The 72,089-nt window shown below is 37.6% G+C and overlaps 3 protein-coding genes across 3 annotated transcripts in view, besides 1 other annotated feature; 2 read left to right on the top strand and 1 right to left on the bottom strand.

Annotated features, from left to right (window-relative positions):
* Smp_165780 (putative glycine cleavage system H protein) overlaps positions 1–2,671 on the top strand; it is a gene marked incomplete at both ends in the record, with an annotated part of 12,877 nt that extends 10,206 nt beyond the window's left edge. Inside the window, 2 exons of the mRNA XM_018789130.1 lie at positions 1,921–2,052; positions 2,565–2,671. Coding sequence (XP_018654604.1) covers positions 1,921–2,052; positions 2,565–2,671 — 239 coding nt within the window. The remainder of the gene's footprint in view (positions 1–1,920; positions 2,053–2,564) is intronic.
* Positions 2,672–33,795: 31,124 nt separating this feature from the next.
* Smp_165770 (putative nucleotide-binding protein 1 (nbp 1)/nbp35) lies at positions 33,796–42,946 on the top strand (the record flags this gene model as incomplete). The annotated part of the gene is made up of 3 exons (XM_018789129.1): positions 33,796–34,080; positions 37,642–37,936; positions 42,759–42,946. The coding sequence occupies 3 exons, from the start codon at positions 33,796–33,798 to the stop codon at positions 42,845–42,847; spliced, it is 669 nt and encodes a 222-aa protein (XP_018654603.1). The 3' UTR covers positions 42,848–42,946.
* Positions 42,947–49,708: 6,762 nt separating this feature from the next.
* On the bottom strand, positions 49,709–52,589 carry Smp_062620.1 (hypothetical protein). The gene is made up of 2 exons (XM_018789128.1): positions 51,784–52,589; positions 49,709–51,753 (listed from the first exon to the last, which is right to left on the bottom strand). The coding sequence occupies exon 2, from the start codon at positions 51,241–51,243 to the stop codon at positions 50,923–50,925; it is 321 nt and encodes a 106-aa protein (XP_018654602.1). The 5' UTR covers positions 51,244–51,753; positions 51,784–52,589; the 3' UTR covers positions 49,709–50,922.
* A 2,407-nt stretch (positions 52,590–54,996) lies between these two features.
* Positions 54,997–55,023: a sequence feature (Short protein (Smp_141750, CCD82011.1) was converted to a misc_feature.).
* Between the last annotated feature and the right edge of the window lie 17,066 nt (positions 55,024–72,089).

Below are 72,089 nucleotides of genomic sequence, written 5' to 3'. Positions count from 1 at the left end.
CCATTAAGCGAAAGCTTCTTCTATTCCGTCCACAACCATTTGAACCATTTGAAGCCTTCCAAGGTCGTTGTGACGACAAGGCGGACGGATATGGAAGTACCCCAACTCTCAGTTTCGATTATCAGGTTTTCTTAATACGATGTTTTATTTCTTATTGTTGTCGATTGTTCTCATTATTTAACGTATGCACATTCTATATGCTTACTGAGTTTTCGGCCCATTTTTTCTCCGGTTGTATTATTTCCCAGATCCACATACGGTTCTCCACACTCTCCCAGCATAAAAGGTACCTTTAGGCTGGATCCAAATCTAACAAACGTTGGACGTTAAACTTTACATTTATACCGTTTCTTTCGGCAATACACTAGCCACAATAGCATCGATCGTTGCCATCTTGTTCGAACAGAGCTCTCGTTGTAGGCTAAAACATTCAGCTGTATGAAAGCATCTTAAATCGGTCAACAGACTTCCCGCTCTCGAACGAACGAAAATGTATGCGGGTTTTACACACCATATAGATAAAATACTAGACATCTTTCCACAACTTCTAAACCCTTTAGTCCCAACTTACGCCTGTTACCCCTCGTGGTGGAGCATAGGCCGCCCACCAGCATTCTCCATTCGACCCTGTCCTGGGCAGTCCTTGTTATTTCTTTCCAGTTGTTATTCATCCTTTTCATATCTGCTATTTCCCGACGCAGTGTGTTCTTTGGCCTTCCTCTTCTCCGTCCCCCTTCCGGATTCCAAGTTAGGGCTTGCCACGTGATACAGTTCGATGATTTCCTTAATGTATGTCCGGTCCACCTCTAACGTCTTTTCCTAATTTCCTCTTCAGCTGCAAGCTGGTTTATTCTCTCCTATAAAACGCTGTTGCTGATATTATCTGTCCAGTGAATGTTGAGTATTTTGCGTAAACAACTGTTTGTAAATTCTTGTACCTTCTTGACGATGGATGTAGTAGTTCTCTACGTTGCAGCTCCGTACAGTAGGACAGTCTTGACGCTCGTACTAAAGATTCTCATTTTGTAATTAGTTGACAGTTGTTTTGAGTTCCATATGTTCTTCAATTGTAGGAATGCGGTCCTTGCTGTAATCCGAAACGGACGTCAAAACTTCACTTAATTACCAAACTTTCTAAAGAACTTGCTAATACACCATTTGCAAATCAATGCAGGTAGACAACTACTTGCAAATTTTCGTGGCACTCCATAAACTACAAATTGGGGTTGTCTGTACCTCAGGAGTATGAGGGCTATTCAAACTGCGAACTAGCTTATTGTGTCAAGTATCTGAGTTGTTAAACCATAGCATAATCAATAAAAGTGTTTGTTTGGCGTGGTAACTATTCATCTGACGTTAGTCGAATAAACTTTCGTTCATAAATTGCAATTACCAACAATTAATACTTCACTCACCAAGTACCTAGATTTAATCTTGTTGCTTCAAGACTGCTGCACTTCATCAATGGCTTTGCCTTTAGAATTTTATTTGTAATTGATATCTCTTGACATTTCGAAGTATCATCGTTTTTCACTTCTAGTTATTAGAAACTAAATATTCCCATATACTCCGCTACATTTTTGGTCGGGTTGTATTCTCACGGAACTGAACTTTAAAACTGAAATGTATGTGTTATTAGGTCGACCAACTTCCCTTATTTCAAAAACCATCCTATTGAGTAGAACTTTCAGCACAAGTTGTAAACTGACCTCCAGTAAGTCAATATCTTTTTGAATAAAAGCAGATGTCTACTATACCCAAAAACACGAGTGGATCAAAGTTAATGGTGATGTTGGGACTGTAGGAATTTCTAAATATGCTGAACAGAATCTGGGTGATATAGTGTATGTTGAATTACCTGCTGTTGGAGACAAGGTCAATGTTAATGGTATTTCCTGGTTTTATGACCACTAAAAGTAGATCAATGTGCCGTTGTCGAATCAGTCAAGGCTGTTAGCGAAGTATACTCTCCAGTGTCAGGTACCATAATTGAAGTCAATTCAGATGTTGAAAAAAGTACAAAAATAATCAATCAGTCCCCTTCAGATGAAGGTACGTTATGCGTATTTGAATCTTCTGGTTTGCTTATAAACATTTTCCGTCTATATGAAATCATATTTCTTCTCAGAGCCGTCAGAAAATTCTGTAATGTAGTTAGTTATTCAAAATGAGCATCATAAGCATGAGCCCAAAAAGGCTAATAAATAACGAGAAGTCCATCCATTCTACTATCATCAACTGTGAACCACGTCGCTGAGTTTTCAGTTACAGTTTTCCAAGTATTGAGCATCCCAACCAATTAGCCTATATCCCTCCAATATGTTGAGTTGTAAATTGGTAGTTGTTATCTTCATCCGTTTACCCACCTTAATACTGTTTAATCTCGCATCAAATATGAGTAGTGGTTTGGAATGTACAAAATATCCAGTCAACATCGACTAGTTTACTGGGATTACCCAAAACTATGCATCTAACCTCAGGATTATTGACTCATTTCCCCCTCCCTATGTTAACAACACTTCGATTTTGCATTTCCGACTACAAACTCCAGATTTCAATTATAGTGTTTCTCTCTCTTACTAAATATGAAAATACTACGACAGGAAATTATTACGAAGCTCACTTTGACGATAAAGATATGGAAGTTGTATTTCAACAAAAACCATTTTGAGGCTTAGTGAACCGTAAAGAGGATATTCTCTTAGTAACGTAATATGATTTGCTATAAAAACACCAGTAACAACTGTACGCAATCTATTGCACAACGTCATATTTTAAGAAATAGATGTTAAAATACTCATCTCAACCAGCTCCAAACACGATAATAGGCTCAAGTACACCGAGCGCAAACTGAAATGTCTTCGTAATGGCTACGAACAATGCTAGACAACAAGATCCAAAGAAACGCACAAGGACGCGCTTAATTTTGGCTCATCAAGTAGACGAGTTAAAAGGTCAGCCACCAGTAAAGTTGCCATCAAAAAGACAAACTAGTGGTTTATTTTCAGACCATTTTACTGAAATGATAAATAAAAAACTCCAAGTAATAATCCAACCTCCCCCCTATTTCCCACAAACCATCGTCCTAAATAGTGACTACCTTAGTGGCAACATATCTGATGTGCTCAAGTTTCATTCTCATATGACACGTTTATGATTCAGTAAGCGGTGGTTTTGTCCCTTGATCCTTATCGCGGGTCTTTACTCCTGAAACAAAATAAATTTGCTTGTAAGACCTCGACGTATCTCGTCCTCAAAACTAAAAACCGTAAATATGTTCCCAAGACGCATTTATTTATAAAAGGGACTGTTTTAATTAGTTTAAAACCATGACATTGGTTTCCGTATCCAATCTGGTAGTTTCGTGTATGTTCTTGTCAGAAGGTACTAAGAAAGCACACACAAAAAGTTGTTTCACAAATCCTATTGTGGCAAACCGAATCTTAGTATTTACTGAGCCTCTCCAACGATGACTGATGACAATATGGTCTATTTGAGTCCATCGTTGGTTTGGTGCAGGTGGTCGCCATGTTAGTGTTAATTCTGTTGTCCTTGTTTTTAAAGCTAACAGTTTGTTATGAAACGCGTCCATGTAATCACTATACAGCTTTTAGCTTCATCTTAACAGTTTCTGTTTATTTCATTTTCCAGGGTGGCTTTTCAAGCTTCGACTTTCGGACTTATCACAAGTGAAGAACCTTTTATCTGAAGAAAATTATGACAAATTTTTGACCTCTGAATCTTGATATTGTAACCTATTCTTCAGTTTGTTTTTTTGGGCATTACAAATCCCCACCATGTCCCTATTTTGAATAATAAAACATTATTTAGCGTATGATCAGGTTACTAAATTTTTCTAGACTTCACCTCAGGCACATTTTAATCTCAGTTTTATATATTTTTACTTATAACTATCTTTTATTTATAGAAAATAAACTTCTGGGTACATAATAGCAAAAATATGCGCCTCACAAGAGAAGTCATAATATTTGTATGAAGAGAAGAGGAAAGAATCCCACAGCCTGTGAATAAACAAACACCCATGAAATTTCAACAAGGGTAGAGTTCGTTAGAAATATAGCCTAGAAAGTTTTCCAATTAAGAAAACCCACCTCACTTTTATGAACAATGTAGCTAGAAACTACAGTGGGAATCTTGGGCCGCGTATAACGTCTCAACATACTTGTTTGCAGCATCTCTAGGGACCCAACTAAGCAATCTTAATGGACCTACAGGTCTTACTCCTCTTCGCCTATCTTGCACATCATGACACCATGTCACAAACTGACCACATTTTCGCTTCCTCGATTTGATCTCAGCGTCAGCAAGTAACTTGCGGTGTAAAAGGCACCAGAATAACATTCGGAAGAAACTCGAAGTCAGTGTTTCAAGATAGTGATACTGAAAGTGATGTAGATGTGTTCAAACACTCCCGAACCTCAGCATTTCTAGCATTGTGTTCTCACCGTGTGTAAGCAATTCTCCGTAAACAATGATGACCAAACCCAGAGAATCTAACATTCTAAGCTCGAAAATTCCTGGATTCATAAGCACAGACAAACTTCCCTCGTCGGCGTATTATCAAACATTAATACCCAGTCTTACACCATGACTACGCCAAAGAGGATGCAGATGGACTTTCTGAACTTTTATTTCTTTTGAATGTGAACTCTGTTACTATTCCAATAGTCTTCCCTTGTTAGGATCAAGGTAAATAAATGTCTAAATTTTGATCCTTGGGTTGGTTTGTTACAAGTATATTGGATATTCAAAGCCTGGAATTTGGTACTGTCTGTTACGAGTATTGTCATGAAAAGACGTCTCAATATTAGAGCCGCGCTAAGTAATTTGTGAGTATACGCTTCTCTTGCACCTAGCAACTCTCTGAATTGGGTTCGAGAATGACAACTATCCTCGTCCCTTTGTGCGGCTAACGTTTGCTGCGTGGTTGTACTTCGTTCCATAGTAACAAACCAGAATATAATTCAAAAGAATTAAGTGATTTTATTATCTTCACTGATTACAATAAACAACTGTACAATTTAATTATGTCATAGACTCCCCCCCATTTGTTTAATTCCCCTTCAAAAGTACATTCATACACGCCTTTGATATGTATTGTAGGTAGGTCCAGAAAAATAGTTTACGAACCATATAACTGCCAAGAAATAATATCCAAAAATTAGTTAAACAGTAGTAATTAGCACCGTGTTACTGTTAAAGCACCATATCTACATTTAGCGGTAATTGAAATAAATAATCCTCCTAGAGATACCTTTCACCACAAACTGATTTTACTTGAAGAACCGTTGGAAATTACGTGGCGGATCATCCCAAAAAACCTTATTGAACTGTTGTGGCCCGTAAAGTCAGCTGAGTTATGAGTGAAAAATTTACCAACTAATGACATACATTATATCGTTACAACATCCGTGAACTGCCTGTGACTGTTATGACAAGATAACTAAAATAACAGAATAATCATCCACTGTTAGATAGATCAGACCTATATCTTTATCAACTAGGGTTCATTGTTAGGGTCAGAGTCGAACAGGTAACATGTACTCAAGTCTGTTTGGTCGTTAACTTTCTCGACGAGCCACGTTAGTCGGTCAGAGGTAATATCAAGTGTACTAGGACAGGGTAGATGTTACCTTATATGTATGTGATTAAGGTCATTCACATTACTGACATTCTCTCATATATTTATATCTAACTGGTCGTATTCTATATTTCCTCTTATGATTAATCATTTGTTCCTTGTGCGTTAATACTGGCTATAACACAGTAATCTGTCTCTATTCATCTTAATCATTCCAAGTTCGAATTGACAATCCCTTGTTGAATATCAGCTTATCGACAAAGCTATTCCACCACGTTACTAAATTGGATAGTTTAGAGCTCAAACAGTCCGAAATAATATTTTGACCTAAGTTTACGAAAAATCTCCAACATTTAGGGTTAACCAACACAGGTAATTAGATTTTACTATCATGATCACTGTATGTATCACACGAACATTGATTTCCTTATCAATCTTAATGTCTCTACGTAAATAGTTATATTGCTCTCAATGAATTGTAGGCTTTTAGTCATTCCCCGTTACCTGTGGTAATCCCATATTTTGTATAATGTACACTAGTTTCCAAACTCCATGAGTTTCAGTGGCAAAAGCTATATGAAATGTATATTAAAATACAGATATTTATATATGTTCGATATGTGTCCTGTCATCATGTTGCATAAAGACTGATACATTTTCTATGAAAAGTGCCAAAAAAGCAACTAGGTGGTAGTTTCTACTTTTTTGGTATGACAGTGGGGAAAAGTCCCCAAACAAATCTTATACTATAGGGATGAAGCATTACTATAAGTCCACCAAACTGCCTTGATTCGGACCGAGATTATTCTCTATAACTGACTGATTTACAATCAAACATTGTAATGGTAGCCGGTCACGATGTGAGATATTTCTGCTGGTTGTCGCTCTACAGAATAATATGCACAGATAGACAAAAGACGCTTACAACTACAAAGTCCCACAGTGACGTAGACAGATATCTAGTCCCTTGTACTAAAAGACATCTCCCCGATAAAGCTTACCAGTGTAATTTCTCACTAGACACTCGATTGCCAGCCAAAAAGCTATATCACCGTGTTTTTTTCCTTTCGTTGTGAAAATTTTCATCCTTATACACTACCCAAATAATTAGATTCCAGAGCAGTGCTACTGCAAGAGATCGTGTGCTCCAGGATTGGTTGCGAACCAATACGAGTTGAACCATAAGCCTTGTCCTGAATCCTATTCAGTAGTTATGACCAGTCAGTTATGAAATCCTTAGTCATGTAAAGTGAAAGATTAGGCTGATGTTATGAAACGTACGAAATTATGCCACATTAAGTGAGGTGAACAAAACTCGCTGCACATGAAGAGAAGATAAAATCCTGTTATCAATTCTACAGTTATGAAAGACGTGGCACGAATTAGGGTCATCACCACAAAATCCCAACTGTTGGAATGGAACTCTACAAATCCCTGTTAGTTCATCCACCTGGCATTGAATGTTCAGGAGGTTTTACAATACTTGTCCACATTATAATTGTATGGTTTTCTATGCACTTATAAAATTTAAAAGTACAACTTATTATTTGATTGTAAATTAATCACTGAATATTACTGTGTATATCAGTTCTAATTCCTTTTAATGTGCAGAAGCCACTTTAGCCTATATGAAATTCAAATACTTCGATAATTCCTTACGTACTATACTTGAATCCCACCATATATTATTTACTGAACTCCAGGGAAGGCTCTTTTTAGAAATTTATCTTATTGGATTAATTAGTTTTAATACTGTCTCTTACTCTTAAGTAGACTAGTCATTTATTAAAGACGAATAACTAATCTAGATCTTACAGTCTTGGTTAGAACTGCTTGATAAATGGTGCATTATTTAAAGTATGCTTTCGAGAGGATTACTATAGTTAGTGTAGTCAGATTACGATGATGTTACTTCTTTAGACTTGTAAAACCAGAAAAAACACTCCTACCATACCTGTAATTACCTATTCACTAAATCAGCGTCATAATGGGTAGATGAGGGCTCGAAGTCAACTTAATGTAATTAAGGAATCGAATGCGATCATTCACATTTGAATTAAAAATACTTGTAGCTCAGAAGCATGATGACTTTTGAAGCGCCTTATAATCCTGTCTAGAAAGACAATCAAATTCATGCAACTGTAAAAGTGAAATCCTTTTAAAGGGATGATTGTTTATCTTTCTGAATCCCTAACTCTATAAATACTTTAATCTCTGAGATCCTTAATTCTTTAACTGTGTTTCCTTACCATACGAATGAGGGGAAGTGTTGCAATAATGAAGGTCATCCGTCTGGTTACTGTATTATTCATTTACTTTAGCAAGCTATAATGTACATAAATACGATAAACAATGCATCCAAGCTATTTTAAGATAGCTGACTTTTTTATTGTCACTTAGATTACGCAGCCTGTTGACATCATAGAGACGATTTCTTAAAGTGTCAAGATGATCTTCATGTGTCCTTCGCTGTCGTAACTAAATTTAATTAAGCCTCAGCAACCAGATCACAAACACCACAGCAAATGAAGACGAAGTGTGTAGAACTTTATAAAATATGCCACGGAAAGAAAGGAGACATTTGTGATATAGGATTACAGTAAAAGAAAACAATCAATCTCACCTATCCCAAATAGAAATTACTATTTTGAGTAGCCCAAAGATGCCACGAGGATTCGGAGTTCGACAACGCCATTACACGTAATGCTCTTATATAATAATGAGGATTGTTAGAATTAATGTGTTAATTAGGAATTTCCGGAGTAGTGCAATTTGAAGCACATAGAACTAGATGGACACAAATGGACATGTTGTATTTGGATTTTGTAACAAGTGGGCAATCACGTACGAACGAATCATCAGTCAGTACAAATACCACAACCGCCACAGCTTAGATGGGAATCCAGATTCCCGTAATCTGTTGTACATCTCCCTAGCTTCATCACTTGTCCATGCGGCTGTTTTGCGTATAGACTCTGTATGATCTAGAATGTACTCATTAGTATCGAATTAACAAGGGGGACTTGAATGTACTCATCTGAGTGACTGTGACGTATTCGGTTATTGTGACCGGCGTACACATGAACCATAGATTTATCAAACATTTCCGTCCGAGTTTCCGTAAATTGTGGAGGATCAGTTCCTCGATAGTATTTAACATCGACAGACTGTAAACATTCTTTATTTGGATAAAATGTTTTTTGGATGAGACTATAATTTATGGTAGATTGGTTCGTCCACAAGTCATAGTCTCGCCACTCTACCCTCTGAGTCTTTGAATTTTTCAGTAGTAGTAGAACTGACGCTTTTTTAAGGTCTTGGATTTTCTTGTTTGTACATGAGAAGACTTTGGAGTCGTGCGTACTTTTCAGCACTTCGATTCCGTAGTTAGTTAGTTAAAAGGTGCTTCATTAGAACCATTTTTTAGTGGTCAATAAGGAAAGCTAAATCAGAGGCGTCTTTAAATTTTCTGGACCTAGAAAAGACTGTCAATAATCAGTGATGAGAAATTCACAATTTATAATTGAATATTTAGAGTCTCTTTTTAGAAAATTGCTACACCCAAGAATAGAAAGTTTATGACGCATAATAGTAGAAATGAAAGCTTTGGTATGCTTGATTATGGAATCAGGATTCAATGCTTCCAACTTCGCAACCGAAGTGATAAACTCCATACTAACAGTGTCGGTAAAATAGTGAATCGCACCACTGGACATATATAATCGTTTTTAAATATGAAGTGAGTTACTGGAAGTTGTAAATGAGAGTATTAGATGATTATTAGAGTCAATCAAATTATTGGGAACAGAAGTACAAAGATTAGTATTACTGGCAGACAAATGAACAGTAGTTTTACAAACCTACTGGATGTGTCTCATTTTATCACATTTAAAGCATTTGGTATGGCGAAATACACATGTATTAAGTAAGTAAAATTTACCACAGGATAAGCACTCACCAAACCTGTGATCAACTGTATAATTTGCTTTGCAATTCTTCTGCAAATCATTTCTCCACGACAACAAGAACCATTATTAACCAAACGCGAGCTTGAGTAACCCTGAGAATGCAGTTAATCAATACGACTTAGCAAGGTAGTGGAAATTCACATTCACTGAAAATCAAGTTCATTCACTGCCTCATAGTTAATACATGTTTTTTCAAATTCTTTGAATGAACTTTTGGGTTTCTGAATTAATTTGGTTTCTAGATTCGGAATATTTATCCCTGCAATCAACCGATCACAAAGTTGAGTTTTTAATTGTTCTCAAAAATTGCTCTGTAGTGGCAGTAAAATGTCATTGGGCATTAGCCAAATCATTCGGGAGTTGGTTCACTGAATATCGAACAGATCATCGATCCCTGTCAAGGTCAATGACAACCAACGCACACCAGTCAATTGCACTCCATGCACTGTCCCATGAGGTGGTGGTCTCACTATCTTCTCTGTACTCATTCTTACTAATATATTTCCATAATAACGTCCTTTGTATTCTAAAGTCTTCAAAGCAGCAATAGTACTTTAATACGTAAAAGGGGTAATCAACTTTAGATGCTGTCCACGAGGTGTGACTTCGAAGTTCGCTAGTTTGTCACACCGCTCGTGTCTAACTCAAGTAGGTCTCCGATCATTCGACAGAGATCATCAACGTTGATGGTCTACAGCACTTCGCGGCCTGCCTCTATATTTCAAGTATAAAATCTTTAGCTTTCTGATCATTTGATGAAATGTTGATCTCTCTTTGCATTCGAAGTTGGCACACTGCACACGACCAAGTAGCAATTCCCTGGGAGATTCATATGACAGTGAAATCAGTTTACCAGGAAAAGCCATATTCTTTCGCAGGTTATAAGCTTCTATACTGATGAAAGTCAGGAAATAAGCTGTGAATTTATTATCTCTAATATCTTATCTGGTCACACACTAGATTTTGAACAGCTCCATGAATTTAAGATGCCGCAATTACTCAGAGTCTGACATCTTAACAAGTAGCACCTTTACAACAGAAGTATGCCACTCCAGTCAAGTCATGAAATAAGCGATTCGGAAATATATTTGGAAAGCTAACGGTATGTCGAGAAACATTTGCTTCAAGCTAGCTAACAGGTGCAAATGATGTGTAGCTCGACGTACCCATGCGTGATCTGCTGTGGATGAGTGGTCTAGCTCCTTCAGTTAGCTGAGTCTAGTAAAACTAATGTGGTCAGCATCCAATGTTGAAGACTTACAGAGCCATTGATTTTGGGAATTTATTCACAGCTACAGCTCATTCACTAGTGGGGTAGTGATGACCCTAAGACGTGGCTGGTCAGAAGTTTGAACCAAACGACTGTGTTGTTCGTAAATACTCTTCTGATAGTTTGCTATGTTCAGTAGCGTCTGATGGTCTTTCCTTACCATAAGAGGCCATGTGGTACAATGTGGTAATGAAAAATGATTACAACGAATTCGACTACATGATAGACTTAGGAATCATTCGACCGTCAAATAGCCCATGGTCATCCCCCTTGCACATGATCCCTAAAAAGGACAGTAACAATTGGCGTCCAACTGGTGACTATCGGCATATGAATGCAAAAACCATTCCCGATCGTTACCCGCTGCCTCACATTCACGATTTGACAGCTACCTTGAAAGGTACAACTGTCTTTTCGAAAATCGACTTGGTTAAAGCTTATAACCAATTCCCTACGGCTACCGACGATATTCCAAAAACCGCTATCATCACTTCCTTCGGACTCTACGAACTTTTGCGAATGCCTTTCGACCTACAAAATGCTGCCCAGACTTTCCAAAAGTTCATAGATGACGTTTCTCGAGGTCTCAACTTCGTACATGAGTATGTTGATGACTACTTGATAGCAAGTACGGACATAGAATCCCATCTCCAGCATATGGACATTGTGTTCGGGCGATGGCAAAAGCATGGCATCACTGTAAACATTCAGAAATGTCAAATCGGAACCCGACTCCTTAGACTCCCTAGGACAGACTATTGATGCTCAAGGTATCCGACCTCTTAAAAGCAAAGTGATGGTCATTCTGGATTACCCAGAACTGACCACTATTGAGCGATTGCGCACATCTAACGGCCTTGTAGGTTTCCATAGACGGTTCATACCACAAGACACGTCCCTTGGGAAACCGTTAACCGACGAACTTCGTGGAAATGCAAAATCCATAAATATGGATGACACCACGCGAGAAGCATTCTCCACAATTAAGGAACTTATTGCAAAGGCAACCCTGCTGGCACATCAGGACATTCAAGCGCCGACACATCCGACTCAGCAATTGGAGGAGTCTTACAACAACGGGTTAACTACTCTTGTCAACCTTTAGGATTTTTCTCGAGATAGTTGCTAGACACTGAATCGAGGTACAGCAATTTCGGTAGGAAACTCCTAGCCATGTATTGTGCGTTACGACATTTTCAAGACTCTATTGAAGGCCGAGAATTAACCCTTTTTACCGATCATAAGCCTCTTGCATTCCCTCTAAGCTCATCCTCAGACAAGTACTCACCTCAAGAGTCTCGACAACCGGACTACATTTCGCAATTTACTTCAGATATACAACACACTTCTGGAGAAAACAATGTAGTTGCAGACACCTTGTCTCGTATAAGTTCCTTGAACAGTTTCCAAGGAATCGATCTTCTTAAACTCGGCTAGCTTCAAAAAAACACTGATCTTCAGCACGAGTTATCCTCAACAACTCTTAAACTACGTATTAAGCAGATGGGAACAGGTAAGGAAACCTTACTATGTGACACATCTACAGGTAGGGGTCGCCCAATAGTACCAAAACATTATCGACGCAACGTCTTCAATACGTTGCACAAACCTTCTCATCCAGGTGTTTGTGAATCCATCAAGCTTATAGCCGAATGGTTTTGCTGGCCTGGTATGAATAGAGACGTGAGGGAGTGGATATGCTCCTGTGTAAGCTGCCAGAAATCTAAGATGAATAGACACAAAAAGTGCCCCCTAGGCTCTTTCAAAGCTCCTGATGCTCGTTTCGACCACGTTCATCTGGATTTGGTAGGACCCCTACCCGATTCAAATGGATACCCTTATCTTTTAACCTGCTCAGACCGTTTCACTCGATGGCCAGAAGCAGTACCTATTAAGCATAACACTGCCGATACAGTGGCTCGCGCTTTCGTCAAACGGTGGGTAGCGAATTTCGGCTGCCCTTCAACCATCACTACAGACCACGGACGTCAGTTCGAATCAGAACTTTTCCGTTGTCTGACCACACTATTAGGAATCACTCGATTCCGAACGCCCGCCTACCATCCACAAGCAAACGGCTTGGGAGAACGCTTTCACCGACAACTGAAAGCTTCGCTATCAGCTGCAAATGTTCCACAGTGGACTGATGCTCTTCCACTCGTCTTACTAGGTATTCGCAATGCAGTGAAAGCTGACATTGGATACACTGCCTCACAACTCGTTTATGGAACAGCGCTTCGACTTCCAGGAGAATTCGTGGATCCTTCGTCTTCCTCAATGAACACGGATCTAAGCTCCTACACGAGCAGGCTTAAAAACGCAATGCGTTCAGTTAAACCTGCTTACACTCGACCACAATCAACTGATGTTTTCGTTCAACCTGACTTACGATATAGTACACATGTCTTCGTTCGTCGAAACTCGCATAGACGACCTCTCGAATCAGCATACGAAGGACCCTTTAAAGTTCTTCAACGCGAACCTAAGTACTACATAATCGATAAGAACGGCACGAACGATAGCATCAGTATCGATCCAATCAAAGCAGCATATTTAGAAGGAAATTCCATCTACGTCGATTTTCCTTCGGTACAATCGAACGACATTGCTCCTACACTTATAGTACCTCATTCGACAGCCAACACGCACAGTGATACTTCGTCAGCATCAAAAAATAATTTGTTTAATAATAATTTTTTTTATAAAAAACAATTTCTTTGAAACGTAAGCGTATTAGTTTAATTACATTTTTTCGCTCACCTTGTGTCTTTACGCAAGTACGAGTGTATTTCGACATGCATTCACACGTTATATTTTTCTTTCTTTTCCAGGACGGCTGGAAAAGAACGATGAAGTTTATAAAAACCGAGATTTCTATTGTACTTTGTTTTACGATCACTATACTGTATTTAACGGCCCGTTATTGTAAGGAAAGATGACCAGACGCTGCTAAGCACAGCAAGCTGTCAGAAGAGTGTTTACCAACGATAAACTCCTTGGGATTAAAATTCTGTCTGGCCACGTCCTAGGGTCATCACCACCTAGCTAGGGGGGGGAGTGATCTGTAGCTGTGAATAAATCCCCCAAATCAATAGCTCTGTAAGTGTTCGACATTGCATGCTGACCACATTAGTTTGAGTGGACTCATTTAACTGAAAGCGATCGGTCATGCATCCGTACCAGATCACGTTTCGGAACCGCGTGCAAAACATCTCCTACGATCATTAGCCAGATTAGATCAGTCCCTTCTTGATATATTGGTAACCCATTAAATACATCTTCCAACCTCCCTGCTTCTGACTTTTGATTTCACTTGGTGGGCGCGATCCAATTATAGGTGTTACTGTTAAAGTGTTGTCAAACTACGATACCTGTGGTATCTTCAATATTATACACATATGCATGTTTTCAGTGGATAGATCCAACCGATCATTAAAAAGGTAAGAATGAGGTCCATTGAGTTCATCACTAACGATAAATACAAATAACATGGATCATTAAACTAATAATCAAAGTAATTTACATCTATCTTATTATTCAGCATTTTGTTCAATGATCTGATAGCATTTTTAAAATATACTTCAGTCTATAATTTACGTTCATCATAAGAATAGAAGAAAAACTCGAATTTCGGGTACCGAAAGAACTCGAAAAAATAGTCAATTTAGCGTACATCGTTAACAATTGCATCCATGATCAAAGAGTCTCATTGTTATGCTTCGATAATTCACTCTAGTCCTAGATATCTCTGTTCAATCATCCACGAACGTGTTTCAAGATGTTTTTTCAATGATTGTTGAAGTTAGGTGCGAACATCGTCAACACCGTTCGGAGTTCATGCTATGGACTACAGTGCAAAGCCTTGCATGGAGGACAGCTCATAGTTGCATTCCAAATGAGGACTGATGTCAGATAAGACTGCTTACTCTCTCCTATTCTCTTTATTCTAATGGTTGTCTGGATTATGAAGACCTCGACACCTGACAGGAAGCACGGAATAAGATGGATAGCTTGGATGCATCTAGACAATTTGCACCTCGCAGATAACCTAGCTCTTCTGTCCCATACACAAGAACAAATGCAGGGGAAGACAATCACTGTAGAAGTCTCTGGATCAGTGGACCTCAATACACACAAAGGAAAATGCAAGATCCTCAAATGCAACACAGAGAACACCAACCCAGTCACACTTGATGGAGAAGCTCTGGAAGATGTGGAATCTTCCACGTATCTGGACAGCATCATCGATGAACAAGGATGATCTGATGCAGACGTAAAGGCGAGGATCGGCAAAGCAAGTGCTGCATTCCTACAATTGGAGAATATATAGAAAGAACTCAAAACAACTGTCAACCAATGTTAGAGTGAGAATCTTCAATACGAACATTAAGGCAATCCTACTGTATGGAGCTGAAACTTCGACAGCTACTACTACCATTATCAAAATGGTACAAGTATTTATAAACAATTGTCTACAGAAGATACTCAATGTCTGTTGGCCGGATATCATCAGCAATAGCGTACTGTGGAAGAGGACAAACCAGCTTCGAACTGAAGAGGAAATTAGGAAAAGACGTTGGAGGTGGATAGGGTACACATTACGGAAATCACCACACTGCATCAAGAGACAAGCGCCAACTTGGTAGTCTGAAGGGAAACGGGAAATAGGAAAACTATAAAACACACTACGTCGAGAATTGGGAGCAAACATGAAAAGGATGAATAGGAAGCGGAAACAACTGGAAGTAATGCTCAGGGCAGATTTCGATGGAAAATGCTGATGAGTGACCTATGCTCCTCGACAAAGGATAACAAGTGTAAATAAGTAATTAAGTTCCTTGATGCTGGCAATCCCAGAATCAATCTTAATTTTCTACGGAGTCATTTGCTTTGAAGAGCTATTTACCATCACATTAAACGTTTTCGATAGAGGTTTTTCTCAAGGTTGTTATGTTGATTATGTCTGGCGTACCCAGAAACTTAGCCTATTTAGTGGGTTATTCCAGTTGTTAATGGGTAGCAAACATCTCTCTAAAAAACTCGTTTTGCACGAGAGCCTATGAACCTTCTGGGTCAAGGGTACATAAGAACAGGAATATATACAAAAATTTTATTTCCTAGTCGCATACTCCGAACAAAATGCAGATAATACGTGATATCAAGGACTATCCTGCCTCAAAACGGAGGACTAAATAGATTTTCGGCAATAAAGTGGTTTAGCTTCAATTGACTCATGATTTCAACTGTGGAAATACTAGATTCTCCACAAAACCCCCTCTGATCTATAACCTGATTTCCCAAGTCGTCGACAACGTTCCGGAATCCCACAGTATGCTTGACGCGACTATGGTTGCTACTCCAATGAAAGTTGACGAATGAATACAAGTGGAGAACAAGAAACGACATAACGCTATTACGGAAAATCTTCCCCCAAAAAGTAGCTGAGAAATTAAAGACTGGCCACAGTAACAGATCAGTTATCTTTCATACAATCAAGGGGAGTGAAAGTTCTGAACCGAAAGCTCTTTTTGAGCATGATATTGGGCTGAAAAAACAACTACTAAGTCAGCTTATACCTCAATATATCCTCGGAGTCGCCTGGCTAAAATTGTATAGACAAAATAGCTGAACGAACTTGAAACAAAATCAAACCGGGCTGCCTAATGTGGTACTTAAATCTCCTAGTGAACGGGACTTAATATTACAGAATGGACATTAGATAAAGGGTTCGGGAGTATTTGTCCGTAAAGACTTGCCGCTCACAGACGATTTAAAAAGACCAGAAGTTGAAGGAGAACTAAAACCAAGATTAAGGGTTGGCGAAAAAGACCTAGAAATCGTGAATTCTCGGGTTGTGGGGCTTCGACAGAGAATGTGCTGAAGACACTATAGCTTTAGCACGAAGCCATTTAAATAGGCTTCCGATCTGTTTCACTAATGCCCGAAGCTTGTTCAACAAGCGATCAGAACTAGGTGTACAGATTGACTCTACTAAGCCAGACATAATCGCAGTCACAGAAACTTGGTTGACACAGACTATAGATAGTATGGAACTTGATTTTGAATGCTTCACACTAGTAAGTGCCGACAGAATACAAAAGCGTAAAGGAGGGGAAGTAGCTCTATTCATTAGGAATGCTATCCCACTCACCATTATCAACAGTGTATCCCATGAGAATAGGACGTGTGAACTAGTTAGTTGCCGCTTGAAATGCAGGGGACAAAAGTTGCTGATTGGTTTGGTCTATCGCAGTCCAAGCTGTGAGGTAAATGAGGTCCTGCTAAGCAGTCTCAATACTTAGTCACAAAGTGGTCGATGTCTAATCCTAGGGGACTTTAATACACTCATGGTAGACTGGGAAAATCTCCGAACTGAATCGTCAGATAATTCCTTAAGCAGAAACTAGTTGATGCGGTTATCACATGTGCCATAGTACAACATGTGAAAGAAGCGACTAGGTACGACCCGGGCTCTGAGTCACCCTTACTAAATCTATATCGACTCTTTATGAGGATGATGTTGAGAACTTCGATTACATGTCACCCCTAAGTAAAAGTGATCATACAGTTTTAACCTTTGACTTCCATATGTCAATCACGAGCACACGTCAGCTAAGTCCAGACCTAACATCTGGAAAGCAAACATACAAGATATCATGCACTCAGCATCGTCAGTAGACTGGACAATAGACCCAGAGTCCTCAATCGAAACGGCTTGGGATTTTTTCCGGAATTTATACTTAAAAGTTTCTGCCCTCAACACCCCTTCGACTACACCTAGGGGGCCGAGAAACTCCCCACCATGGTTCAGTAGGGAGGTTCGCATCCTTCTCCGTAAAAGAAGGAAAATGTGGAATACATTTAGGTTACTGGGGACTGATGAGGCAAAATCTCAGTGTCGAAAAGCTCGGAATACCTGTGCTTCGGCCCTCCGTATGTCTAGAAAGTTGTACGAAGAGAAAATTGTCAAGGAATCGATGAAATATCCTAAACGCTAGTATTTCTATATAAGCCAAGGGGAAAAATAAGAGGAAATATTGCTGCACTACGGGGGCGAGACAGTACTGCCTCATCATCAGTGGAGGACGACTTTGGTAAGGCTTAAGTATTCTAAAACTACTTTAGCAATGTACATACCATAGAAACACCCTTTCCGCCAGTTCATGTAAATCTACTCACACAAACACTGGACAGTGCGACCATTAAAGAACTCGATGTCTTTGGTCTGCTAATCAAGCTTGACATAGGCAAATCCACTGGACTCGATGAATTGCATCCTAGGCTATCAAAGGAATTATCTAACTTCCTCTTGAACCCTTTAAGTATATGCTTTAATCTATCCGTAACCCAGGGCAGTTTACCAAAAGACTGGAAGAACGCAAAGCAAGCCCTGTCTTAAAGACAGGTACGAAACATAAACCTGTGAACTACCGACCAGTTAGCATAACTAGTGTGGTTGTTAAAATCTTAGAAAATATTATTCGGAAGGAGTTGTCTACGTATCTCGATGAAAACCGGATCCTTTCGAAGAAGCGGAATGGTTTTAGAATAGGTTATTCATGTCTCACCAACTTATCAGTCACTCGTGAAAGCTGAAGCGCTTGAAGACACCACCATCGTAGTTTGACAACACTTTAACAGTAACACCTATAATTGGATCGCACCCACCAAGTGAAATCAAAAGTCAGAAGCAGGGAGGTTGGAAGATGTATTTAATGGGTTACCAATATATCAAGAAGGGACTGATCTAATCTGGCTAATGATCGTAGGAGATGTTTTGCACGTGGTTCCGAAACGTGATCTGGTACGGATGCATGACCGATCGCTTTCAGTTAAATGAGTCCACTCAAACTAATGTGGTCAGCATGCAATGTCGAACACTTACAGAGCTATTGATTTGGGGGATTTATTCACAGCTACACGCTCTTAAGGACCAAAAGTTACCTGTAGACGTAGCCTACATCGACTTCAGCAAAGCTTTTGACAAAGTTCCGCACAACCGGCTGTTATATAAGCTAAGGGATGTCGGGATTGGAGACAATCTATTGATGTGGATAAAAGACTTTCTAGTTGGATGCCAGTAAAAAGTACGGATGAACTCAAAGTTATCTAGCTGGGAAGCTGTGCTTAGTAGAGTCCCAGTGTTATTCCTATTGTGTGTGAATGACCTTCCTCGTCTAACATCATCATCGGTCTTGCCATATGCTGACGATGTCAAGATATGGAGAGCGATACGAAGTAAGGGTGATAACCTAGAACTCCAAAATGACCTGGAGAAATTATCTGAATGGTCTCAAACGTGGCAGTTGCCGATAAATACTTCCAAGTGTATTGTGATGCATATCGGTCACCAAGGTACAGATACATACACGATGAATAACACTGAGCTATCTGTTGTCCAGACACACAATGACTTAGGGGTAATCGTTAGCCAAGACTTAAAGACTACTGCACACTGCCGTGCCATAATGCCAAAGGTCTTACAACTTTATGGTCCATACGTAGGGCATTTAGTCATGTCGACGCTAAGACGTTTATGACTTTGCATGCAGTTGAGGATGCAACAGATGTTCTAGTTTTACAACTAGCTACCAGTAGCACCTTCTATATTCGATCGTTCCCAGTCAGATAGAAATCAGAAGTCAAACGAGAAGAGGCAGGAAAGATATATTTGATTCGTTACCAATATATCGAGGAACCTTTACTATAAGCTGGCTAATGAACGTAGGAGCTGTGTCTCACGCCGTGTTGCAACGTGATCTGGTACGGATGCATGACCGAAAGCCTTCAGCTAAACAAGTCCACTTAAACAACGTGGTCAGCATCCAATGTCGAACACTTAATAAGCTATTGATTTTGGGGATTTATTTACAGCTACACAGTGTTCGTGAGTCCTAAACTTCAGTACTGTATACAAGCAGTTAGCCCCTGCTTGAAAAATTCCATTTTATCTATCTCGTATTATCTGAGTGACAGCAATTACATTCAATGGTTCTAATCATTTGTCTTAGCTGAATTTTTAAACAGTTAACTGGAATATTAAAAAAACACAAATATTCAGTTTCGAATACATTCTTCCTCTTGGAATTCATTCCTTTATTTTGTTTATTTATCTTCATTTTATGCATGCTGTGACCATATCATATATTAAAACTGTATGTTTTAAAAATTTACCAGCAGGAGACAATGTATGGTAAATGATATTTCTCCTCTCACCACTTACGTATATATACAATATGTTGTCTTATCCACAACGAGTTTCATCTGACCTACTGCTTTTTGCTGATGATGTGAAACTTTGGAGAGAGATACGTAACCAAAAGGATATACTGGCACTTCGGGGGGATCTGACTCGACTTCAAAGTTGGGTAGACGATAACGGACTTACCTTCAACACTTCAAAGTGTAAAATAGTCCATCTGCGACATGCTGCAGACTACAGTCACAGCTTAGGAAACTCCTCTCTAGAAGTTTCCCAAATCGAAATATATTTAGGAGTGTTAGTACCCTACGACTTGAAGTCGTACGCTAACTGTGACAAAAATGCCTTTCAAACAAATCTTGCACTGCTAACATTGAAGCGCATTTTTGGCCAGTTTGACGGCAGAACATTCCACATAATCTTCAACAGTTTTATTCGTCCCCATTTAGAGTACGGAAACATAGTACTTCCTCCCTCTCTTCAAAAGGATAAGGACATTCTGGAACATATCCAACGGCGAGCTACGAAATCAGTTTGGGGACTCAAATTCAAGCCTTGCGAAGAGCTCCTCCAAACACTTGTAGATAGCGTCGAGTTTCGATTGACTATGATCACCACTACAGTAAGATTATGCGCCCGAAAACGACTTGGTTCCTTTGATAGCCCGTAAACCAGAAGACTGTAACTGGTCCAGATAAAGTATATTTATTGGCAAGCTCGTGGTATCGACTGAATACCAAGACGTTCCAAAGACTACAGCCAAAAAGAGCAGAGCGTAAGAATATTCGAACGAACAAGATGGACAGCAGAACGAGAAGTACTTTTGATACAGTTAAACAAAAACGAGTACAGTAAAAAAAATCACTGGTAAAATTGGTTGTAATAATAATTGTTTTCATTATACCAATCGCGTTCTCGTCGAGAAAACCAGGTCACTACCCACTTAACCTCTACCCATTAGAGTACAGGCGTCTTAGAGGTGGCCTTATGACTTACACTGAAGATACCACCAGTATTGTAGTTCATTTACGGCTACAACAGTATCCTTAATACTTCTCGTCATCCCCTTAAACATCTACTTAAGTTTAGTTACAATACTAACCTAAGGGGTAACACCCAGAAACTGGAGACCCAACATAGCAGAACAGACTGTAGACACAACTTCTACTCCTTAAGAGTTGTCAAATACTGGAATTCGCTGCCTACTGAGCTAGTCCAAGCGACTTCCCAGAGGTCTTTTAAGTGGCGACTTGACCTATTCTTAAGGACTAAGGACAACATCATTATGATTTACTAGTTTCTTTTTTTTCCTATTCCGTTCACAACCATTTGAACACTTATCGTTTCACATCACAAGTCTGTTACACACTAATGCGCATACCTACTTTAACATTTTTAACGTTGATTGGATGACATATTCAGCATACAATGAACCGGAGGACCATGTATCTATTTATATTCAATAATTTTGATGTTTGATTGTATTTCCTTAAAAATGCTTGGACCAGATTGCCAGGCAAAACGTTGGATTTACTTTAAATTCATTCGCTGAGATTTTACAAATATATTCCTATCTAATGTCTCAAATCAACTCGGCGCCAAAATACTGTGAAACTATTAGTTCTAACTTAGAAGAATGTTCTTATATGATATGTAGCACGTTATATTTTGACGTTTACTTGGGAGTAGGAGCGACCTGAAACAACAACACAACAGTCAGGACCGAAAAGTGCCTCTGAACTGATAACACGGTGTGCTGACACAACAGATATATTTGAAAATTGAAAAACACGGTTCAAGTACAAAAACGGAAAGTTATTACAAAATAGTTTTACTCGTTATTCCGCAGGTTCAGATCGCGTAGAGCTTGTTCCTCTTCTTCCAATGCGTTTACTCTTTGTTGGCCTGCAATAAGAAATACAAACTCGCATTAATAATGTTGCATGTAATGATTTTTATTACCATAACAGATAATTGTCTTGATTTGACCGCTTCTGCAAGTTCTTACGAATTGTTGAGGTGACGCGCCAATCACTTCACGACAATTTGACCTTCGAGGGTTCAGTAACCACTATTGGACGGTGCTACTGGTTGTTGCCTCTTTCCAACCATACTAAATACTTCTAATTCCAGTTTCCAGATTGTTAGGTTTGTGTTACTGCTTATTTTTTGACCTCATCCACTAATAAATATGGGTGTGTTTTGTGCTCTTCCTTAGTCGTTGACTCATCTTTTTGTCTTCCTCCTTTCCGCTCAGTCTCCCTATTTTGGGACCAAATGTTGCCCGCTTTGGGTAAATTTTGAGAAAACTGCTATAGAAAACTTTAGGGAGATGGCACAAAACCCCCAAAATTTCCCCAAGTTTGAAGAAAATCCCCGGAGTTTTGGGGGGATACCCCAAATTTACCCAAAGTTCCCAAAAATAGGGAGATTGGGCAGTTTTCACCACGGACGCGACTCTACACTCTCTCATAGTACCCAGATTGCCTTCAAGATGAAACCAAACCACATTATTCTCAAAGCTTGGTCAGGTGTAATTATGAGGCTAAATGTAAGGTAATCCAAACAACCGAAAAACGAGGGATAAATTTATTCCGTCAGAAAATAAGGGGGAAATAAAGGCGGGATACCCCCGAAGTCTATTTTTGCCTGTCATCAGGGAATGCGAGCAATTCCCTTTTCGTCACTTTATGTTCGAAATGTCGCCAACTTGTCTACTTTACGCATACCCCCAAATACCCGACGTCATAGAAGAAAGTCGACATTTCCCTTTAATCAGTTGCTTAGAATTTCTGTAAATTTTAATAGGATATTGATTATCCTGATGACATATTTATTCTGAATATTCACCACAAGGAAATTTGTCTGATGGACGGAACACTTTAGGGAACTGTTCAACAGACCCTCAGCCACACTTGTCACCCATCATCTTTAAGCGACCTGAATGCCGAGTTGACATAAGCCCTTCAACTCTTAGTTGAGGTGTGTGGGCCAGGAAAATAGTGTCTGGTTGTTTATTTAGTCTGACAGGTATTACGAGTGTTATATATTTCCCTACCCTTGTTACTATTATTATTGTCGGTTGTTGACGTGGAAGTAAACCCACGTTCTAGTTATATCGGTCACGTGTTCTTGATTCGAGTTGTGTTGAAGTCCTGTAGAATAGACTTCGGTAGGGTATCTAGTTTAGATATTCGTCTAAGAGAAATTAGTTTTCCATTGGTGTAAGGAAGAAAACCGGACGTCATTTCAAAAGACCAAGTGGAATCTAAAGCTATGGTTGCAGCAGCTTCAGACAAATCAGCCTCGAAAATCTTTGAGGGTAGTCGTCAAGTTTTAGCAGTTAGATTGACTGAGATCTTAGATGACTTTCGGGGATTCGACGTAATCCTATCTCATTGGTGGTTTCCAAGATTCGATCGGCAGATGCAGCTAGTTCATCTATGGCATTGTTTTGAAATGAAACAAGCACTGCCTGCACCTGTTGAGGGAGTTTGGACAAGAAAAGTTGTCCAAATAGGCCATCATCGAAAGTTCGTTGGCCGATAACTTCTCTCATTCTAAGCAACATGTCCGTCGCAGAACCATGTTGCAAGTCGATATTGTTAAGGAGTTGGTCTAACCGTTGTCGATCAGTTAGGTCTCCTCGTTTTAAAATCGATAGCTTAAGCGTTTCGTAAGGTTCAGGAACATCACTAGTAAACATACTAGGTGTTACGTACCTGTTAAACTCGCGCGGTAACGCCTTAACTACCGCGAGGAAACGTGTGCGCGAGTCCGTGATTCCGTGCATGCAAAAATCGGCTTCTGCACAGCAGAACCAGGACTCGATATTGTCGGGCCAAAATGGCGTTAACTGAATCGAAATAGGGGGAATAGACTTAAACTTAAGAACCTTAGGAGAGTGTTCCGTCATAGTAATATAGATAACGAAAAATGTCTAATTAAAATATATCCGAGAAAAAAAATTCGCAAAAAAACAGTATATCACAATATATAAAATTCAAATAAAGAATAACAATGAATAATAATATTCTAAAATGGAACAGACTCATAGTATATTGACTTGGTGTACCAGATCACATCGGTCTCACCAATGACGATGCAACGGATGTTCTAGTTTTACAACTAGCTACCAGTAGCACCTTCTATATTCGATCGTTCCCAGTCAGATAGAAATCAGAAGTCAAACGAGAAGAGGCAGGAAAGATATATTTGATTCGTTACCAATATATCGAGGAACCTTTACTATAAGCTGGCTAATGAACGTAGGAGCTGTGTCTCACGCCGTGTTGCAACGTGATCTGGTACGGATGCATGACCGAAAGCCTTCAGCTAAACAAGTCCACTTAAACAACGTGGTCAGCATCCAATGTCGAACACTTAATAAGCTATTGATTTTGGGGAATTATTTACAGCTACAGATCACTCCCCCCCCTAGTGAGGTAGTGATGCCCCTAAGACGTGACCAGCCAGAAGTTTAAACCCAACGAGTTTGTCGTTGGTAAACACTCTTCTGATAGCTTGCTACGTTTAGCAGCGTCTGGTCGTCTTTCCTTAAACTATGGGACCAAAATGTACAACATAGCAATAAAGAAATATAGTACAATGAAAATTTCGGTTCCTTGCGAAACTTCGTCGTTCTTTTCCAGCCGTCCTGGAAAAGAGGAAAAATAAAACGTGTGAGTGCATGTCGAAAATACACTCGTACTTGCGTAAGGACACAAGATGAGCGGGGGAAAAAATGAATCAACTAATACACTTACAAACAGCGTAAAAGCGATCGGAAAAAAATGGTTTTTTTTTGGTTTTTTTCATATATAAAAAAATATATATATACGCTCAAGAAAAATAAAAATGTTTTTTTTTGTTTTGTTTTTTATATAAATAAAAAAAATGAGCATATTAAAAAAAAATTTTTATGATAAACTATGAAAGGGTAATTCAAGATAAAGCTTATGTCCTACGTGCAATATTCGTTAAGATGTTCTGGAAATCTCACTCGTCTTCCAGAACGCGTTGTTTTAGGTTTATCTATCGACTTTGACGAAGTATCAAGTTGTGTGTCGGCTGTCGTGTAGGGTACTACGAGTGTAGTAGCTGTGTCGTTTGCTTGTACCGAAGGAAATTCGACGTAGCTAGGGTTTCCTTCTAAGTACGCTGCTTTGAGTCGATCGATACTGATGCTATCGTTCGTACCGTTCTTATCGACTACATAATACTTAGGTTCGCGTTGAAGAACTTTAAAGGGTCCTTCGTATGCTGATTCGAGGGGTCGTCGATGTGAGTCTCGATGAATGAAGACGTGCGTACTATGTCGTAAGTCGGGTTGAACGAAAACATCAGTTGATTGAGGTCGCGTGTGAGCAGGTTTAACTGAACGCATAGCGTTTGTAAGCCTACTCGTGTAAGAGTTTAGATCCATGTTCAATGAAGAAACTGAAGGATCCACGAATTCTCCTGGAAGTCGGAGTGTCGTTCCATAAACGAGTTGAGATGCCGTGTATCCAATGTCAGCTTTCACTGCATTGCGGATACCTAGTAAGACGAGTGGAAGAGCGTCTGTCCACTGTGAAACGTTTGAAGCTGATAATGAAGCTTTTAGTTGTCGATGAAAACGTCCTACCAACCCGTTTGCTTGTGGGTGGTAGGCGGTCGTTCGGAAGCGTGTGATTCCTAATAGTGTGGTCAGACAACGGAAAAGTCCAGATTCGAACTGGCGTCCGCGGTCTGTAGTGATGGTTGAAGGGCAACCGAAATTTGCTACCCATCGTTCGACGAAAGCGCGGGCCACGGTTTCAGCAGTAATGTCCTTAATCGGTACTGCTTCTGGCCATCGAGTAAAACGGTCTACGCATGTTAGGAGATATGAGTATCGGTTCGAGTCGGGTAAGGGTCCTACCAAATCTAGATGGACGTGGTCGAAACGAGCATCAGGGGTTTTGAAAGAGCCTAAGGGACATTTGTTGTGTCTTACGACCTTAGATTTCTGACAGCTTACACAGGAGCGTGCCCTCTCCCTCACGTCTTAATTCATGCCAGGCCAACAAAAGCGTTCGGCTATAAGTTTGACTGTTGCACGAGCACCTGGATGAGAAAGATTGTGCAACGTATTGAAGACGTTGCGTCGATAGTGTTTTGGTACTATTGGACGATCCCTACCTGTAGATGTGTCACAGAGTAAGGTTTCCTTACCTGTTCCCATCTGCTTAATACGTAGTTTAAGAGTTGTCGAGGATAACTCATGCTGAAGATCAATGTCTTCTTTTTGAAGCTGAGCGAGTTTAAGAAGGTCGAGTCCTTGGAAACTGTTCAAGGAACTAATTCGAGACAAGGCGTCTGCGACTACATTGTTAGCTCCAGAAATGTGTTGTATGTCTGAAGTAAACTGCGAAATGTAGTCGAGTTGTCGAGACTCTCGAGGTGAGTACTTGTCTGAAGATGAACTTAAGGAGAAGGTAAGAGGTTTGTGATCGGTAAAAAGCGTGAATTCTCCTCCTTCGATGGAATGTTGGAAATGCCGTACAGCACAATACATAGCTAGGAGTTCCCTACCGAACGTGCCGTACCTAGATTCCGTGTCTAGCAACCGTCTGGAGAAAAATCCTAAAGGTTGCCACGAGTTGTTAACCCATTGTTGTAAGACTCCTCCGATTGCTGAGTCGGATGTGTCTACGGCGATACTAATGGACGCTTGAGTGTCCTGATGAGCAAGCAGGGTTGCCTTAGAGATGTGTTCCTTAACTGTGGAGAATGCTTTACGGGCTGTGTCGTCCAAACTAATTGATTTCGCATTTCCACGAAGCTGATCGTTTAACGGTTTCATAAGGGATGCGTATTTGGGTATGAACCGTCTATAGAAACTTACAAGTCCGTTAAAAGTTCGTAAGTGCTTGATCGTGGTCGGTTCTGGGTAATCCAGAATGGCCTCCACTTTGCTCCTAAGGGGTCGGATGCCTTGGGCATCAATAGTGTGTCCTAAGAAGTCTAAGGAGTTGGTTCCGATTTGGCATTTCTGAATGTTGACAATAATGCCATGCCTTTGGAGTCGATCGAAAACAATGTCCAGATGCTTGAGATGCGATTCTCTGTCCGGACTTGCTATTAGACAGTCATCAACATACGCATGTACGAAGTTGAGACCTCGGAAGACATCGTCGATAAGCCTTTGGAAGGTTCGAGCTGCATTTCTTAAACCAAAAGGCATTCGTAGAAATTCGTAAAGACCGAAAGGAGTGATGATGGCGGTTTTAGGAATGTCGTCAGGTGCCATCGGAATTTGGTTATAAGCTTTAACCAAGTCGATTTTTGAAAAGACAGTTGTACCTTTCAAGGTAGCTGTCAAATCGTGAATATGAGGCAGCGGGTAACGATCGGGAATGGTTTTAGCATTCAGACGCCGATAATCACCAGTTGGCCGCCAATCATTGCTGTCCTTTTTAGGGACCATGTGCAATGGGGATGCCCATGGACTATTCGATGGTCGAATTATCCCTAGGTCCATCATGTGGTCGAATTCGTTTTTGGCTAACCTAAGTTTTTCGGGAGCGAGTCGACGGGCTTTCGAAAACACAGGTGGCCCTGTAGTCGAGATGTGATGTGTAACATTGCTGGTTACACAAGGCAATTTCGATTGCGATTGGTATATCCCGGGGTATTTGTCGAGTACTGATTGGTACAAGGGGTCTATGGTGTGTTTAATCGTGACGAGATAACCTGCAACCAGAACAAGGAGTTACGCAAACAGATAACTTAGTGTTTCCGTCTATTAACCTTCGTGAGCGTGTGTCGATGAGTAGATTGTGGTATTGTAACAGATCTATACCAATGATTGTCATAGAGACATATGCAACAACGAAAATCCAGTGTATGGGTTTGCGTAAACCCACGTTAGGGTGGACGTACCTTTTACCGTAAGTAGCGATCGGCTTTCCGTTTGCCGCCTGTAAACTTAAAACAGACTCGCGAAGTCTGTCGTCGGGATTTGCTGGAAGAACGCTAACTTCTGCGCCAGTGTCGACGAGGTAGCGAACTTTCGTAGTCACATCCGTGACATATAAGAGGCGGCTGTGTTCGCCGACTACGGTTGCCGTTAACGCGTGCCGGCTGGTGAGTTTCCCGAACTGTGTTTCGTGTCACTCGATTTTGGGGTCGGATAATTGCAGGGCTTCCTGCAATTTCTAGAGGATTTACCGTACTGGTTGTGATACCAGCACCAGTCGGGGTTGTCTGTCTCTCGTGGTCGAGAGACAGATCTCTTACGTGAAACGCTCCTACGTGAGGATTTTGACCGACTACGGTCATTACGAACTCTAAGATATCTTGTAAGCGTGTGACATAGTTCGGCCATGTCAGTCGAGGTCGATTGGGGTTTTTCTTTGATGGAAAAAACCTCGGCCTTAGAAAATTTGGTGGTTTCCAAGATTCGATCGGCAGATGCAGCTAGTTCATCTATGGCATTGTTTTGAAATGAAACAAGCACTGCCTGCACCTGTTGAGGGAGTTTGGACAAGAAAAGTTGTCCAAATAGGCCATCATCGAAAGTTCGTTGGCCGATAACTTCTCTCATTCTAAGCAACATGTCCGTCGCAGAACCATGTTGCAAGTCGATATTGTTAAGGAGTTGGTCTAACCGTTGTCGATCAGTTAGGTCTCCTCGTTTTAAAATCGATAGCTTAAGCGTTTCGTAAGGTTCAGGAACATCACTAGTAAACATACTAGGTGTTACGTACCTGTTAAACTCGCGCGGTAACGCCTTAACTACCGCGAGGAAACGTGTGCGCGAGTCCGTGATTCCGTGCATGCAAAAATCGGCTTCTGCACAGCAGAACCAGGACTCGATATTGTCGGGCCAAAATGGCGTTAACTGAATCGAAATAGGGGGAATAGACTTAAACTTAAGAACCTTAGGAGAGTGTTCCGTCATAGTAATATAGATAACGAAAAATGTCTAATTAAAATATATCCGAGAAAAAAAATTCGCAAAAAAACAGTATATCACAATATATAAAATTCAAATAAAGAATAACAATGAATAATAATATTCTAAAATGGAACAGACTCATAGTATATTGACTTGGTGTACCAGATCACATCGGTCTCACCAATGACGATGCAACGGATGTTCTAGTTTTACAACTAGCTACCAGTAGCACCTTCTATATTCGATCGTTCCCAGTCAGATAGAAATCAGAAGTCAAACGAGAAGAGGCAGGAAAGATATATTTGATTCGTTACCAATATATCGAGGAACCTTTACTATAAGCTGGCTAATGAACGTAGGAGCTGTGTCTCACGCCGTGTTGCAACGTGATCTGGTACGGATGCATGACCGAAAGCCTTCAGCTAAACAAGTCCACTTAAACAACGTGGTCAGCATCCAATGTCGAACACTTAATAAGCTATTGATTTTGGGGATTTATTTACAGCTACACAGTGTTCGTGAGTCCTAAACTTCAGTACTGTATACAAGCAGTTAGCCCCTGCTTGAAAAATTCCATTTTATCTATCTCGTATTATCTGAGTGACAGCAATTACATTCAATGGTTCTAATCATTTGTCTTAGCTGAATTTTTAAACAGTTAACTGGAATATTAAAAAAACACAAATATTCAGTTTCGAATACATTCTTCCTCTTGGAATTCATTCCTTTATTTTGTTTATTTATCTTCATTTTATGCATGCTGTGACCATATCATATATTAAAACTGTATGTTTTAAAAATTTACCAGCAGGAGACAATGTATGGTAAATGATATTTCTCCTCTCACCACTTACGTATATATACAATATGTTGTCTTATCCACAACGAGTTTCATCTGACCTACTGCTTTTTGCTGATGATGTGAAACTTTGGAGAGAGATACGTAACCAAAAGGATATACTGGCACTTCGGGGGGATCTGACTCGACTTCAAAGTTGGGTAGACGATAACGGACTTACCTTCAACACTCCAAAGTGTAAAATAGTCCATCTGCGACATGCTGCAGACTACAGTCACAGCTTAGGAAACTCCTCTCTAGAAGTTTCCCAAATCGAAATATATTTAGGAGTGTTAGTACCCTACGACTTGAAGTCGTACGCTAACTGTGACAAAAATGCCTTTCAAACAAATCTTGCACTGCTAACATTGAAGCGCATTTTTGGCCAGTTTGACGGCAGAACATTCCACATAATCTTCAACAGTTTTATTCGTCCCCATTTAGAGTACGGAAACATAGTACTTCCTCCCTCTCTTCAAAAGGATAAGGACATTCTGGAACATATCCAACGGCGAGCTACGAAATCAGTTTGGGGACTCAAATTCAAGCCTTGCGAAGAGCTCCTCCAAACACTTGTAGATAGCGTCGAGTTTCGATTGACTATGATCACCACTACAGTAAGATTATGCGCCCGAAAACGACTTGGTTCCTTTGATAGCCCGTAAACCAGAAGACTGTAACTGGTCCAGATAAAGTATATTTATTGGCAAGCTCGTGGTATCGACTGAATACCAAGACGTTCCAAAGACTACAGCCAAAAAGAGCAGAGCGTAAGAATATTCGAACGAACAAGATGGACAGCAGAACGAGAAGTACTTTTGATACAGTTAAACAAAAACGAGTACAGTAAAAAAAATCACTGGTAAAATTGGTTGTAATAATAATTGTTTTCATTATACCAATCGCGTTCTCGTCGAGAAAACCAGGTCACTACCCACTTAACCTCTACCCATTAGAGTACAGGCGTCTTAGAGGTGGCCTTATGACTTACACTGAAGATACCACCAGTATTGTAGTTCATTTACGGCTACAACAGTATCCTTAATACTTCTCGTCATCCCCTTAAACATCTACTTAAGTTTAGTTACAATACTAACCTAAGGGGTAACACCCAGAAACTGGAGACCCAACATAGCAGAACAGACTGTAGACACAACTTCTACTCCTTAAGAGTTGTCAAATACTGGAATTCGCTGCCTACTGAGCTAGTCCAAGCGACTTCCCAGAGGTCTTTTAAGTGGCGACTTGACCTATTCTTAAGGACTAAGGACAACATCATTATGATTTACTAGTTTCTTTTTTTTCCTATTCCGTTCACAACCATTTGAACACTTATCGTTTCACATCACAAGTCTGTTACACACTAATGCGCATACCTACTTTAACATTTTTAACGTTGATTGGATGACATATTCAGCATACAATGAACCGGAGGACCATGTATCTATTTATATTCAATAATTTTGATGTTTGATTGTATTTCCTTAAAAATGCTTGGACCAGATTGCCAGGCAAAACGTTGGATTTACTTTAAATTCATTCGCTGAGATTTTACAAATATATTCCTATCTAATGTCTCAAATCAACTCGGCGCCAAAATACTGTGAAACTATTAGTTCTAACTTAGAAGAATGTTCTTATATGATATGTAGCACGTTATATTTTGACGTTTACTTGGGAGTAGGAGCGACCTGAAACAACAACACAACAGTCAGGACCGAAAAGTGCCTCTGAACTGATAACACGGTGTGCTGACACAACAGATATATTTGAAAATTGAAAAACACGGTTCAAGTACAAAAACGGAAAGTTATTACAAAATAGTTTTACTCGTTATTCCGCAGGTTCAGATCGCGTAGAGCTTGTTCCTCTTCTTCCAATGCGTTTACTCTTTGTTGGCCTGCAATAAGAAATACAAACTCGCATTAATAATGTTGCATGTAATGATTTTTATTACCATAACAGATAATTGTCTTGATTTGACCGCTTCTGCAAGTTCTTACGAATTGTTGAGGTGACGCGCCAATCACTTCACGACAATTTGACCTTCGAGGGTTCAGTAACCACTATTGGACGGTGCTACTGGTTGTTGCCTCTTTCCAACCATACTAAATACTTCTAATTCCAGTTTCCAGATTGTTAGGTTTGTGTTACTGCTTATTTTTTGACCTCATCCACTAATAAATATGGGTGTGTTTTGTGCTCTTCCTTAGTCGTTGACTCATCTTTTTGTCTTCCTCCTTTCCGCTCAGTCTCCCTATTTTGGGACCAAATGTTGCCCGCTTTGGGTAAATTTTGAGAAAACTGCTATAGAAAACTTTAGGGAGATGGCACAAAACCCCCAAAATTTCCCCAAGTTTGAAGAAAATCCCCGGAGTTTTGGGGGGATACCCCAAATTTACCCAAAGTTCCCAAAAATAGGGAGATTGGGCAGTTTTCACCACGGACGCGACTCTACACTCTCTCATAGTACCCAGATTGCCTTCAAGATGAAACCAAACCACATTATTCTCAAAGCTTGGTCAGGTGTAATTATGAGGCTAAATGTAAGGTAATCCAAACAACCGAAAAACGAGGGATAAATTTATTCCGTCAGAAAATAAGGGGGAAATAAAGGCGGGATACCCCCGAAGTCTATTTTTGCCTGTCATCAGGGAATGCGAGCAATTCCCTTTTCGTCACTTTATGTTCGAAATGTCGCCAACTTGTCTACTTTACGCATACCCCCAAATACCCGACGTCATAGAAGAAAGTCGACATGTATCGATGATGAATCAAGGAAAATTTATCTTAAAGGACTTAACCAATTAAACATCTCAATATCAATTAGTACAACGGAATGGGATATAATAATTCTGATGGACAGAACACTTTAGGGAACTGTTCAACAGACCCTCAGCCACACTTGTCACCCATCATCTTTAAGCGACCTGAATGCCGAGTTGACATAAGCCCTTCAACTCTTAGTTGAGGTGTGTGGGCCAGGAAAATAGTGTCTGGTTGTTTATTTAGTCTGACAGGTATTACGAGTGTTATATATTTCCCTACCCTTGTTACTATTATTATTGTCGGTTGTTGACGTGGAAGTAAACCCACGTTCTAGTTATATCGGTCACGTGTTCTTGATTCGAGTTGTGTTGAAGTCCTGTAGAATAGACTTCGGTAGGGTATCTAGTTTAGATATTCGTCTAAGAGAAATTAGTTTTCCATTGGTGTAAGGAAGAAAACCGGACGTCATTTCAAAAGACCAAGTGGAATCTAAAGCTATGGTTGCAGCAGCTTCAGACAAATCAGCCTCGAAAATCTTTGAGGGTAGTCGTCAAGTTTTAGCAGTTAGATTGACTGAGATCTTAGATGACTTTCGGGGATTCGACGTAATCCTATCTCACTGGTGTCGATGGCCGATCGTCCCAGTTTATAAAAAAAGGATAAAAGTACTCCTGTGACAACCACAGAGAAATCAGTTTGACTAACAAAGTGGTTGAAATATCAGTCTCAAGGCTAATCCGACGATTGAACCCTAGTGGGTCGGTGTCTGACGAAATTCTTTTAATTTTTTTAATTGTGCACGATTTTGTATCAAATGTAAACACTGGCAATCAAAAGTCTCCAGAGTAACCCACATTTTAAAACAACATGCCACTCACTAGCCGAAAATATTTGAAATAATAAGTCAGTAATCTGAACGGCTGGCTCTCAACCGTGGAGTCGCTTTATCTGGCTGCCAGCTAATAATAGTATATGACTATGTTCCTTAATTTTTGGGTGCTCTTAGTTTATACAGTACTAGAAGAAATTCAGCTGGTACTCAATTTATCGGTTAACCTGTAAAAGATATTTGTTGTTTACCAATATATATTTAGTGAGCCTATTGATGACCGTATATAAAACTCTAATTTCATGTCTTCAACTGAGTGTTAGGTAAAATTTATCGTTTTTGCTTCTGTAAAATATATATATATATGGTAAAATTCCTTTTCTTAACCTCCAGAATGTCAGATGTTCCATTAGATGCCCCATCTCCCTGCCCTGGTACACAAAGTGATCTAGCCGGGAAAGCCTCAGCATGTGAAGGTTGTCCTAATCGATCTTTGTGTTCAAGTGGACAAGCCAGACTTCCTCTTTCTCAACGTGAACCAGACACGATTCTCTCCATAAAACGACGTCTTGGTTCAATTCGCCACAGAATAATTATTCTCTCTGGCAAGGGTGGAGTTGGGAAAAGTAGTCTTTCTGTTTGTCTAGCTAGAGGACTAAGCAGGTGTGAACGCAGTCAAGTGAATTTTTTACGCTAACTCTCTCTACACAGTATTTCAAAGTCACAAAGCTAACATGTCTCACTGAATACTCGTCTCTTAGACTTTCTAATAGTTTTTGACCACTTATACGATATTTCCTATAGTATTTGAATTATCGAGCACTGAATTTTCAATACTAAGCGGAAATCAATCCCTACTACACATTAGTACATCTTTCGACCTTCACAACCCTATGTAGATAAAATCAGTCTTATTTAACAGAACTATCACACTACTAACTGACTAGTCGTTTTTCTTGTATAAATTCATTTTATTATTGTAGTGATAAATGTAGATTATTGTTATATATTGTTTGGAACAAGTTATTCAATTGATTACTGTTACAATGATATGTGCAGTTGATTATGAAATTATCCACATCTTTGTGTATATAAGTATCTACTCTAATGCTTTTTTTTATTTCAATCGTCGATATATAAATCATATACCATTGCCATTCCATTATGAAGTGCACTTATCACATGTATGTTTACGAATTTGATTAGTGTACAAATAAGTGGGATTCTTCCCTTTCTTGGTTTGATGTTCCATCAGAATTCGATATTTAGTATAATAGCTACATTATGGTTATTGAAAAACCGCTACCGGCGTTACTTCGAGAGGTTTTGTACTACAAATTTCTTCATAACTAGACGAAGATATTCGTTGTTTCTCTAATAATGTAATAAAATAGCTAGAGATACACGTTCATTCCATTTCATGGCCAAACGATTCTAGGAAATGCTCTGTCTGACTACATTTTACGCTGCTCATAAACAACGGGCTTCTATTTCGTTTTTTGCCAAGGTATTTCATTCCGTTTTATACAAAAGTCGCCAATTAATCTCTATGTTTAAAGGAGTGAACTTTATTAAGAAACTGTATTTTTTTATTGAATCTCTGTTGAAACTGATTTCAACAAAGGTGAATTACAAGTGCCTTAATGGTGTTCTCAAAGATTTCAAATAAGGATGAAATAGCTTCCTTAGCTCTCGAAAATTTATTAGCAGCTTAATTGTTTCGATTCTACAAGAAAATATTATTTAAATGACTTAAACCCACATAATCAATAGTTCAAAACTTGATGAACTTTTCAGAGCCATTGAACTCAAACTCATTTCCTTACTACAAAATTCAATAATAACGGAGTGATTTCCTAGTAATCTGTTTTAGGTTAACCTATTCTAACTGGAAATATTTTCTTCCTCTTCACATAGAATCAAATCTTGATTGTGTTCAATATTTCTGTCTAATTCATAAGCGATAAAATTGTGTGGGAACTACAAGGGGAAGATAAAATTGAAAAACGGTTGCAACAGTGCAATATGCATTAAACCGACAAAATGTATATTTGTATGCTTTTGACTAAGAGACATAAAAAGTAGACGAAATAGCATAGTAATTGGATACAATATTAATTATTTACATAAGAACCAGACAATGTCTTTACCTTTATATGCTGCAGTATACTGTATCAGATGACAAATAAACAGTATCACAAGAGTAGTATTACTCAGGTATAACAAAAAATCAAAATGATCCCATTTCGATATTTATGTAACTGGACAGAAGTCAACAAATTGATAAGTCTGATCTGGTCTCAATTGAAACCACTATATTGCGCTTGATTTTTACTAAATCAAACAAATAATTTTATGCAGTGTAATTGTACTTATTTGAACATGAGATATTCAGTTGTACTGCAAACCGTAAAAATTGAAAAAATTCTCTCAACCTATATCTCCACAACAAAGAATAATAAAATATAAATAGCCTATAAAATGAAGTTACTATTTGTATGTTTATCATAGCAGTGTTTAGTTGGTTTTATTCAAAAAGTGGTTCACTTATAAATAAAGTGACTATAATAAGAATGTTCAAAAACTCGTTTTTCTCATCTGTGGAAATCGTCAAGAAAATCTTCAAACTGGTAAAAATAAAATTTACATCTAAAATCTAACGGTGGATATTGTTCCTAAAAACCAGTGATATTGATACACTTAATTTGAAATCACTTAGAAAATAGTGTGATATCATTTAAAAAACCACATGGGAAGGCAATCAATGAAAATCTTAGTCTAGTTTTGAACTTATTTGTAGTACACAACCTCAACTCATTGAGGTGACTCAAGTTTTATGTGGAATAAATACTTTCTCGGTCAAAATAGCGCTCTAACTGGTATTGATTGGTGCTGGGAAATTTAACTGTAAATCATTTATCTCTCGTTTTATAAACTATCAACTATATTTTCATTAGAAAATAAATTATACACAGGACCACCAAGTGCTTCTATTTGTAACTTCCAAATAGGCAACATTCAACAGAAATATTAGATGTTGCGAAATGCTTGAAAACTTTATGTAGTAAATTGAAAATGATGTCTGCAAAACATACCTTTACCCAGATTCGAAATCCAAGTTCAGAGTCCTCCAAAACTGCGAGGAGTTTGTTCCTGCCCTTACTCTTTGTGATGAACGTTAGATATAGTCAAAAAGTTCGTATATCTGGGCATTGGTGGCATGGGGAATGAAATCAATCTACCCCTAGCAAAATACATAGTGGCTTATGCCAATCTAGTCTATCTTTAGCGTCATCCTTACATCTGTCTGAGTGTAAAACGTCAGGTAAAAAACATCCCAGTGAGCTCAGCTTTGCTCTGTGGTTGTGAAACCTAAACTCATTGAGCTGAAAACCTTCAGCGTCTCTGTGTTCGACCACCTTGATCTCGTATGCGGTAACAATACTACGTTAGTTATATCGGCGTTTGGCAAAGTGTGTTTGTGTGCGGTAACAACACTTTAATCAACGTGACTATTTCAAGACACTGAATTCCGTGGCTTAATTATGTCTTACTAATGTCATCCTAGTAACTTCCATATCTCACTTTATTTTCCAGCTCTGGAACTGGGTAGAAAGACAGAGAGTTAGTTAGCTTGTGATGTGATGATATAAAATAAAGCTGTGTAGGACTGTCTTCTATCGGTTTGTCACGAATCTCTGGGTGAGATCTTGATGTAGTTTTTAATCACATGTCGAAATAGTATGGAAATATTACTTACCTGAAAGAAGGCTTTCTTGAGTGTCTCTAAGTTCTGTTTTTGTTCATTTCTTAATTGATTTTTCTGGTCTTCTCTCCTTTGTTTTCTCACAGTATTATCGGCTCATTTGTCTTGATCATCTTGCAGTGTCTTATAATGCCAGAATTTATTTGACTTAAATGAGTAAATAAAATAGTTACCAAGTTTATACTGATGGTGACTTAAAATGCTGCTCATTTGTTATCCTAATGAGTTCAGCTAAAGTTGAAAGGAGCATAAATAAAATATTTCAGTCTCCAGCGATGATAAATTACATGACTGTTTAATGGTCATTTTTTATATCTATCGAAGGTTAGTGTGTCTGCTTAACATAACATAGTTTGTTTTATCCAGACAAATAAACTCTCTTTAGGCTCTTTACCTACTTGGCTTTTTTTTTACAAAGAAAGTTTGCTTATTAAATCTCGTCTATATTGTTTATATCTAACCATTTCTTCTCAGGAAATAGATTTTTGTCGGAAACTATCAATCCCAATCTTAGGGGTCGTGGAGAATATGGTTGAATTTGTGTGTCCAACTTGCAAACACACATGTCCATTATTTCCATCATTCACAGGCGGTGCCAGCTCTCTATCCACTACCAAACACAATGAAAATGCTGATGATTCATCATTTTCAGATCTTGAAATAATTGGTCGGTTACCACTTGATCCTAGACTGACCAGAGCTCTTGACGAAGGTTTGTGCCCATTCGAATTAGCTGAGTCGAATTCCTTCATCAGCCAACATTCAAAAAGTTAGTTGTTTTTCCCATTACTGTTATCAGTTCATATCCAGTTGTATCTGTGAAATTTCGGCTAAAACTTCTTGTTGAAACAAGTTTGGCAGATTTATAAACTTATCGTAAAACCTTTTATAATATTAAATTCACTTACTATTGTTTGTTTGAATCTTCCCATTGATGTTTAGGACTACAACTGGTCACTCTCTAATTGGCATATGTGCATACTGTTATTATTCCACATCTCGTAAATCATAATGCTGAGTGTTTAGTAGTATCTCAATTGCCCACATTCTACTGATCAATACCATTTCCGCACAACGTGACACAAAACTTATCGTTTTGAACATCATGATGTTCAAAAGATAAAAAACTTCGCAGTTTTATTTTCGTATAGGTTGCTACTACCTATACGACCCCATCCCGTAGAAAAGCTAACTCGCTAAAAAAACGCTAACCAGAAAAAATTATTCAAACCATTTAAACTCTGCCCTGGGAGTTGAAGGAATAATTATGACGTCTCATGATAAAAGCCGAAATTATTCGGAAGTCACGAGACCGATGCACCTTCTAACAACCAGAGCAACACTTTTTATAGGTACATGGAACGTCCGGACAATGTGGGAGACAGGAAAGACCAGCCAAATAGCAATGGAAACGAGGAGATACAACTTGGCAGTACTCGGAATCAGCGAAACCCATTGGACACAAACTGGATAACAAAGGCTAGGTACAGGAGAGATGCTGTTGTACTCCGGTCACGAAGGGGAAAATGCTCCACACACTCAGGGAGTTGCTCTAATGCTGTCCAAAGAAGCACGAAATGCACTTGTGGGATGAGAATCTCATGGACCCAGGATAATCAAGGCATCATTCAGAACAAAGAAGCAAGGGATCACAATGAACGTTATCCAATGTTATGCACCCACCAATGATAGCAACGACGATGATAAAGATCATTTTATGAAAGGCTGCAATCAATTATAGCAAAGTGCTCACGAAAGGACCTGACCATCCTGATGGGAGATCTAAATGCTAAAGTTGGAGTGGACAACACAGGATATGAAGATGTAATTGGACGACATGGACTAGGAGAGAGAAATGAAAATGGGGAGAGACTTGCAAACCGGTGTGCATTCAACAAATTGGTTATAGGCGGCACAATATTCCCACACAAACGCATACACAAAGCTACATGGATCTCACCGGACCAAACCAAAGAGAACCAGATAGATCACATCTGTATCAACAAAAAATTCCTAAGATCAATGGAAGATGTGAGAACCCGGAGAGGAGCTGACATAGCTTCAGATCACCACCTGGTTGTGGCCAAGATGAGACTGAAGCTAAAGAAACACTGGACAACTGGACAAACAGCACTACAAAGGTTCAATACAGCCTTCCTTCGAGATACTGACAAGCCCCGTGAATTCAAGATAACTATCAACAACAGGTTCCAAGCTCTACAGGATCTACTGAATGAACAAGAAACTACTTTGGAGGACAACTAGAAAGGGATAAAAGAAGCACTAACTTCAACGTGTCAGGAGGTTCTTGGTCCTAAGAAGCATCATCACAAGGAATGGATATCTATGGGAACCCTGGACAAAATTCAAGAAAGGAAAAACAAGAAACTAGCAATTAACAACAGCCGAACACGAGCAGAGAAAGTCAAAGCACAAGCAGACTACGCAGAAGCAAACAGGGAAGTGAAGAAAAGCATTAAGGCCGACAAGCAGAAATACATGGGAGAACTAGCAACGGCGGCGGAAAAAGCTGCAATAGAAGGGAATATGATACAACGAAGAAATTGGCAGGAAGATATAGCAAACCAGACAGACCAGTCAAGGACAAAGAAGGAAAGACAATCACTGAGATTCAAGAACAGAGGAAAAGATGGGCAGAATACTTCGAGGAACTGCTGAATAGACCAGCCCCATTGAACCCACCGAACATCGAAGCAGCCCACACTGACCTTCCAATAGATGTCACTCCACCAACGATCGAAGAAGTAAAGATGGCCATCAGACAAATCAAAAGTGGGAAGGCGGCAGGACCTGACAATATACCAGCAGAAGCACTGAAGTCAGACATTGAAATAACTGCAAATATGCTTCACCTTCTATTCAAGAAGATTTGGGAAGAGGAACAAGTTCCAATGGACTGGAAAGAATGATATCTCATCAAGATACCAAAGAAAGGAGATCTGAGCAAATGTGAGAACTACAGAGGCATCAGTTTGTTGTTAGCACCAGGAAAAGTTTTCAACAGAGTGCTGCTGAATCGGATGAAAGACGTAGTAGACGCCGAACTTAGGGATCATCAGGCTGGATTCCGTAAGGATAGGTCGTGCACAGACCAGATTGCGACACTACGGATCATCGTTGAACAATCAGTTGAGTGGAACTCATCACTATACGTCAACTTCATTGACTATGAGAAGGCGTTTGACAGCGTGGACAGGAGAACATTATGGAAACTTCTTCGACACTATGGAGTTCCTGAAAAGATTGTCAACATTATCCAAAACTCATACGATGGACTACAGTGCAAAGTCATGCATGGAGGACAGCTGACAGATGCATTTCCAGTAAGGACCGGAGTCAGACAAGGCTGTCTACTCTCCCCATTCCTCTTCCTTCTAGTGATTGACTGGATTATGAAGAATTCGACATCTGACGGGAAATACGGAATACAATGGACTTCTCAGAATCAATTAGATGATTTGGACTTCGCAGATGACCTAGCCCACCTCTCTCATACACACAAACAAATGCAGATGAAGACCGCAAATGTAGCAGCAGCCTCCGCATCGATAGGCCTCCACATTCACAAAGGAAAAAGCAAGATTCTCAAATGCAACACGGAGAACACCAACCCAATCAAACTTGATGGCGAAACTCTGGAAGAGGTGGAAACATTCAAGTACCTGGGGAGCATCGTTGATAAACAAGGAGGATCGGATGCAGATGTAAAGGCGAGGATTGGCAAAGCAAGGGCAGCATTTCTACAATTGAAGAACATATGGAACTCAAAACAACTCTCAACCAATTTCAAGGTCAGAATCTTTAATACGAACGTCAAGACAGTCCTACTGTATGGAGCTGAAACGTGGAGAACTACTACGACCATCATCAGGAAGGTACAAGTATTTATAAACAGTTGTCTACGCAAAATACTCAACATCCATTGTCCGGATACTATCAGCAACAGCGTACTGTGGAAGAGGACAAACCAGCTTCGAACTGAAGAGGAAATTAGGAAAAGACTTTGGAAGTGGATCGGACATACATTAAGGAAATCACCAACGTGCATCACGACTCAATCCCTAACTTGGAATCCGGAAGGGAAGTGGAAAAGAGGAAGGCCAAAGAACACACGTACGCCGGGAAATAGAAGCAGATATGAAAAGGATGAATAGCAACTGGAAAGAACTGGAAAGGAAGGCTCAGGACAGAGTTGGATGGAGAATGCTGGTGAGCGGCCTATGCTCCTCGACGAGGGGTAACAGGCGTAAGTAAGTAAGTAAGGTTGCTACTAGACTGTTTAATTCCTTGCATTACAATTCAATAACATCTATCAACTTTCAGTAACCTAATTAATATCCTTCATTCTTTTCAAATTTAAGTGTTTGTGGAATGAACAAAAGTATCCCTAATGAGGATAAACGTTGTTCACGTGCAAACATTTCTTATAACAGATAAAATATGAAAACCAATCAACTTCAATTTCATTTAGTTGGCTGTCAGCCAAATCTGTATTTGTACTAGTTCGTCCTTTACATTCCCTCATCTAATTCCTTATTCTGTAAATGGAGTTTTGTTTTGTCATTGTAATGTTTATCATATATATATATATATATATATATATATATATATATATATATATATATATTCGATTTCGCTTATTTGGTGCGGTTTTATTCACTGGGTTATAATCAATAGGTAGTTATTATGATCACACCAAACTTACTAGCACGCAATTCTAATCCATTTAGTTTCATACCGTATAATTTGCAGATGAACTAGGAAAGATGTATGTACTTCCTGGTTGGTCTGGTAAATGTGTTCGTTGGCACCTATACGTACACTAAAAAAATATTTTATCGTTATCAAGACTACTGGAATTGTCGAATTAGTGTTGTTTATTGTTACAGTTGGATATGTTAAAAGATATTTATACCCCAGTTATATATAGTTGTGATCTCATGTTATTGTACAAACGGGAAGTCTTAGAGCTGAAGGAGTTTCTTAATCGTGATTTTCCCTGGATATAAATCCTAGTCGATTAAAATGTCAATTTGAAGTAGCGAAACACTTTTCAGCGATACTAAGCAGAAAAGAGCTTGTATGTTTAGGCTAAATTCTACCATACTTTGTTGTTAGATTTGTTCCTTAAAAGAAGTTATCACAAGTTGATGTTGCAAGTTGCATAAACGTTATTTACATGTTTTTCATTAATTTCTACTCTCGGTATGTGGCATCCAAAAGATTCACTAGAGTCTGCTATTTGTAGTTTATATTGTCCATATTGACCAATTCATCTGAGATAATACTCATTATTAAATTAAATTTCTGTTGTTCAGTAAATCCATTATTTTAGTCATAAGTCCGCAGAAATTGAACGGTTTTTAGATAAAGACTATTTTAAATTCAACCAGTATGATTCCTAAAGCGTCCAGACACAAAGTAATAGCTAGTGATCAATACATGTAAAATGTACTCTTAAATACTCAACAGTAAGAAGGCAGACTTAGAAGCTTGATTTTATTTGCTACCAATAAAGTTCAGCTGTTGACGTTTTTTCTTATAACGCTACTTTTTTTCATATTACACAGACGCAGATGGAGGACTTCAATCCTCTGACGCAGTGATTGTCTCATTCCAAGAGTTGTTCAATAATCTTCTTGAAAAGCTTCGTAAATAATCAATTCTTCGTTTCTTAAATATCAATTGTTTTTTGTTTGTGATATCAAGACATTTTATTGGATTTCCTTTTCGATTTCCACTTATCAAATGATTTTCATTCAGTCGAACTTTCTCCGTCAATATTTGTAAATAGTTTTCAAATGAACTGCTTTTTTATACCAGAGCCTCCTAAAATAAGTGAATATATTTCATTTTTACTATTTTGATATATATATATATATATATATATATATATATATATATATTGCTCTCATATGAAAGAGTTAAGCTTATTACAAGTTCCAAATATCAGGTTGGATTTTAGAGGGTTGTTTTAATAGTCAGATTATTAGTCAAGTCAAATGAAACAGTTTCTCGTTCACTTAATTTGTTGCATGCCCATAATAGACACGTTTCAAAGTGATAAGCATAAGAGTAGTTAATATATTCATTAGTAAATCTCAGTAAACAAGTTCGCTGTGTTGATGTTGTGGTATGAGATATTAAGTCGGTTCACATATTGTCGCTAAATTCTCCTTCGCCATGAATCACTGAATAACCAAAGTTAGATGTCTGTGTTCATTATTTTTCATTCATACTTATTGTATGATAACACTACCCATTTACCCATGTTGAAATGAATGGCGTGATATATAAACATATGAACCTTGTGGTTAAGAGTTAACCATGATTTCAAAAGTATATAATCAGAAAGCTCAAATGTTGACAGATGTATTCAAACATTTAAATCTGTATATGAATATTGAGTGAAATTGTGGTTATGGATTTTTCGGAAATCCTCAATTTGACAGATACTTCATCGTTCATACACACGAACAAATGCAGAGGAAGAAAACCACTGTAGAAGAAGTCTCTGGATCAGTGGACCTCAACACACACAAAGGAAAATGCAAGATCCTCAAATACAACACAGAGAACACCAACCCAGTCACACTTGATGGAGAAGCTCTGGAAGATGTGGAATCTTCCACGTATCTGGACAGCATCATCGATGAACAAGGATGATCTGATGCAGACGTAAAGGCGAGGATCGGCAAAGCAAGTGCCGCATTCCTACAATTGGAGAATATATAGAAAGAACTCAAAACAACTGTCAACCAATGTTAGAGTGAGAATCTTCAATACGAACATTAAGGCAATCCTACTGTATGGAGCTGAAACTTCGACAGCTACTACTACCATTATCAAAATGGTACAAGTATTTATAAACAATTGTCTACAGAAGATACTCAATGTCTGTTGGCCGGATATCATCAGCAATAGCGTACTGTGGAAGAGGACAAACCAGCTTCGAACTGAAGAGGAAATTAGGAAAAGACGTTGGAGGTGGATAGGGTACACATTACGGAAATCACCACACTGCATCAAGAGACAAGCGCCAATTTGGTAGTCTGAAAGGGAAACGGGAAATAGGAAAACTATAAAACACACTACGTCGAGAATTGGGAGCAAACTTGAAAAGGATGAATAGGAAGCGGAAACAACTGGAAGTAATGCTCAGGGCAGATTTTGATGGAAAAAGCTCATTATTTGTTCACGGGACTGAAATCAAATCACAACTGAAAAGATTCCAGAAGGTCGAACAACAAAACAGCCGACTGACTGACTCGGTATACAAACACTAGGGATTTTAAACTATTATTTGCGAAGTACTTAGTCGAAAACGTATGTACAAATATTAATCATCAGATAACAAATGATCAACTAGATATAAAGTAAAGGTCACAAACTAACTAATAATACTTCACTTGTGTATAGCATAACAGCTTTAAAATAAATCTCGCCTAAAAATATAAACCAGAGCATTTTCTAAGTTATTATCCTAACTACTAATTAAAAATACAATGAAACACCAACGGCATACTACACGCGATCACTTTAGTTGAAACGGTCCAGTTAAAAAATTATTACCCAGTACAAATCTACGTCTCTAATGCAGAAAAAGTTAACCGTATGACCTATGAAGATTTGATTCATTATTCTTTGAAATGTAGGATCAAGCAATCAGGTTATTTTCCATTTCGAAAACCTGGTAAAAATTCGAGAGATAAAGAAAAAATTGATACATAGAAAATATGAATGGCAATCTTTAATATAAATGCTGAAAAACGATATTCGTAGATCATGAGCACCATCCACGTCCACCAACAGATTCTATTATTATGAAGTGGTCGCAATCGAGATTTCGTTAATTTTTATAATCATTAATTAATTTTTTACAATAAATGATAGGCCGTGAACCACAAATTTCCAGTAAATTCCTTCATGATATCCCCTTCCCAAATGTTGCCAATTACTGCTTGTTATCTCCAGCTTGTCTCCAGCTTCATATGCTCTTTGACCTGCCTCTTCTCACTTTTACCTTTAAAACTCCGAGTTACGGCTTCCCTTATGATGCAGTTTGATGATTTCCACAGTATATATCCTATACACTTGCGCAACGTCTCTGACAAGATTCTCCCTCAACTGACAGTTGGTTTGTTCTATCCTAGAGTAGATAATTACTGATGGTCTCTGACCAATCGATCCGGAGTATCTTTCGTAGACAGTTGTGTTGTAGTTCTCCAAGTTGCAGACCCATAACGGATAACTGTTTTAATGTTGGTATTGGAAATTGTGACTTCGTTGTTGGGTGACAGTTGTTTCGAGTTGCAGATGATCTTCAATTGTAGGGATGATGTGCTTGGGTTTCCCAACTCGTGTTCTCACATCTGAATCAGACCCTTCTTGTTTGCCAGTGGTACTACATAGGTACGTTAATGCTCGCACTTCTTCCATGTGTTCAGCATCAAGTGTGATTTGGTTGGTACTGGATGTATTGTTCTTCAGCATTTCGCTTTTGTCCTCATGAATGTTGAGGTATAGTTCTGTGGAGCTGAATGCTACACTATATATGTTCTCCTTGATTTGTTGGTGTGTATGGGGTAGCAGTGCTTTTCGTGAGATGTGGAGGTCTTCATACTCCAGTCAACAGTTAACAGAAAGAAAAAACGACATCCTGAACTTCCTTATTATGGAGATGTAATCGATGTGGTCTGATGTATTTTGAGTCGGCGAAACTCATGTACCTTTGTGTATGTGTTTTGGAGGAGAACAGGTTTACCATGTTGTCGAGAGCATACTTATTTTCTAGTCTCTCGTCATTCTCGTTCCTTTCTCCCAGTACATGTCTCTGATGTCTTCACACCCCGTGTTGTCCATCCGTCTCTGGTGTTCAGGTCTTCCATCGGGATGGTCAGGTCCTTTCCTGAGCACTTCTCTACGATCGACCGTAGCCTCCCACAAAACTGATCTCTTATCGTCTCCACTGCTACGATTTGTGTGTGTGTGGCATTGTATGGCATTCATTGTTAGCCTTTCTTTCTTTGTTCTGAGGGATGCTTTGATGATCGTGAAGCCATGAGTGCTTTATTTGCTTTTCTGGGCAGTATCAGTGTACCCCCTCATGTGTGCATGCGAGGCATTTTCGTCCTGATGACCAGAACACAATAATGAGTCTTTTGAAGTTAGCTTTTCCTGTCCAAAATATGTTCAGTTAGCTTCACGTGTTCTATGTGTTTTCATTTCTGTGGCCATGTAAATTACCCTCACGGTCTCTTACATTGTTTAGAATTCCCACGTCTGTATGTTTATTTTTCCTCTGGTTTTCCGAACAGTGTTGCCTTCGGAGCTTTTGAAGGCTGCTAGCTCTTACCATCAAGATTCTTCGAGTAACGAGACAGATTGTAAATATTTTATTTGATGTACTCTGGTTATCATTTTTAGTAGGGTAACATAGCTTTCTCTACATCTGATTATGATTGTTAAAGTTAGTAGAATTCGGTTTGATGACTACCTATTCCCAGGACTATCCGATGTGTACTCTAATAGTCACAATTGGACTAGTACTTAAGTCAGAGTAAGCAATGAAGACATTTGGATGTACTTTGTTTTGTAGTTTCAAAAAACGTATTAATCAGTATAAGCACTTCATCATCACCTTCCTTTTATACGCGGGATTCGGACCAGCAGTAGCACTGGATGTGCAGCAGACAGCGTGTGATCAGTTCACGTTCGAGTGCTTTATAAGTTTCTAAACACACTGATCATGATTATTCAGTAAAAATGATGCATTCCTCGAATTTCCCAATTTTGTGGTCTTGTAGACTTCTCACTCAATTTGTGATATCATCATATTCGATTTATTTGTTTCTAACTTGTAGATCCCCACTTGATCTGTTGTTTGTGCAGTGTATTAACTTAAGCGATTACATAACGGCAACATTGTCCTATATTATTTGTCGGTTTTGTCCCTATTTCTAAAGGTGCTCCTTTTCACTAAAAACACTGACCGTCTTATGTTTCACAGAGCTTCGGTTACACAAACGTTCTTAGGCATCAGCTGATTTTTCTAAAACTAGATTTAAGATACGTTAGTCCTAAATCAGATATTTTCCATCGTACGAAGCGAAAATCATCAAATACTGGGCCATTAGATTAAATTAACAGTAGGAAAATTCTTTGCAGTTTATTCTTCAAAGACACATTTATCATTGTGTTTATCATCTCATAATCTTCACTCGCAAGACATTAAGAAACTATGGTTGGGAGTAGACATCGAGCTTAAAATATGGCAATGTTATTGTACAAAATGGATTATAATAGACTCAGACAAAGTGTAGCTACATTTGTTCATTGGATGGAGGTTTCTGATAACCTATATATCTGGATCGAGAATACATGCATTAAAAGCAGTTCAGGTCAATGGATTAAGGGTTCTCACATGATTTGATGGCAGATTCCATTGAAATTCAATAATAGTCAGACTACCCGTGAAAGTCGAAGTATCAAAGTTATTTTTGGGAATGTATGACTGAAACCGAGAAAACAACTGTAAATATTGATAGGCTTCTATTGAATAACATATTGTAGTCTGATTAAACAGGCGTTTTAGTTCGGGATCAAATTATTTTAAAAGCAATGAACAAAACAGCTACACGACGAACGATTGCTAAACATGAGGAGCAGAATGATGGAAGTTCCGTTTCAGTTTTTACATATATATACCATTAGACGTTTGCATTATTGTGTAGTTGGATAAATGACAAATGAAAATTAACAATCGCATAAGGATTTGTAGCTTGTCATTTTTGATATTTAGGACTGAATGTGGTCAGTCTCTGTTGTCATGCGTGCGTCCTGAGAGCAGCATCTCCATAAAACATTGTGTATACTTGGTATTTGGCTAGTAGTGAAATTCAGCGAGCGGGTCTCGCCCTACTTTCGGAACCATCGACTAGATGTACATGCATCCCAGAGTCGATGTTCACACTGAAAGTCGAACCCAGTGTCTTTCGCTTCAAACATTCCAACATGTCATCCACTGAGCACAGGTAGCTACTAACGTTTCCTGGTCCATCTAGGACGAAACCCGGATCTTATATCTCTCTGCTATTCACAAATCAAAAATACTAAAAACGGTACAGCGGTTCACTAAAGTGCACATTGAACATTTCTCTTTATCTTATATATGTACCATAGATAAAATAATGGGCTGACATTAAGTAAAGGAATAAATTATTCCCATGAGATATAAGCAAAATAGAGGCATGCATCAGATTCTCATCTATAGAGATCAGGATTTCTTTTTGATTAATTAATGAACCTTATCTTCACGTTCATAGAGGTAATAATAAATGTCACTAGTTTGCAGAACATATCGGCTGATACATACGTGGATAAACACCCAGAAGTTTACACACTGATTATATAGTGAAGAAATTAAGTGTACTTCTTCTCACATACGAACAAACCTAGCAGCGGTAAGAAAGATATGGGCGTTAGAAAGTTATTGGTGGTAGGTAGGAACCGATCTAATATGAAACCAGTTTTGATTGCGAGCTGATGTAAGTTGATGGATTAGTGAGAAATAAAACACTGAGCATCTGTATCATTACAGTTCCCAACTAATTAACACTGAAGTGTTCAGTCTTTTAGTTTGAACTAACAAAGAGTAATCCGCATGAAGTTAATGAATCACTGCAGCATTAAATTGATATTTTTCTTACTTACTAAATACGTAGTGTAGTGCGACTACTCTTCATGGTTACCGTGAATTACGTGTAGATTGCAGCTTGGACATAACTGTAGAGAATTTGATTTCGAAAATGATCAATAATAACGATTTCTATGAGTTCAAGTGGTGATTCTTTAAACAACCTCAGTTGTAGATGAAAATCACATAAAATGCTGGTGATAGTTATCACTTCAATCTTTCCGTTTACCAACGTCTACTAAATGATAATTGTGTTGTATTTCAACACAAACACACGAGAAACTACGAAATAGAGTGAACAACTATCCCACCTCACTTGTTCTGACTCTACAGTCATAGACAATTGCCTCCATTTCCATATAAAACGGAAGTTCTCGTATGCAGCTTATGTTTGTGGTTCTGATCAGTCTTAAAACGAGATTTATGATGATGATGTCCAAACCAGTAAACGAAGGCTACGACGTCGCTCTGCGCAATTTACTACCGATTTGCAACGACACGGATACCAGGTTAGAAAATTCCCAGACTTACTGACCCCGACCAAACGCGGAATTCCTCAGTAGTAAACGCCCTCAAAACATTCCTTGGGGAAACATACTGCAAACCAACTGTGTCAAACTGCAACCCAATAATGTGCTTTGGAACAAACTTCACTAGTCAGCAAGTAATACAATCACAGTATCACAAACAAAACTGCACGATCCTAAAAGTTGAGGACATCCTCAAGACACAATTTCACACTGGGAACGAAGGTTCGTAAAACACTGTAGAACATCAACGTTGATGTTCTATGTCGAAATGATTGGGGGCCTACTAGAGTTAGACGAGAATGGTGACGAACCAACTAACGCTGAAGTCACGCCTCGCGACCAGCCCTTACGTGGATTGAACCATCGACGCATCAAAGGATAATGGACGCTATGGAGACTGTACAACACAAAGGACGTTATTACAAGAATATATTAGTTAAGGTACAACTACGGAAGTACAGAAGTGAAAGAATAACCACTGCCGCGTGGGCCAGTCCATGGCGTACGATTGGTTTGTGCGCGTTGACTATCCTTGACCTTGGCAGGGATCAATGATCTGTTCGATATTCAGTGACCCTACAATACTCCCCCACCAGATTCAACGACCGTTTGAATCGATACCAAACATGTTGGGAGTAGTCGCGCGCCGGAGGTTGCCAGACGATTAACATGAATCCTCCGGGTATTGCTGAGCTGTAAGAGAAACGGAAAAGAGGCTGCAGAAACTGATCGGAAAGCGAGTAATAACACGTAACAAGGACGTTGGTTGAATGTTAAGCGATCAACCATAGAAATAATAGAAAAAGAAACATGACATTTCAGAGTTTTATCAAGTCGTGTTGAAATAGATAGCTCTGACAAGTGGTTGAGTTCGGCAGATGAAAAACGTTAAGTTTGCCGCAAGAGTAGTGATGTCACAGTGATAGTACGATAAGTGTATTATCAATCGATGCCGATGTTTGTACTGCCCTCGGTACAGAGTATTAAGTCAGTAAGTGTCGTTGACAACTGTTCGTAAGCGTCGATTTCTAGTTATATCTATATTTAACAGACTAACTGTAAGTACAGAAGTATAACCGTGAAGATAAGTCGTGGTTTCCTTGTGCGAAGCTTCTGATCAACTTGCAGTCAGTTTGGAAAAACTGATAACTGCTGTGAAAATCAATAAGGGTCGAAGAAATACAGATCGAGGGCGAAGGTGGCACGATGAAGTTTCTAAAAGATGATAAACGGTGAGTGCTGCACGTGTGTTTGATGAGTGAACCGAAAAATGTCGAAAAGAACATAAGAAACCAAGAGTGTCACTCTGGACTCATGTCAATGATATCGGTGAAAAATGCTGTCAGTGTTGGGGTCGAGACGACAATATCGTTGTCAGTTTGCAGGAGATGCGCTCGACTGCGTAAACCGACGATTCGCGTGAATGAGTATCGTCAAACCACCAATTGAACTGGACAGGCTTTAGATCGTCGAGTAGTTGAACAGCTGATTGATGTACCGAAACATCTATTAGGTAACAGCCACGCGGAAACAATACTTCATAAGATGAAAAAAATACGACGTCGAATTTGAAATAACTACAATAGTTCGGATGTGTTGTAATGTCACATCGAAGTAACATCCTTTCGTATACTGACATTTGTACTGAACGTTCGTTTGGGCATCGTTAATATAGCAATTGGATGTGTAATAGCAAACATGTACGAAGACTATCGTGGGGTTCGTGGAGAATTTCAGAGGTCGTTTAGATATTTTCCAAACCCGTATTGCGTGTGAATGAGCTGAAGACAGAATTAAAGTGACTTTCGTGCAATAAGAAAATCGAGCCATGATTTACCGTGTGAGATAACAGCAAATACAAAGCGCATAGTAAACATTAATTTAAATGGTAACCACCAATGTAACTAAAGTTTAGGTTTAGATAACGTGATCGTTTCGTAAAATGGCTTATTATCTAGCGTTAAGTGACATATTAAATACGATGAATTGTCTAGTAAGGACATGGATTAAGATTGCTCGTGTACACGTAATACGTTTTTCTACAGCATGTTGACTTACGAGTCATAAATGTACATAGTTTCGACTAAAACGTGACGGCAGTGACAGAATATATGACTACTCGAAGTGAAAGTAGCCTCGAAATGTTATTAAACATCAATATTATACGAAATTAACTAACGCAATTATGAAACTCGCCTGGGTTACTCTTGCTCCCAAGTAATTGAGATTTGTTGATTAAATTCGTAGATTACCGAAGCGTTGTAGACTGAATTGGTATACGTCCAAATTTAATTTGAGCCAAACACGTAGCATTGCCTGGCGAAACAGTCTAAACAAGATCTAACATTGCAGGAAATTTATAGTTCAAACTCACCGTAAATTTTTAGCATTCGTATCCTCTGATTCGCCATGGAACTCAGCAATTGGAAATTAGGCAGGCAGTGGTCAAGAAAGTAAAATATTCTAGTAGATAGTTTCTGATAGAAGCTAGTTGACAGTGATTAAGTAGACAGATGGATTTATAATAGGCAGTTAATCCTGTATTGTTTATATAAGTGAATAAGTTGCAAACAGATATGCGTTCGTGTTGCCATGTGGCTAAAAAATTACGAGTGGTTAATATTTCAACAGACATATTTCACAGGAGCATTTACATGCTGCTGATGCTTGTTAAAGAACCACGATGACCGATTACAGTCGTAGTTGATTGGTTAGTTCTATCGATTGAACTAATTATTTCAGTTGAAATACTAATCAACATTGATATGAAGCAACGAATGTTCACAGAAACTGATAAAGATAGCCGAAGTTAAAAATGAAAAATAATAAGTATAGAATGCAATAAAAAAGATCATAATGATAGGTTGCGTTATTCGAAGTCTTGCTCACCAGTGTAGAACATCAACGTTGATGTTCTATGTCGAAATGATTGGGGGCCTACTAGAGTTAGACGAGAATGGTGACGAACCAACTAACGCTGAAGTCACGCCTCGCGACCAGCCCTTACGTGGATTGAACCATCGACGCATCAAAGGATAATGGACGCTATGGAGACTGTACAACACAAAGGACGTTATTACAAGAATATATTAGTTAAGGTACAACTACGGAAGTACAGAAGTGAAAGAATAACCACTGCCGCGTGGGCCAGTCCATGGCGTACGATTGGTTTGTGCGCGTTGACTATCCTTGACCTTGGCAGGGATCAATGATCTGTTCGATATTCAGTGACCCTACAACACCAAAGTCCCTATAACATTCACCTTGCAAGATAGTTGGTAGAATAAAACGACGCCAACCGAAGATGTATGATTCAGACCACTATAACACAGACTCCATCTGGAAGACCCATGTGGTGTAAATCCCCCTCAACTATGTTCGCGTGTATTTGCACTTACAACAGTTGCCTTCAATCTACTAGATGCTGTCTTCCTTATTTCGGATGTTGGCAAATATATGGTAGGTGTAATTGTTCCATTACACTTGATGTCGTTTACACATTCATCAGTCTAGATAGTGGAATATTGTCTCACCGTGTTTACGATATCTATGGAATTAGAGTTTCATTAACCATTTCCCCTATACACAACTCAACGCAAATATATATAGTAAGCAATATATATAGTAAGTTGCGCACTACTTATTCACTCAAGTCAAAAATAGCTGTTCCTCGATCTCAGGATAAATGTATAATTAAAAATGAGTGTCGACAACTAGCGATGAGATACGGCTAGCAGGAGACTAGAAAGGCCTCAACTTCGCATAAACACTTGTTATGCATTATTAGATGCATAAACCTAAAAAAGAGGACCAATGGTCTGTAGGAAACTAGCAGAACACTATTACCTGATTACGATAGATGAGACCAATTCAGCAGGTACACAAAGCCGGTGAGTATATTCACAGTATTTACAAATGTGCACCGAGTAGTGGGAAAAATTAGGTGACTACACTAACACAGTAAGTGGTCATCACACACGATACTAATTTTAGCTCCTAAATATTACATTTTTCTCCATGTCGGTGTTTTTTTTCCTGGGATCTCTCTTGGTCTTCTCTTGTTTTAGTTCTATCGAAAAATGTTTTCCGTTTGACTTACTATAGAAAGAGGCTGCATGTTTTTGTGATTACTCTCCATTTATCCTTACAATTTGTCAGTTCCTGCAAATTACTTATTATTCTATACTGTTCTCCATTATTCTTTCACAGGCTTTTGAGAAAAGACTTTGCTGTACTATGGAGAGTGTTGAAGGTAGTTATCAATGTGTCTGGTGAATCTTTGGAGTTCATTATTAACATGGTTATGAATAGACATCTTAAGTCTTGCAAACTCCTGGCAGGTGTTATCTTATCAGATACTAACCATCCACTTCATTCATATCTTCTGATAGAATAAGACGTAAATGCATTAAAATCCATGCACGCGAGCAAATCTATAAAAGTTCTGTAATACCTTACCTAGCAAATATACTTTGTGACGAACAGGTTGTTAGAATTAACCTAGTCAATAACCTATATTCTTAAGCATGTCTCAAATTTGATAAGTTGTACAGACTCAGACTTTTTCACCTTTTATTCATTTCTCTTTAGTTTTTTGGTTAAAATAAAAACTTGTTGAAATACCTCGTGCTTAGAATTCTACACTGTACCGAAATATAATATTGAATAAAGCCAATAATAATAATAATAATGAAATATATTGGTTACACCCTTCCTCCTTATTTAAAAGAGTCTTGAAAATAAAGTTCAAATCTGTAGGTTTGGTTTCACTTAAAATCTGATTACTTGTTGAAGCTCCTAAAATATTTATAGTGCATAGATCCTACGTATCCAAAATATGTTTCTGTGCCACAGAAAATGTGACAAATAGTTTACGGTCTTTCAGATGTCCTTCTCGGAAATTAAGTTTATAGAGTATACACTGTTAATCAATCTTGCATATTTGCATGATTATCTAAATTCTACACTTATAAGCCACGTCCGATATCAGATATCTTACTGTTAAATTATTAGTCATTTGTCAACGTAAATATTAAAAAACCTGGTCGGTTTTGCATGATATTTCCCAAAACAAGTGAGAATTTCAAATGAATAATCCAAGATATATAAACATCAAAGCCTCATTTCAGAATAGTTATTAGAATCGAAAGCAGCTCATTGTTTTTGCAGAGATCGTTAATTATGAGAGTAATCTTCACTCAAACGAACCTAAAACGCGTTGCTCGTATAACGATATGAAGAAATGTCTCATCAAAGGATTAAGTTAATCAGTTACCAATCCCAATCTCGCAAGTGTATTATGTCAATCATGTCCCCTGTTTAGACTAAATGACGAAACTTTTCCCTCTCTACGGTCATTTTGGTGCATTCTTGGTAATACTCGTCCATACCCAAGGCTTTGTCTTCTTAACGTACTGACTCGATTGTATATTCAAATGGATAAGTAAAGTTAGAAACTCAAAGTATTATATAGTTAGATAAAGGAAGATAACTCATTAAAAGGGTTTACTCTGGGAATTGCAGTATTACTATTTAAACTCACCACTAAGGATTTAATTTCTTTTACCAAATTTTAAAAAATACCTTCCGTGTTATAATCATCCATGCTAAACTTGGAATCTCCTCAAAGCGAATTCGCTCTACTCTTTTTAAGTGAGTTCAAATTACATGGAAGAGACCATCGATAGAATCTGTCTCACCAGTAAATGGGTTGGACACAAAAATCTACACAGGATGTAGACTCTTTGGTGTGATTGTTAATTACTTAAATTTTAATGAATAACCTAGGTACTTATAATATCTTTTTGACTTCATTCCTCACTTCTTTATTGCAGTAAAACCGTGTGAATAAAGTTTAATCACTAGATAGATTGACTGTCTGACTATTACTAAATAGTCAGACAGACAAGTAGATGGACAAACAGCCAGACAAAGACGTCATTTCTAAAGTACAAGCACTAGCAAAAGAAGTCAGAAATAAACACTTGGATAAATACTGAATTCAAAATTTTGTGCACACTCACATATATCCATTCTGCATTTTTTTCTTCTGACTTAAAGGCTATCACGAGTTCATGATATGGTAAAAGGTGGTAGAGTTTATCAATAGCTGTTAATCTGAAATTGTATATTATGTTGGGACAGAGATAAATAGGACAAATTTGTAATTTAGGACTTAAAGAAAAAATACTTGATTTCGATTGTCATTTAACTTAGATCGCTCCCTATATCAAATCCATTTGTATTGATGCCTTAACATTGAATTCTAAAAACCAAATAACCATTAACTTTTTAAATAACTGAAAATATGTATTTCATAACGACTAGTAAGCTTCGACGTAAATGTTCTAATTGGCTAACCTGTTGTTTTATCTGACACCAAGATAATTTACTGTAGAAAGTTAACCTTTACTGATAACTTACAAGTTATATTTACTGTTGTGAACATAGTAGAAAACAATTACAACTTCTGTTGTTACCCCATAAATTAAAAAACTGACAGACACTGATGAATCAGCAATTCGTTATTAATTTCGAGTGCCATTTACTTTAACTTTCAACCAACATACAATTGATTGTTGAGTAAATGTGCACAAACATACAATTACATCAAAAGTATAAATAAGTTACGTAATTATATTTCAGCAATTTTTAGATAACAGTTACACCAACCGTGTTGTAAAACAGCTAATAAACACAGAACTTCACGTTAGTACTGATGAAATGTTTGAATTCACCTAGAATGTCTGAGTACGTTTCCTCCCAACAGGGATAATAGCTGCATTAAAAGGGAACTTTTGATGTCTTAAAATTTAAACCAATCCCTATGAAATCTTCTACGCAATAATCATAAACAGCGGTCGAGAGCGTTGTGTATTGTAGTTGGTGTCGAATTGCGGTTGACTATGATCACCTTCACAGGAAGATCACGTGCCAGGTATTAGGTGGGATCCCTCTGTAGGCCGAAAACCAGAAGGCGATTGACGGTTGTAATGAGATATATTTGTTGGCGATCTCGTGGCACCAAAAGAATACCGAGATCGTAACAAAGTTTACAAGCGGAACTACCGAGCGTATGCGAGTTCGTGCAAGGTAACAGACAAAGGAAGAATGTGTGTGTTATTAGTACACTTAAGCAAACAGGTACAGTAAAACAGTCACTGATATAGTTGGTCATAATAATAATTGTTTTCACTATGCCAATCGCGTTCTCATCATAAAAGTAGGTCACTACAGTATCATAGCTCAAAATCCGTCTCAGTGGTTCAGATCTATTCATCCTTAACTTCAAACAGATCTTGTGTTTCAATACTATTACGTACTTCATACTTTATATCTTATTACTTTTTTGAACTATATTTTCATTATTACTATCAATCATGAAACTGCCATTCCGATTTCTTTGCTATTCACCTTAGTAATTTCACATTCCTCTGTAGATATGAAGTAAAATAGATCGATATACATTTTCGCCATGTCCTGCGTTGATAATGACTGACTAACTAGTTTTTTAATCACTGACCCAGAATACTCATCTGATTATTATATAGATATCAGTTTCATTACACTCATCTTGTTTTAGATCCAACTATCATGTGTCACCTAAATATTCAAAGTTCCGAATTGTCATCTTTGAACTGTACGTATGATCCCGTAGTCATAATAAACTCAAATCATTAAACTCATAAAATGGAAATGGTTGTGATAAAGACATTTAAGTTTGATGAAACAGTCTGAAATGAAAGGAAGGTAGATATCTCTTTGAAAAATTCCTGAAGATAGACTTATACTTCAACCTAGAAAGTCCTTGAATTAGGAAAATTATATTCTAATTTCCTCTAAATTCTATACTATCTTCATACTTCCAGTGTCAACAATATATCAGCAATTGTGATGAAAAATCTACTGTTTATAGTTGATCTACCGGATAATATAAAAATTTATTTCAGTTTTTCTAAGGACCAAATCGTGTTGACATTTTAAATGAAATCACGATATCAAACTATGAAGTAAAATAATGCTAGAGACGGATGAAATAGAGATCTAGTATCAGCAGCAGTAGCATATATATATATATATATATATATATATATATATATATATATATATATTCACGGTTTAGCGCGACGATCATCTTATATCATTAGTGAAAACTATTTCTCTCCAAACAGAGGTATTTTTTGTGGAGCCTCATGCTCAGGTAAAATATTTATCCAATGCTTTTTGACTATTAATATTTTTTTACAAAAGCCGGTCTCTGATGTAAGACTAAAAAATTCAACAATCCTCACAACCCCTTATAGTAAAGAAATAAATATCTTAGTCATTTTCACAAATACACCTATAACCAACAGAAATTATGACTCATTTAATTTTCAGTAAATAGAGCATTTTGTTCAATTTCTAACTTGTACATGCTTGTCTTATAAATTCGCCATAGCTTAAGACCACATCTATAAACGAAACAAACACTGTGATTTGGCAATAACAATTTGTTGAAATGCCTATTGATACAATTCAAAAAAGAAGGTTCGACTGTAATTTAATAAATAAATACGTCAGCAACATTTGATCATAGATCCACCACCAGGCCATTTTCTACCTAATATTTACATGATCAACAAAATACAGCATAGAGGAGGGGTATCAGAAATCGAGATAAATCAATTGATAACTCCAGGTACAGCAACAACGCATTTGTTACTTTATGAATAGAAGTGCGCTCAAAAATTATTCTATACGAACAGTTTTCAGAGTGAATATTTTTCATTGTCTACATTCGTTCATTTTTGAAATTATCACTGATTCTTATTCATTGAATATCAAATCATCTTCATATTATGATAAGGAAAATGAAAACAAAATATAAAGTCAAAATAACAAATCTATTATATTAATTATAGTATAAAAAACTTGAAGTCATACAAGTTTTTAGTTGGTTATTAAAAACTTGTGATATTCTCAGTAATTATTAAATTATGTGTGAGTTTGCCAACATCCTAGCAAACTGTTATGTCGTTATCATTCGAATAAATGAACGCTTAATTCCAGAAAACCATTAATAAGGAAGAAGAGAATTTGAATGGCATAGTATAATGCACCTTTCATATTTTGTTGAATTTGAATTCTCTCACGTAAGCCTGTTATCACACTCAACGCACAGGCATCCCTAAAAGATCGTCGAATAACTCTGTCCTGGCCTCTCTTTCCCAGATGTTGCCAACTACTGCTCGTTATCTTAAGGTCTGTCTTTAAAGATAAATATCAGTTAAAAGATTATGATGAAAACTATATACTTATTTTCTTATATTTTACTTTAATATTATGAAAACTGGATTAATTTGTATATTCTACACATCTTAGATTGTTCTCATCTAGGATACCACTGTTGAGTGATTACCGCTGAGGAGCATCGTCCCTGGACGAAATAAATATTTAGTACTTCCTGGTTTTCCATAGTACCCCCAATACAGTCAATCTCTGATTTCTATTTTATAAAGATTAGTTTTTCTCATAACCACAGAATGCTCCTACACATAATTGTATTTAATGATAATCAAAATTGTAATTATGTTGAAATCATATTTAATACTGTATTTTTAACCGGCACACAGTATTAATGTCTACCATTCTCTTTACATCATTAGAGTTCATCTTAAAAAAATATGTTAGCTATAGAAAAGATTTCCATTCATGATTCTAATTTATTATTGGTTTTTAATTACTAACTAACAATAATTATTAATCATATCATTATTGTGACTAGTGTATCATTAGATTGGATTTTCACCTAAGAAAATAAATCAATTTGTTCAGCATGTTTGGCCAACAATACACGATAAAGCATGTGGGTCGCCATGTATATCACATGTATGCATGCATGTATATATATGCATATATATGTATATGGTGAACATATGCATAATTACAATCATGCATTGATAGACATATATACAAAAATGAACAAGGCGTTTTCGGTTCAGACTAAACAGTGTGGCCGATAATTTGACTAAACAGACTTAAAAATAAAAGTCGATTAGAATCGTGGACCTTTCATGTGCTGAGAATTATTTGCTCCACTCACTAAGTTCGTACATGTATTGACATATATTGACATTGTAAACATTTAGGTGTTTTGATGTAGTAACTATGATGCATGTTCAAAACTGAAGAGTCGGTATCAGGATTTAACTAAATTTTCATTTGAGCTATCATGTCAAACAAATTTAATTAGCTGAAAAGGATAAACATTTTGCTGTCGTTAAATTTGCCTTACTTCAAAGACTTCCGATGTGTCCACCTTACGTTGGTAAGTAGTGACTCTCAGAATTGAAGTATATTTTAAATAAAAGTAATTCGTGGTACTTTTATCAAAAATCGTCAGAAAATTAGTTTTCAAAAGGTTTTCTTTACAGTCTGAACCGCTGAAAACCAGATAACACTAAGTGGTATGGGTCACCACTGTAGTTTTTAACCACGACTTTACTGGATGTTGAAACCAGGATCTTCTGAGCATTTATTAAAATAACTAAGAGTGGGTGAAAAAGTGCCTAACTCGTCTGGTAAAATATTTATGTAGAATAAGCCAGAAGCAATTCATGTTAACAGAAAATCTACAGTGGACATTTAAATTCATGTTTTTTTAACGAAAGTAATTATAACCTGAAGTTGGAGAATAATAACAGATCGATTACTTATTGGTATGATGGCTTAGACATGAAAATTCACATTCTGTTACAATGAAATACGGTAAGTGAGATCCAGTTGTCTGTCAGGTATTATCATTAAGTGGGATATTGATTTAGGCAAGATCACCACACATATGTTCTCCATCTAGATCAATCCAGAAACATATAGTACGAAGTAATTGTAGGCATTATCATTCGTCTTTTGGAAAAAAGCTTCCTTCTCAATTTTCATTTTTTACCCAAGCTGACCAAACTATTTCAGAATATTAAAGATTCCCATTGTGAAAATTAGAACAACACATGTAAGCGAACAATTGTTTTCAATTAGATCGTCATCAGGCTTTGCTCTGATATACATGAATATTTATACGAAAATGTTATACCAATCAAGGCTATTTGAGTCAATAATCGCAATGAAATAGAATACGTAACCAAGCATAATAGTTAAAAGTACAAGTTGGTAGTGGGAAGACAGGTGTACTGATAGTAGTAAGAATATTAAATTACGATAACAAAAGTCTTATCAATAGTTAAGCATAAGAAATAATTTGTGATCTCAAAAATAATGTTTACCAGATATTTCTAGTTTCTAAGCGAACATTGGACACTGAACTCAATACTTAGAATGATATTGGTTATCGTGGCATCAGCAGCATGCATATTCATGCAACTGATAGTCTCTGAGGTAGTTGACAAGTCAGTGAATGAATAAGTGGTTGTTTTCGAGTATTACGAGCAAACGATGTGTATACAAAATTCGGAAGTAAATTGCAATTCACTCTGCAAGTAACAGCTGGTTGAGGATTGCATGCAAGCTGAATTTACAGTATTTCTCTTAAATATTGAGTCTACATCTGAGTAATGAGTGGGTGATCTTGGTTAAGGGTAGGTATGATTCTTGTTATGTTCCTTCTGAATTTGATGGGCAAGCACATCAAGTACAATCGGAGGAGTGACATCTACAGTAATATCCATCAATATCGACAAGACTAAAGCAAACATCGACCATTCTTATAAAATTTACGGTGGGAAGTGGCAAATTTATTACTAAGGTGTGAAGAGGATTTGTTACGTCCTTGATATGTCTACCCACTTTCGTGCCGAGGATAACTTGTCTAATGTAGATTAAGACGTTGATGCGATAGGCTGATTGGCTTAACCTTGAGATTAGTATGCGTGAGTTCGAAGTGGGGTAGAGAGACGAAAACTATTCTATCACCTGATTAGCTGACAGGCAAGCACGAGAGAGAATACAAGACGATTGAAATACTATTCGCCATATCCCAAAATCTGATCTGGTAACGGAATTCAGATTAGCGTAAAAAGATATACGAATAAATAGATGACTAAACCGAACACAACGTACAATTATGAAAATACAACTATGTCCAAAACTGGGGGATTAGAGTAGAAAATAGAGTACAAAAGATCACGTCCAAATTACAATAGCTTTGGAAAAAAAGGCTATAGCGGAGAATCATGCATCAAACGGAAGCTGATGACCTGTAGAATAGACTAGGGACAAAAGTGAATGTTACTGTTTCACAAGCTTTGAATTATATAAAAGAACATCCCAAAAACAGGACTACTACCTGTTACCCTCGTGGACTAGCATAAGCCACTCATCAGCATTTTCCATCAAAATCTGCCCTGAGCATTACTTCCAGTTGTTTCCGCTTCCTATTCATCCTTTTCAAGTTTGCTCCCAATTCTCGACGTAGTGTGTTTTATAGTTTTCCTATTTCCCGTTTCCCTTTCAGACTACCAAATTGGCGCTTGTCTCTTGATGCAGTGTGGTGATTTCCGTAATGTGTACCCTATCCACCTCCAACGTCTTTTCCTAATTTCCTCTTCAGTTCGAAGCTGGTTTGTCCTCTTCCACAGTACGCTGTTGCTGATGATATCCGGCCAACAGACATTGAGTATCTTCTGTAGACAATTGTTTATAAATACTTGTACCATTTTGATAATGGTAGTAGTAGCTGTCGAAGTTTCAGCTCCATACAGTAGGATTGCCTTAATGTTCGTATTGAAGATTCTCACTCTAACATTGGTTGACAGTTGTTTTGAGTTCTTTCTATATATTCTCCAATTGTAGGAATGCGGCACTTGCTTTGCCGATCCTCGCCTTTACGTCTGCATCAGATCATCCTTGTTCATCGATGATGCTGTCCAGATACGTGGAAGATTCCACATCTTCCAGAGCTTCTCCATCAAGTGTGACTGGGTTGGTGTTCTCTGTGTTGTATTTGAGGATCTTGCATTTTCCTTTGTGTGTGTTGAGGTCCACTGATCCAGAGACTTCTTCTACAGTTGTTGTCTTCCTCTGCATTCCAACCTTGGCGTTTAGATCTCCTATCAGGATGGTCTGGTCCTTTCCTGGACACTTTGCTATGATTGATTCCAGCCTTTCATAAAACTGATCTTTATCATCGTCGTTGCTATCATTGGTGGGTGAATAACACTGGATTAAGTTCACTGTAATTCCCTCCTTCTTTCTTTAGAAGGATGTTTTGATGATCCTGGATCCATGAGATCCCCATCCTAAAAGTGCTTTTCGTGCTTCTTTGGACAAAATCAGAGCAACTCCTCAAGTGTGCGGAGCATTTTTTTTCGTGACCAGAGTACAGCAACAACATCTATCCTTTTCTGTCCACCTTGGGTCCAATGTGTTTCACTGATTCCTAGCACCGTCAAATCGTATCTCTTCATTGATTAGATCTCCCGGTCTCCCACATCGTCCGGACATTCCATGTACTTATATTGCTTGTTGTTCTGGTTGTTAGAAGGGGCATCGGCCTTGTGACTTCCGGAGAACCTCGGTTCTCAGCATGAGGCGTCATAATTCTTTCTTCAACTCTCAGGGCAGAGTTTAAATTGTTTTTTCCTAGTTAGCGTTATATTAGCAAGGCTTTTTTCTGCGAGATGGGGTTGCCGACTCTAGGCCCAACCTTCCCCTTTTACCTGGGCTTGGAACCTGCAGCAGCGGGGTTGTGAAGAGGGTTACGAGAGAGATGATACATCATGGTCATATCCTCTCGAATTCTTATGTACTGTACAAGTTGCAAGTTTCAAGTCACTACGGCAGCTGAATTGGGTTTAGTTTTTTGTTCAAGAATGTTTTGAGTTTCTCTTTTTTGAACTCGTTCCAGAAAATCAACATTCTTAAGGTAACGGGACATGATGCAGAAGTTGTTTTCGGCCGTCTTAAGTCAATAAAGAAAATGATTTTGAATATATTGGCAATCCGAATATCTAAGGTCCTGAAAAGAAACCGCTAGATAGTATATATTTATCAGTTGAAGAATGCAAATGTGACGTGACACCTAGAATATCAGATAAGGTGGTGCTTAGGTCGTTTATAAAGTGTAGAGTACGATACTAGTGTCACAAAGAAAATACCAAGTGAATTTGTCACTAGTCTCCACAATTCCTCATCTGTACCTACTGATGTTAAAAAAAGAGTAATTGGCTGATACTGTAATCGGATATCCTTTGCAAGTGCTCCCGTAAAGTCAATATATCAGCGGGACCTTCTTTCTACTTCCAAATATCAATTCTCTTGACAATAATTCTGGTGTAAGTCAGTTTTATGAAAACACAATAAACCGAAATGAACACCACTAATAATTGACCAGATGTATATCTTATCATAGATCAGCTTAAGACTGGATATTTTATGTACAATCTATTGAACAGTTCAATTAAAATGCTTTTATTTAACAAACTGAAAAGGACTGGTGAAAAAAACATGATGGGTAAACGTCTAACTTTTAATGCGAATTTTATGGGTTTAATGTATGAATTATTGTTAGTCAGGAGGAAGAAATGGCAATTGTAGGAAGCATATTATGTTGGCTTGTGGTTGAATCCCCCATCCCGAATCAGTTAAATATAGAATTTCGATAGATTTTTTATGTGGGACTTGCTCGCCACCTTAAGTCATTAAGATACAAAGATCTCCATAGATGGGAAGAAAAAGGGGTAACTGAAACTACGATGGAGTAGAATTTCCAACATAAAATGTTTATCTAATATGTGTTACCAGTCTTTATTTATAGCTTACCTTTTTATTTGACCAGTCAGACATTATCGGTAAATAATACAAGTATGCCTACAATCTTCCGCCTTTTCTGCCTTACATTTTTAACTTAAGTTTCATCCCTACCTATACACTCTAATGATCGACGAAAATAATTGTTATAATTGATGTAAAGATGAGAATAAAATGGGATAGGATGGTAGTACTATTAATAGTAGCTGTTTTACAAACAAGCTTATCTATATAAGTACAAGAAAATGTTTATCTAAAAGAATGAGTTTTTGTATATGCAATTCATAATTTTCAAGTTAAATTCATTGAAACATTATTCGTGTTGACCTTCAGATGGTTAAGTGAATCATAAGCGATAATGTTTATCTGATCACTATTGATCGAATGAATTGAAAAATGACCAAATTAATTGTTTCATATTTACTGGTTATTTAGAATATCACTTAGAAAAATCTAGTCGCTTGTTTTTTTATTTTATAAATATACGGTTGTGGAGATTGTTGAGTTTTAATTGTGATCATGAACCGTTCAATACTAGATGACCATTGAAAACCCGGAAGCACGAGATAACCGTTTCGTCCTAGCATGGGACTCCTCAGCAGTGCGCATCCACGATACCGCAAGTGTGATTCGAGCCCTGCGTGCGAATACTTAACCCCTAAACCACTGAGCCGGCATCCAACGGTGTTAATGTCTAACTTCAACCAATCCATGATACTGCGCAATTACCTTCCATTGTCTTCGATGAGTAACTACCTCACACCCGGCACGGTTAAACTAGTTTAAATCGTACAGACAGTGTCTATGTTTGTATTTCCTTTGTCATGATTTGCTTGTCCCCTGTAAGTAGATCTGCAAAAAAAAAGAGAAAAGTGTTCAATTAATGATGTTTTTCGTGAGAGACAATTACAATAAAATGCATGCATTCAGTATATATATATATATGTATATATATTCTACGTGAAAGTAAAACTACTCAAAAGTGGACTTTTGCAAACAGTTTTCATGACAAATATACGTCTTCAAGTTGCAAAGTTGCTAATAAGTTGGTCGCATTCTTTCAAAGAGTTAATAGTCAGAATACTGTTAGTTTTCAAACCATGGTAACTCTTGAGGTGTAATTTCTTATGCTGAATTATTAGAAACATTTTCTACTTATTAGCATCTACAATCTCAAATAGGTTAAATTTCCACAGAATGCATTATCAGCACAGTATTTGAGGTCACAATCGTGATTCGACTAATTTATCTTACCATAATTCAGTTGTTTTTAATAATTGACAAAACGTCAACCATGAATTTCCTGTCAGCTGGTACTGGTTATAATGTATTTCAGGATTTTGCTTTTGTCCTCATGAATGTTGAGGCATAGTTCTGTGGAGGTGGATGCTACACTATATATATTCGCCTTCATTTGTTGGCGTGTATGGAATAGCAGTACTGAGTAATCTACAATGTCCGAATCACTTGGCCGTGACCAACATGTCCAGCGAATTCCGTGCTTTTCATGAGATGTGGTCTTCATAATCCAGTCAACAGCTACCAGAAGGAGAAAGAGAGAGAGCAGGTTGTATTGTCTGATATCAGTCTCCACTTTTAATGTATGTGGGAGTTGCCTATCCAATGCACAATTTCTCAACTTAGTCGGTTGTACTAACTAAAGTCCAAAGTTCTTTTCCCATCAATCTAGATTTCATTTGTAGTGAAAACAATAACACTATCCTCTTCGAAAATCAAATTTATCTACCTTTCATTCTATGCGATCTCACCCAAATATATATTGTTCACAGGAAGAATATGTGATTGGTGAAGCATCAAAATGTGTACGACTTGAGTGATATAGTGTCAATGTATATAACTTCTTTTTATCCATAACATGTGATATGCATTCAATAGTTTGAAAGTTCCCTTCAAATTTGACTGGTCCTTCAACCTACTATTGGTTAATGTTACACAAGATAGGGCAACATTTATTTTCCGTAGATATTCCCTAACTAATTTACTTACTATGAACCGAATAGCTATGATATATTGAACTCTACCTAGAAGCGATCAAGACAAACATTATCCTGAGATTTTTGTCTGCTACTAGTCATAGATAATTGACAAATTGTTAATCATAACACTAACATCATTTTACGGGTTTTTCGTTGGCTTCTTAATGAAGATGACAGATGAAAATACTACTTCCTGTATATATTATGCTGATTAAATATACCTGTTAGTATGTTGATGAAACGTTTTGTTTTATTTGACAAAAAAACTTTTATGAATAATACTTATCTCTTTCAGAAAGTATGTGAATAGGCAATCGATTACGTAAATGATCACATACATTTTATCATTCCAACATATTTAGGATTCATGAATAACAGTTAAATGTTTGAGGACAATTAAACCTACTTTATTTCCAAATAATTTCCATGAAGTTTTAGAAATATTTTCATTCTTCTTGCACATCTTCAGTGACAAACACGTTCTTTATGTTTACTACTGAATTTGACAACTTTTAAATTTGATAGATGGGTTATACGAAGGGTATTTTGATATGTACGGGTTGTTCTTCATGAATTTATTTCAGTCGAAGTACCATTCGTAAACAGTGAGCACAACTTTGATTCAAGAAATTTTGGAAGTGAAATAGAAGTCACCAGTGGGACTGGACGGTAGCTGCATTATATCCAAAATTGACTGTAGCCAGAATAATGGACCAATAGGTACCAACTTAGTGTTATAATAGTTAAGCATTCACTGGTGGGCCTGATGGTTCTATGTACGGTCCTTGGGGGCATCATGAGCCCTCATTTCTGAAAAAAAGGAAAGATATCTAACTCTCTATGGTTAACAATAGTACCACAACTGAAAGGAATCTGTGATGAACGCCGCCAGAAATCTGTTAGGTTTACAAGTATCAATCATACAAGTTTTATATGATGATGTCTAACTTCTACAGTATTTGTATTTACTGCTTTGCTATACAATAGATGTCAACAAACTGACGTAACATTTGGTGGATTAGTCATTCTCTGTCAATCAACATACAGCGCCAGCTACTGACAGATTCTAACTTTGAGATGATGCAGAACAATTTTAGCGCAAGATTAGTATTTCGGAAATCTGAACTTCATAACTAATATTCGCCAAGAATTCCTTCTTCACATATTGGAATATTTCGTTGACTATCTCAATATACTTCAATACACATAGTTGGTGAGTAATTCATACTTTTAAAGAGCGTCTCATGCCTGTAATACAAGACCTTTTTCCGAAGTCTTTGTTCGTTAATTCTCAAGACAAATTCCGAACTTGAGGTGAATATTCTGACAGTACAGTTTCTGTATTAGTTTGCTTATATCAGTTGTTTTCAATTAGATCTAATTGAAAACAATTGTTCGCTTACATGTGTTGTTCTTATATCAGTTGATCAAAGTTCTTACAAGAGAATACGTGAATATTTCATTGGAATAGAGATTCCATTGGCTTCAGTTCGACAATATAAATTTAAGATAAATGTTTATATTGGTAACGTTTACAAATTAGTCGTTCCAATACTTCACAAATATCTTTGGTCGACTCAGAGGGAAGATTCTGACAAATAAATACCTTTAGTTATGTTGAGAGGTTAATAGTAAACAGATAGGCGATGATTAGCTTACTATACCTAAACTTAAGTACAGAGTCTGGTTTGACATTACATAGTCGAATGATGAGCTACTTCCGTTGTGAAGTTGAGGTACACGACCAACATATTCAGAGTTATTTCCAAATAACTAAACGCAGAAAATCTAGAAACATCTGAATTTCCAAATGGAACAGCCACGAAACTAAAGATCGAAGGGAAGAAACTATTTAGCACAACAGATGATTTAAATACCGCACACGAAAAATGTGACGAGAATGTAGCCGTGTAATGATCAGTTGTTAGAAAAATGGACGAAGTCCAATATGCAATGTCCAAGTTACGCAACCACTTTAGGAATATCCGCTTTTGCTGGGTTATGAATAAAAGCCAGTTTTAAACTAAACGATGTAACTTATCGTTGGAAATACACAGGTTGAACTAACTGGCAGTCATCAATTTGCTTCAATATAAATGGCTTCGCAAATACTTTGCCTAGCCTGCCTAAAGGTCACTTAAATGCTGCATCACATCACTGTTATTTTTCAGGTTAGAAGAGACAGACTGACGTTTAAGGCTGAAACCTCATGCCTTCATTACATATTTTAGCTGTGTAGAAATTTTGAATAAACCAATCAAATATTAGTTGGGTTGGTCAACGGGATTTTATTTTGTATGTCTAGCCTTCTATACGTGAAAAATCAAATAAGGGCAGAAAAATTATGAGACCGGTAGGTGTGACTCATGCTGTGGCTGTCATTTCCAATCCCATCGATTTGTTTACGCTTTAGCAATTGACATGGCCTCTTAAATCTTATCGAAATGAAAGCTCATGTTACGTTGATTGTTTAGTAGTTTTGATGCTTATCAGCCTTATCATACAGCCTATAGGATTGTTTAGATCCGAAGACGAATAACTAAGCAAAGACTAAACTCAAATGGTTCGATTTTCAAAAAATCAATCAACTGAACACGAATGGGATGAATGTTGATAAGACTAAGCGCATTATTACATGTTAAATTTGACTTTTCTGCGATGAAGCATAGTTCATAATAGTATAGTCATTCTGTGAGTAGGACAACAGGAAGTTCATAATCCACTTAATCTTCAGCATTGAGTAACGAGGAAATAGAACGAAATAGTGTAGAAGTAAAAGTAGCGTCCTGTTCCTATTAGGAAACTGACATTGAACCTTAGTTATATTTAACAGTAAATGCAATGAATACTTACCGAATGCTATCAGTTTTGAAGAGAAAATTATAATTATATATCCATACCACCTCACAGAGCATCCGTCCATTTAAAATGCATTTAATCGGAAATATACTATATGGTTTGCACGGAAATTATTCACTAAACATTACAGCAAAGATTAAACAAACATTTGATGAAATCATGTAAAATAGATGCTAGAATATAATCTGTTATATAACTAAAGTCGCAACGAATGCGTTGTCTGAGATCATTTAGAGGAAACACTTTACCGTTTAATTGAAACTATAAATTTCCTCTTTTAGTAAGTACCATGGAAAGAAAGTGAGGAAAATTGTAAAACGATCTAATAAGGGATCGAGTGAAATTAGAACCGTTTAACCTGTCTGCTTCCAATTCTCGACGCAGTGTGTTTTTTAGTCTTCCTATTTCCTGTTTCTCTTCAGGCTAGGTGATCTGCGAAGTGCAAATCGTCTAGATACATCCAAGCTGTCCATTTTATTCCGTGCTTCCCGTCCGGTGTCGAGGTCTTCATAATCCGGACAACCATCAGAAGAAAGAGAATGGGAGAGAGTAAGCAGTCCTATCTGACACTGGTCCTCATTTGGAATGCATCTATGAGCTGTCCTCCATGCAAAACTTTGCACAGTGGTCCATAGCATGAACTCCGAACGATGTTGACGATCTTCTCAGGTACACCACAATGTCAAAGAAGGTTCCACAAAGTTCTCCTATCCACGCTGTCAAACGCCTGAGCATGTATGTTTTTTATACTGCTTCAGGTCTTGATATGATTAACTGGCAATACGATGAAATCCTATAGTTCGCGAACACAATAGTGGCAACCTAACTTCAACAATCATTGAAAAAAAACACCTGGAAACATTCGTGGATGACTGAACAGAGATATCTAGGACAAGCGAATTATTATATTGACGTTGGCTGTGTAAAAAAGAGTGAACTATCTAAACATAACAATGAGACTCTTTGATCATGGATGCAATTGTGAATGGTGTACGCTAAATTGACTATTTTTTCGAGTTCTTTCGGTACCCAAAATTTTAGTTCTTCTCCTATTCTTATGATGTACGTGAATTATAGACTGAAGTTTATTTTAAAAATGTTATCAGATCATTGAACAAAATGCCGAATAACAAGATAGATGTAAATTACTTTGATTATTAGTTGAATGATCCATGTTATTTGTATTTATCGTTAGTGATGAACTCAATCGACCTCATTCTTGCCTTTTTAATAATCGGTTGGATCTATCCACTGAAAACATGCATAAGTGTATAATATATTATTATTGAAATAGTACTGAAGTGACCTGAATTATCATAGTTAAAAGTTATTTATCATTGCTCAGTGAACCAATCATAAAACTAATTTTCGTTAAGTATGCATAACCTCATCAATGTCAATATTAAATAAATAGTAATTTGGGGGGCTTTTTCCTAAATTGTTCAACCGAAAGACTATTGAGCATTTGATATTACATTTTAAGTTATAGGGCTCACGTTATGTTTTAAAAGGGGACTTATCAGTTAGAACGAACTTATTTAAACTGTTTTACGCTAAGATCACATGTAATATAACAGCACAAACATTAGAAGGCAATTAAATGATACGAGTATTTTTAGAAAATGATAATAGATTACCTTCTAAATAATGCCATGAATTACTCTCTCTCTCTCTCTCTCTCTATATATATATATATATATATATATGTATATATATATATATATATATGTATATATATATATATATATATATATATATATATGATCGTATTGATGCATTAAATCACATACCATACAATCAATAATCTATTATGGTATCTAGATACATCACGTCACGTGCTACATTAGGACAGCGCCGTCTTAATTAATTAGCAAATAACGCCAAGTTTATTCTGAGTCAGGATCACTTCATGTGAGACATATGGTTTATAATGGTAAAACATCAAGTTGATTTACACCAAATAAACATTGGAAAATCAACTATGGTAATGAAAGGATTTGATACTAAAAATAAATATACTCAACAAGTTTAACTCACGTTCTGTTCATTAGTTTTGCTCATCTAACTTTGGTACTAAATTTTTTTCTGAGAACTACCTGTTTACTAAATATCTATTTGCTCAGATACTTCAACAATCAGTCAGCCGATAGTTTGACCCTATCGTTATAATAAATCAAGGGACTGGTAAATTATAACACATTGCTTTGATTCCGTCAATCAAATGTAGTTTCCGTGTGTATTTCACCTAAAAATTGGCAAGTTATCATAACCAACGAAAATCCGGAAAGACTGATCATACTAAGATTAGGAATAATAATAATAATAATAATAATAATAATAATAATAATAATAATAATAATAATAATAGGACTACCAGACGCTTTTTGAGTAACTTTCAGTATGAAGAAAATCAATTCTGTACTTCATTTCTCTTCAACCGCTTGGCTGATTGCATACTACCATAATCAGGATTTTAACCTTCTGGAAGGTTGGAGATACCACGAATCATGCAGTAAAGTTATCATTGTCTAGAACTGATAAAATTTAGGAGTTAAATGGCTTATTGATTATCTGATTCAATATTAATGACGATAATGAAAATTTGAAACGTAGAGATAAATCTCTACAACTCTAAACTGAAAATAGAAAATGTTAGATTATCTCCATATTAATCAGCTTTCATTTGACTATATAAAGATAATCGTTAAATGGTTACGTAATGTTCTTCAGCTCACAAACTTTTATTGATTAATCTGGATTGTTTTAGTTCAATCGATAATAATCTCTAATCTCTACATGAATAACTTGAAAAAGACTGGATAAATGACCTCAATAAATCGATACAATTAATGTGATGACTGAAGTGGCTGGACCAGTTGATTTGCTATCAGAGTTGATGATTACTCATATGAGATTGTACCTCATTTTTTCAACAAAGATAATAGTAATTTTAATTGTTCAAAGATCCCCATCATATTCAAAGATTAATGTATGAACGGAGAATATTCCTTTCGATAGGTAAACCTAGCCACTTTTCGGATTACTAATTTGGGTATGTATTTGTAGAACCTGAAGAGA

Source organism: Schistosoma mansoni, chromosome W (genome assembly GCF_000237925.1).
Source record: "Schistosoma mansoni strain Puerto Rico chromosome W, complete genome".
NCBI lineage: Eukaryota > Metazoa > Platyhelminthes > Trematoda > Strigeidida > Schistosomatidae > Schistosoma > Schistosoma mansoni.
This window is presented reverse-complemented; position numbering and strand designations above follow the sequence as displayed.

What these genes read in the sequence shown, in the direction of transcription:
- Smp_062620.1 (XM_018789128.1), bottom strand. Translation starts at nt 51,243, where the DNA reads ATGGCTCGATTTTCTTATTGCACGAAAGTCACTTTAATTCTGTCTTCA.